Here is a 68,252-nt window from a genome sequence, read left to right on the forward strand (position 1 = left end):
AATTATTTTTTTTATATTAGTAATATTTATACAGCTTTATTTTGAACTGAACATGACATTGATTTAGAATCTAATTATTTTCTTTTGTTATAATTATTATAAGAAACTGGTATTTTTTTAATTTAAATCTCATTTTTACTATATAATATTAACATTAAAATTGTGCATCGATTGATTGGAGTAGCGAAAGCACAAGCACAATGTTTTTTGCGTAACAATGCAAATGCAAAAACTATGAACAATAAATCAATAAATTTGGTCTTGTGTTTAATAAGAGTTTACTCGTAGGAAATGTAGAAAATTTATTTAAGTTTATAGTCTGTATATAATTTGTTTGAACTGCAAAGATTCCGATTCATTCTAAATTTTAAAAATAGTTTTTTAAAAATTATAGTTTTATTATTTTTAACATAATTTTTGTACTGTAAGCTGGCAGTTGTTACTGTTTCCCAAACACATTTTTATAAAATTATTCCTTTATAATAAATTGTTATTACGACCAATATTTATTTAGTTTTTATATTTTTAACCGGGCTTAGGTCGTTTATTTAACACATCACTTAATGAAAATGTTTGTTTAAATAAAATAAAAAATTACTTATAAAATAAAAAATTATTATTATTCCTTTATTTTGTTTGTATTTTTGATGCTGTTAGCTGGCTCTTTTTATTTTTTGTCTTTTGGTTATAGCTACTGGCTCGTTGATTTTAATTTATTTTAAAAAACTGTTTCGCGAAGACAATTTTTTTGAAATTCTTTTTTCATTTTTATCGCATTTATGGTGGTGTTAGCTGACAATTTTTAATATCCCTCTCCTAGTAACTGTTACTGGCTCTTTGATTTTAATTTGATTAATTTAATTTAATTGATTTTAATAAACTGTTTTTTAAAGATAATTTTTTTTTGTAAATATACTTTTTATTTTTTTCGAATCATTGTTGATGGTAGCTGGCACTTTTTATTTTTTCTTTATTATTTACTAATAGTAACTCTGTAATTTTATATATAATGTTATGGCATTTCATTATTTCGAATGCATTTTATATGCAATAAATATTCACTTGGTTGTTAATTAGAGTGTACTTTATATTGAATATTCGTTAAACCAAGAACTTATTATAAATATTATTAAAATTTATTTATCGACCTGTTTTTTTATAATGGTGTTTAAATATTTTTTTTTATCCGGCTATAAGTCATTTTTTGTTAAATAATACATTTGTTGAATTTTTTTTAATACATCCTATATTTCGACTCGCCTTGAGAGCCATCATCAGAACCACGATCTAACATAAATTAATATTTTTAGAATTATATCTACGTCATCCTCTTTGTTCAAATATTGAATTATTTAACAATAATTTTATTTTTAACCCAATTTAATGAATTTGTACCTTTATTTCGTAAGGATTATAAGCAAACTCTCATAACCCATATGTGAATTACCAATTGATGATAATATATTTGCTTACATTTCGAATTTAAACAATAATTGCCAATCTTCATAAGCTTTTATAGGCTTTGCATATATGATCTTAAATGAAATGCTCATTTTCACATATGGTACATTTAAAATCTATTTTATAACTTTTCCACGATTTTATGTTCGATGTTAATTTCTGAACCCATAAAAACGGCAAACTTCGACACATGAAAAAATTTCGCTCTACTTATTTTTAATGGAAAATCTACTTAGTTGCCTTTTCATGCCGAGAATAAAGACTAACATTGGTTTTCACATAAAAATATTTTAAAAATATGTCTAAATCGTAATAATAATATTTTTAAATTTTAAAAGAATTTATTTTTATTGCATTTTTATTTCTCATACATGCTAAAAATTTTCAAATTTTTTAAACTTATTTTAAAAATTATGAGATTTAATCGAATACAATGTTGCTTGCCTTTATATAGGCTGCATCATCATACTCAGTCTAAAAGGATTATTATGTCATTCTACCTAATTTCCTTAGAAGAATGAAAGCCGTACGTGTTTACTAATTCAGAACATGTCGCATATTTGCACACACAATGAACTTTTTACTTATAAACGACGGACGACACACAATACAATTTATGCACGTATACAAACTTAAATAAACAACGCACACATGCACACACACACACGCATGCTAACACAACAAATTCCAGCGCACTCAGCAAGTAAACAATTGCAGCAGTTTGGGGTGTACTTCCTGTTTAGCACGAGTGCGCCATACAAGTTATGTTACTCAGACGCTTTGCACCGTTACGTTACACTTGCTGCTTCTGCTTTGGCTTCTGCCGCTGCCTCTGCTGTTGCTGCTTCTGCTTCTGCTTCTACTTCTGCTTATATGTAAATAAATCAGATTTATAAAATGTGCCCGTTGCTTTGCTGTTGTTATTATTGTTATCAATGCTGTTGTTGTTATTGTTGTAATTGTATTTGCTATATTTGCTGTGCTTGTTTTCATTTTTGGTATAGCTGCGTATAATATGCGTGTCGTACGTCGCACTGGTTTGTCAAAGCAGCTCAACACAGCGCAACATACATTGTATTTGGTTTTTGGTATTAGAGCGTCTGTGGGTAATATTGTGCAATATTAGCACCGCCAACACATCCATTAACCATATAAAATAGATATGTATAGATATGTATGGAGATAGAATACCGCAGCACCAACTTGTGGTGAACATAATCAAATAATGAATTCCAAGTTTTATTTTTTTTTTTGCATTTTTTTATCTTTTTGTTTATTAAATATATATGCATAAATAAATGTGTTTGCCACTTGTTCTCGTTTAGTTATTTTTTTTCTATACAAACTTATAACAAAGATATACATACACAATCACAAATATTTCAAACTTCTATTAAGCCAATGAACTTTTGATAATGAAATTATATCATTAACGACAGACTTAATTTAATGCGAAGTAACAGCAGCAACAACAAAAACAACATTAACATAAAAACGTCTTCATACATACATGTGTAAACACTTAGAAAACAACAACAAAATTTACAATAAAATCTACTTAAAATGTCAAAAAATTGTTGTGCAAAATGGATGCGTTCAATCTTACTTCCTTTTTTTCTTTTTTGCTTATATTTTCATACCCATATACATATATACATATCTCTACATATGGATGTATATGTATGTGAGCAATAAGAGTAATTAGAAATTTCTTAAAATGACGTCACTTTCATAATATGAAATATGTATGTTACTATGTATTCTTAAGTCTGTGCTAAAAAATTAGCCGCCGTGTACGTCAGTGAGTAGCGCAATAATTTAATTTACGTTCACAGTAATAAACTGGAATTAAGAAATTAGTTAGAAATATTTGAAGTCTTGCGATACAATGAATTTTATTATAAATTTATATTATTTTATAAAAAAACAATGAAGCACATTATTTTATCAGAATGATGCCAGATGAAATTTAAATTTTTACTCATCACAAAATAAAATTGTTTTCTATAATAATTTTTGTTAAGTTATAACTTTAGACCATATTTTAAATCAAAAAATCAAAAAAAAATTAATTACATTTTGTTTTATAAATAAATAAAATAAATTATATGGGATTATATCATTTAATTTTGATTCTTAAAATCTACGCTAAATTTTTGAAATAAAAAAAAAATTTTTTTAAATTCGTTATTTTAATGAACAAAAAATTACTTATATTATATTATTATATATATAGAAAACTATATATTATATATATATATATGCCCAAATTTTGAAATATTTTATAAAGCTTAATAAAAAACAATTATTAACATAATTTATTGAGTTGGTACGCCAAAATTGATAATATTATTTCCCTGTCAAGCATATTCATTTAAAGGTGAAAGTGCCAAGTAAAAGCATCAAAACAGCGAGAAAATAAAAACGAAGCTGACAGTTATATGGAATAAACTTTAAAAGAAAATTATTAATGTAGCAATTAATTAAACTCCTTAATAGTTAATTAGAGATCTTAATTAGTGATCTATTTCTTTATAAATTACTATTGGAATTAAATTTACTTTAAACACAATAATACATTGTGACGAAAAGTTTTCGGGAAATTTTAATAAAACGCATTCTTAACCTTCATCAATATTTATTTTATCTCCTCAAATATGCTCCATTAGAAGCGATACACAAATGCCAACGTTTCTTTCCAATCATAAAACATTTTTTATAGGCGCTTTCCGGTATGGCTTTGAGTTCCCTCTGCGAATTCTGTTTTACGTCTTCTATGGATTCAAAACGCGTTCCTCTGAGTGGTAATTTGAGGTTGGGAAACAGGAAAAAGTCACACGGTGCAAGATCAGGTGAATACGGTGGCTGTTCGATGGTATTTATTGAATGTTTGGCCTTAAAATCGTTGATAATGTTGAACAAATTGAGGTGAATCGGAACAAGCCGGGCGTTGACACGTCGCATACACAAATTGTCCACCAAAATCAAACGAGCCATCTCACGACCGATGCCTAGCTCTCGTGCTATCTCTCTAACACTCACATGAGGATTTTTGAACACGATTTCCTTTGCCTTTTCAATGTTTTCGTCGGTGGTAGAGGTCGAAGGTCGTCCAGAACGCGGCATGTCTTCGACGGTCGTACGACAGTCCTGAAAGGCTTTGTACCACTCATAAACTTGAGTTTTCGATAAAACTGATTCCCCATAAGCCTTTTGTAGCATTCGCAACGATTCTGCACACGAAATTTCGTTCGAAAAACAAAATTTGATGCAAACTCTTTGTTCAATATTTTTTTCCATTGTTTTTTTCGCAACGCACTACTGAGGTGAACTGGTTTCAACAGCTGCCGTAAACGAACTGTCCGACAGATCGCGCTCATTTTTGGCATAGTAATTAAGGACAGTGCTGCAAACTACATAAACTTAAAATATCGAAAAATATACAGCGCGCGAATTTTAAATGAGAATATCCGAAAACCTTTCGGTCTTAATGTATGTATATACGAATATATTCCATATGTATATATGAATATAAATATATTTAATATTTATATTATTTATATTTATATATATATATGTATATACATATACATGCAAAATATATATACATTAATATATATGTACATATTTAATTCTAAATATATTCCACATGTTTTGGAATATGTGTACTTCTAAATATATTCCTTCTGAATTGGGTACTCGTATTATAAAAATAAAATTTTGTACCAAAACCGATACGCAAGGTATCAGAAGATAGCAGAGGTATTAAACATCAACCACGTAACTGTTTAAAATCATTTGAAAAGAGTAGGCGCCGCAGGGATACTCGATGTTTGGGTACCACTTAAATTAACGTAAAGAAATTTAATTGAAATTTAATTACTATCCATGAAACGCTGTTAACGAAATCAAACTGTGGTTAAGACGAATCAGCACAGCTCATCTTCTAGTCAGAAATGGACTAAATACAATACAATATCCAACGCAACCCAACATGATCAAACGCCTCCATAAACAACTTAAAAACTTGAATTGACGAATGCTTGCTGTTATTAAAATGAAATTATCTATTATGACCCACTCCAACCTGGTGCTGGAACAACGGTTAATGCGGTCCTCGAACGCTTGAACAAAACAATCAAGGAAAAATTACTAGAATTGACCAGACTTACAGAAAAGTTGCTGTGTTTTAACATGACAATGGTACACCACATACGTTTTTGATAGTTCGAAACCAATTGGCAGAACTTGTTTGGGAAGTTTAAATGCATCCACCTTATAGCCCGGACCTTGTACTATCTGACTAGCATTTTTTTTCGGTTTCTGCAAAACTTTCTTAACTGTGAAAAATTAACCGATCAAAGTGCCACTGAAAATCGCTTAACCAAAACTCTTCGCCGGTAAATCATAGACATTCTATATGGATGGATTTATGAATCTACCATAAAAATGACAAGAGGTCAAATATTATAATGGTTAGTGTAGGGAAAATTGTTCAAAAATGTAAAAGTATTTTTTCAGACATTAGATATATAAAGTGACATAAGAAGTAAATGTCATAATTTTTCAAATTTACAAAAAAAAATTGCAAAAGCAAAAATATAAAATTTGGTGATTGTAACTTTTAAACGTTTCAATTTACTTATAAAAATAATTCTGTGTTTTTAAACAATTTTATTAATTACTGTTTATACTTAAATAGTTGCAAGTGTTTTTCTTTTTTAAAAAAAGTTTAACAAATTTGGATTTACACGGTTAAGTCCCATTTCCGCATATTTGTTAAGCGAATTGCAATAGTGTAAACGCACTGTCAGGAACGTAAGTAATTATGCTGTAGTCATTTTATGCTATGTTTACACTTATTATAATTCAGCCCACATTTGTGTGGATTTTATAAGAAAACTCCTTTTATTACTGCAAATTTGTTAAGTCAATTGCGAGAGCGTAAACGAACTGTTAGATTAAAATGATCAATTTTCGCATAGCTAATTTTTGTACATACATTTTTTATATACACTTAAGTTATCATTGTAAATAACATACTTTATATTAATGAAATTTTTCACTAAATATTAATATAGTTCTACTTAACTGCAAGTTTACTAACATATATACTTTTATTTCTTTTAATTTTAGTACGGACAAAGAGTTCCCACAGCGGCTTCACCAAGTAACACAAATTCAAGCAGCTCATCAAATACTGGCTCCCAGAGTGGCACATTAAGCACTAGTCTGAGTAATACCAACACAAATACAACAATGGGTCCTACAGGTAATAACGGTACACAGCAACAGGGTGAACAATTGTCAAAAACAAATTTATACATTAGAGGATTACAGCAAGGCACAACAGATAAGGATTTAGTTAGCATGTGCGCACAGTAAGTAACATTTTATGTTCAACTCTTAATATAATTAGTATAAATTACAAATTAATTTTGCCTACTTACGAACAGTAATTAAGATATAAACATTTCATTCGAAGTAATAAATTTAAATTAAATATGTTAGGATTCTTACTTATAATTTAAACTTAATTTTAAATTAACTATTTTCTATATATACTTCATCTGAGGGTTATTTGAATAAACTAGAATATTCTTATATATATGTTTTAAAAAATATGTATTAAAATTATTAAAGATAATTTACCTGTATTTAACAATTTGGTACAAAGTTGGATTCAACAATGTCAGTCATCTGCATGCAAGTCCATTTAAATAAGAGAAATTCTAGTGATTCCTAATAGGAATATCAGTATTGTAGTGACTTTATCCTATAAGAGAATTTTCTCGAAGATTGAATACCGCGTTAATTAATTTCTGTTACGGTTGTGGGTAAGACCAACGCGTACTCAACGATGGTTAATCGTGCCAGAGATTGAGTTTTTATGGAACTTAGTTAGTTCAATACCTTTCTTTGAAAAGTATTTTATGTTTGAGGTTTAAAGTGGTTTTTAAACTCTTGAGTTGTATATAGTAGGACAATGAGGCATTCCAAACAACAAACAAGTTCTCAAACTGTCTGTTTACCACAAACCTCTCTCAAATGATAAAATTTTTGTAATGCAATATAAGAACCTTTTTGTCAACAATTGACGATTAAGTACTACGTCATTACCTATAGAAAATTTATCTACTCTACATGAACTGAACGCACTACTATATCGTCTCTTTGTTTACTCACTTACATCGGATGTAACATTTCATGGTATTTATCACCTTTTCAGAAACCTTGTCTTACCGCATAATTCTTAAGTCATTACATGGCCGTTACAGCTGAGATAGGTTCGCTAAACGTCGTCTGTTTTTCAGTTTTATCTAGTTATTATCATTATCTATTCTTAAGGTCCATGTTATATAGAGTGTTACGTCAAAATTTACTATTTCAGGCTATGAAGACAATGCATATTATGCAGTGTTATATTTTTACTATTACTTTAATACTATTTTGTTGAGCCTAAATTTTAAAGGTAATGTATATATTTATATATAAGACTGCTTTCACTGAGTAATGAGGCACTGAGTAACGAGGCCTCGAATTTAAACTAATACTTTTTTTCTTCTCTCACTCTAATTTTTTTAATTTATATTGAAAGCAACAACGATTTCGATTTTGACGTGCCCGTAATTCTCTACATAACATGGGCCTAATAGTTATATGTGGTATTTTTATTTTTCTCTCTTCTGTTTTTTTCTCTATCAGGCGGTATGAGTTACTTTATCAATTGTTATAATTTTATATCATTATAAAAAAATGTACATTAAAATCAAATTAATTATTTTTTCATTTATCTTACAGATATGGAACAATAATTTCAACCAAGGCTATTTTAGATAAAACAACAAACAAATGTAAAGGTATTTTTTTCTTCACCATTTCTCATCTTTATTTATGTGTTTTTTTTTAATTACTTAAATATTAATTTTGAATTACTGAAAATGTAATAAAATTAATATTTTTTGTGTTGTCCTAATTGTGGTGTGTAATTTTTTATTGGCTATTAAAAGTCACATTTAAAGTCTTACTTTTGTCAGTTTTATTTGAACTTAAGTTTATCATACTTTTTATTTATCTATTAAATTTTTCTATGTTTGAAAAATACAAAAACAATTAAATTTTTTACATTTTTCAGTTTTTAATTTATGTTTTTTGTTGTGTCATTAATAAAAAAATGCACAAAGTTTTTCTATTTACTGTCGATAGTTTTTCAAGCATGTTTTTTGCTTTAACTAGTAATTATAATGAATACTGTAGATAGAAACAGTTGCATTATTGTAAATGTAACAAGGAAAAAAGTTAATAAAAGTCAGTGCTTTAATACGTATGTAGTTTAAAATTTCTAATAAAAATTTAAGATAGAACTTTTTACTGAATTAATTGATATTTAATTTAGTTTCCACTTTGCTCAATTAAGAGGAAACCAACTTTTAAAATTTAAAAACTAATTTTTTTATATTCTTATTAAAGTCAACCAAAGATAAAGTTATACTACAAATTTCGTAACTTCATAAATGTTTGCATTTAGTCAACTTTCTTATTAGTTACTAATTACAACTTTTTTCCTTGTTTTTTATTTATATATGGTATATTTTTTTCCAATATTGCTAAAGTTTCTTATAATTTTGTTTCATTTTTTTTCCTATTGTAGTTAGTAGTTGATGTAGTTTAAAAAGTTTTGCTTTTTATGTATTAATTATGCTTTGATAAATGAACAATAATCAAAACAAAACAAAACAACAACAAAATGTATCTATCTTTTCAGGCTACGGTTTTGTTGATTTCGAATTACCAGCATATGCAGAAGGAGCTGTCAAGGGTCTACAGGCAAAGGGCGTTCAAGCTCAGATGGCCAAAGTGGGTATCTGGGTGCTTCATAGGCCGGCCATTGTACGTTTGTTTGCATGCAAGTAATATTCACCCCTCACCAAATCCCATACTCCAAATTCTTTAGTTTTGTTTTTGTGAACTTAGTACATTACATATTTATTTGTTATAGTAATTTGTTATTAGTATATATATACTTTTTTTATTTTACAAAAACAACAATAACTATAATTGTTTTGAGTATAATAAGTTTATTTATTTTTATTTTCTTTTATATTATTTGAGTTATGTTATTTTAAAATATAAAAATATTATATTCACACATACAGTATATAGATTAACTACAAGTTTGATTTGAGATTCTTCCATAAAAATTGTCTCTTAATGATAAGATATTTTATGCAGTTTTAATTGATAGTTTTGTCCACGGCAAGATTTCTACAAGCTCTTCTTTATTAAATAAGTCTTATTTCGGTTAATGTGTGACCCTTTGCTCGTCATAGGATCTACGGAAACTAATGCAGTATAGGCAAATGTGGTGTTTTTGTAGAGATAAAGATAATACTCAAATATTACTTTATCATTTTAAAACGATATGTCATTAGGTTTTATCAACCTCTTAAACATTATGTATGTAAAGTATTGATTTCCAAATTTTGATTGTTTACTATGGAACTCTTAAGATTTGCGTATAAAATTCACAAATTTTTTATAAACATTAAATTAATTACAAAAAAATGCTGAATTAAACATGACATTTTATCACATGTAATGTGATAGGGCATACTACATATGTGAGTGCAGTTCAACTATTCCAGCGCTTGATCTAATTTTATAGAAAGTTTTAATAGTCTTATTAAGTTATGACATTCAACTTCTTAAGAAAGCTTTTTTCCATATCTACAATCTTAACAAGTTATTTTCCAAGTTGTAATTTTAGCTTCTAACACAGAAAAATATCGCGCAAAGACGTGTTAAGTGGGTAAGATATATGGCCCTTCACGTTCGTCAAGTCTTTTGCTAAAACCTATAGCATAACAATGGCTATGTTGAATTCTAGTTGCGCGAAATAGTTCCTATTTATAATACGTATCAAGCAGACTTTATATACCCAGGGAAATCATGTATACTGTAATATGCCTACTTTCGATGCTCTTTTGGAAATAAAATTTGGTACTAATCGACCGGTGATGAATTTTATATTCGATATATCAACTTTCTAATACTCTTAGCCGTTAAAGACAGACCAGAATGAAGCGAATCACCCACCATATTCATTTATACCAATCATATGCTCTCGTTTTTGAAGTTTTTCTGAATATTGAAATTTATCAAAATTTATTGTGAAATCAAGACGTACAGAAAATTAGAAAATCTAATTCACACTATTCATTCATTTATAGCATTCATATCCCCATGTTTTTGAAAAGTTGTACTGAATATTGAAATTGATCGAAATCCATGATCAAATCAAGACACTCAGAAAGTCGGGAACTCCCCCTCTTAATACCGTCTCAACATATTGACCCATTTTTTTACTCCAACTCATAAACTTAGGTACTTCACTGCAAATAATTATTTTTTAATCTATATTAATGTATTTTTATAATGACCCACGTTTCTGTTGAATTTTCATTATGATGTTCTAAGCATATTAGTAAAAATCGAAATAAATTTTACAAATCTTAGTTCCGAAGAAATCATTAATTTTTTTCGAACGAAAATCAAAAAATCTTTTCTGTTTTATGAAATTTCTTACTTAAATTTATATTCATATCGCATAATGACACAAGCTCTATTTGGCATAAATGATTTCATAGTTTCTACTTGTAGAGTATCCATATACATATGGATTTTATTTCAAACAAATTGAAATATCTAAATGCGCTTTGTCTGAAATTTAAGATAAGCAAAAAATTATATTCAGAAACTTAATGTAGATTTCAATTGGATTATCACGAACTGCATTGAAAATATTATTTCAAAATAACATGTAGCATATGAATATGAATATTACGTTTTAATTGGTTATAGTTTGCTATGTAAATTTTGAGATAAAATATAAGCTATTCGCAATCAGCTACATAATAAATTATAATTTTTAACATAACATATTAAAGTAAAAAATATTTATAATAATTATAATATTATATTAAAAATATATAATATTAAAAAAGACATATTGGCAATTATTACATATAAAATAATTTTAATTATTTTTTTGTTCAGACAAATCTTTTTTTAAAATACTCGTAAAACCTTCCTAAATTTTGCAACTGTTCTTTATCCTCTATTTAAAATGATACCTCACTTTCATGCTATGTGTAATCAGTATACGATATTTTCTTCTCTTTTATTGAACTACTTCTATAAGACCTATTATACAAAAACTTGTCTTTTGCTAAATGTTACCCCGAAGAAAAAACTACTAATCATGACTTTTATTTATTTAATTGAAAGTATTATATTATAAATAATATTAAATATTATATACAATATATAATTATAAAAAAGTTATATATTTATTTCAATTCTACATAATATAAATTCCTTTAACTCCTAGGAGGAGCATATGGCCGCAAATTTATTTCAATTAGTTCGAACTTATTTGGTTATCTACCATTGTTATATATTTTTAAAATAGTCCAATTAAAATAAAAGTTTTCAAAAGGCTACACTTTTATAGAAAATCAATTTAATTTGTTCAAATTTATTTTTAATTTTCGATCATGGCTATTTTTACGGAGAAGTATGGTCTTATCCCGTTAGATAAACTATTTTAATGCTGTGTAAATATGAATCAATGAAATTTTTAACCATTAACAAAAATGAGTTATATATAACCATATACACAGCGTGGTATTGTTCAGTGCTGTAAAATGCCTAGAAATCGAATGGATGCATTTAGCCACCGTAGAGGTCAATGTGCAGTCAAAAGTCAATGTAAAAGACTGTTTCTCAGCCATTATCAGTTGATGTATGCTATATTCAATGGTACAGTATCTACAGATTATATTTACAAGTAATAAATAAATAAATGAAAAAAGTATCTTGCTGCTCGACTTAACAGCACCTCAAACTTAAACTTTTTCTGAGTAGATATTTTGAAAAAGTCCTGACCCTACAGTCCAAAGGTACCTACAGAGAGCATACAACAACCATCAACAACTATCAGAACCAACAAATACGGCGATATTTAACCATTACCGAGTTCGTGCAAGTGGAACCCTCAGTCTCAGTGTCTCAGTCTCGACCCTGACTTTTTTTTGACCCTAATTCTTGCATTGGAGATGTAGCTTTTGAATTTAAAGTTTTTTATTACTGAGTGCCTACTTAATATAAAAAACAAAAATCAATTGATAAAATTTTATTGTTTCAGACTGTGGTAGATTTATTTAAAAATCAGAAAATATTTTTATTAATATTTTTCTCTATATAATATAAATATTTTGTTACCAGAGGAGGTGAAATATTTTTTTCATATAATGAAGAGACACAGCTATCAAGCGATTGGAAATGATGATGAAATCATTTTTAATCTAACCTATTCCATTTATATTGATCAATTAATTTATATTATATATTAATACAACAATGTTATATTGTCAGTGATTAAAAGCTTTAATCTGTTAATTTAAAGTAATGCAATTAATTATAAAGGACTTTCTTGTAACAAACACTCAAAAATATACTCGAAATAACTTTGTATTGATCGATTTAAACTAAAACCATAATCATCTTTAATTTTTTTATATTTAAATTTTTTCTTCATTTGTTCGAAATAAATTATTTATTCTTTTTTTTTTAATTTTATTTTTATTAATATTTTTTTTTATTTTTATTTTTTTTACTAATATTATTTTTTAATTTTTTTTTGTAGTTTATCCCACTTTATATTCCCTTTAGATTTAGATTTAGTAGCCAAATAAATATAAAAATTTATACTTCATTTATTGAGTAGTATATCAGTATAATATGTACAAGTAATATAGTTAATTCATTAATACATTAGCAATTATTTTTCATAGACAATGAAATTTTTATTAAATCCAATTACACTTTTTTAATTTTATCTATTTTATATAACATTATTTATTAGTAAGTATTGTAGCAAAAAAAAATATTTAAAAACTTTACCAAATGTCATTAAATTTGTTTAAACTATAAACGTATTAAGATAACAGTTCCTATAGTTTAATAGATTATTTATTACTCGTATTCTTAATTATTATATATTAAATAGCAATAAATTGTTCCCCATAAAATTAATAGCAGCAATTTTGTATTAATTAGGATTTGTGATTTTTTATAGATAATTTGAATTAAAAATGTTATTTAGTAATCTATATTATATTATAGCTTTAATACTATATAGTATACAAACCTTTAGTAAGAAGAAGTCATAAATAATAATAATTTTATAAAAAAAAAGATATTTGTGCAAAACTGATTAATTTTACTTTTTATTTTATCCCAATTAAAATTAATATCGTAGATAAAATATCTTTTTATATTTTCATATAATATTTCATATTGCTAGTTTCAAATTTTTTTTTTGTTAACATGAAACACGATTAAACAAATACAATCCAACATATTAAAAAGAAACTTAACGATAAAATAAAATATTGGTAAAATATCAAAATCCAGAAATATCGGTTTTAAAATTTTTTATCGGATTTGCAGAAGATTTTTCAATATTACAAAATGAAGGTTTTATAGTATTTTTTTTAAATCAATTAATATGCTTTTTTTATTTACGGGGTTGATTACTTTTCAATTAATTCTTTTCAATTAGCTTCAAATACAATGGGTTGGTTTTTAATAGGTTGGCTTGACGCATATTATTATAACGAATTAATAAAAAAAAATTTTTGAAAATTTTTAAAAAAAAAGTATAATAAATACTGGACTTATTTAAGTAAAAAGACTTTTTACGTTTTAAATTAAACCATGTTTAACGGAATAAAATGGTAAAAGATTAGAGTATTTTAATGAACCATTTTTGAGTTATTAAAGGATTTTGGACCTTTCTTTGACACCATGTGTCTAGCTCAATAGTGAAAGTATAACCTTTCCCTGCTTGTTTTATTTCTAAGATCCTTTAAAGTCTAAATAAATTAAACAACTAGATTGACTGCTACAATTACCTCATGATGAATAAGTCAAAAACGCCCTGTATATGTATATTATATTGTTATAGTCTAGGAATAACAAATTGTATCTACAAAATTTTACTTAATTTTTCAAGATGTAGCAAACTGTTTCAGATGTTTCAGATGGTAAAAACCACAATAATTAATAGACAATTTTTTTTTATCGCTTTTCTAACATTCTGAGAAAAATCGCTACGTGTTTAATATACCATTTTATATGGTTTTGATTGAAATCAACAACTCAACTCAACTAATTATTTTATAAAATTTCCATAACTATTATTAGTAAAGTTTTTTTTATTTATTTTTAGTTTTAATTAAAAACTTTTGAGAAAAAAAATTACTATTGGGACAAACTACGGGTAGTATCGTAACTCCACATATAACATCGTATATGAATAGTTTTCAACCATTTTCTCTATTTAAGGCGTCATTTTTTACTAAGTTTTTATCAAGATAGAATTGATATAAATTAGTACTTCCGCATTCAAAAATAAATATGCATATCTAAATATATATTACTAAATACAATAAAAATAAATAATAATAATGAGATAAATAAATAAATATATATAATATATAAATAAATCGATAAATACGTAGTCCTTATAAAAGAACTATAATATAAAATTCTACAATTATATATAGAGTATTTTGAAATTAAAAACAAAAGATTGAACAACTTTAAATTATAAGTAATTTTTAAAGTTATAAAACAGCTCTTCATATTGTAGTACTCTTTATTTTCTTCTCATAGTAAACCATAGGGTTTCCACAATTACTTAAAATCGTATACTTTTCATATGTATATTTTTTATTAGATTACTTTGTAGATACGTACCTTCTAGATTCCAATTAAAATACATGCATTCGATTTTCACAGGTTATGAGAGATCCGCAGTGGTACACTGTATCTTCCAATACCAAAGTATATGTATTTGTAGGTTGCACCATATACGTTACGTGCCCAATATACACATATAGTTAGTTAATTAAGTTTTCTCTTTATTAATTGAATTTCAAACCTACAAATGATGGGTCTTAAAATTTTTATGTTTACGCTTATAGTAAATTAAAAATAGGATTATATTATATCCTATATAAATATAGGATTATATAGAAAAGTACAACATGGCTTTAGGCCGTCTGCTGAATATACATATAGCCGACCGACGGCTAAAATGCCATAGCTGTAAACTTTCTATATATAATATAATTGTTATAAATTTTAAGGTAATACAACAAATTTAAAATGAAGTAAAATAAAGCTAAAATACTACTACTACTATACATATAATTAAAAAATAAGGGATTGTAGTTTATAAAATATTATTTCAAATTATTTGTACTATTATTTATAATTAATATTATTAATTAAACCCATCTTAAACCCGTTTAAAATTAGTTAATAATATTAAATAAAAATTCGCTAATTATTATTAATAAAGATAAAAAAATGTATAAGTAATAAAAAAAAATTATAAAGATTATTGTTGTTTTTGTTTCATAAAAAAATGTAATTATTTTGTCCTTTTTTATACATAAATTACTCGTTGTAAAAATAATTCATTGTAAAATAAAGCTAAAAACTTTATTGTTGATATTAAAAATTATTGAATTAGAGTAGGGACCACATATAACACAACACTCACATTAACAACATTTAACAATTTTTTCATAATAAATTGTAGTTAAAAATTTCTTATAAATTTTATTAGCTTTTTTTATTAGAATTTAAAATTTCGTATAATTGCAGTACAAATCTAGATAGAATGTTGAATTAAGTAAAAACAAAAAACATGAATATTATTGTAAATTTAAAATTTCTGTAGAGAATCTTAGGACATACAAAACGTAAATCCATTTGAAAATCTTCTATACTCATATATTTAATAGGTAAAAATGTAAATTAGTAATTTTTGAGTAGAATCAAAAAGTTGATGATTTTAAAATATCTTTTGAAAATCATGTACTTAAAATAGTTAACATTCCTTGGGTAAAATTAGTACAGAAACTTACTGCTGCGCCGGCCTAAATTAATGCATATCAAAGTAACTATAAATAATTTATTTGTTATTAAATAAGTAATTAACATTTTTGACAATCTAATCGTTATATATATTTAATCATAAAAATTATGAATTATATATTAAAGATATTGTATTTTCAAAAAAAAATATAATAACCTATTTGGTATTAATTATGTATCTACTATATTTCAAAAATATATTTTACACTTTTTATTTTGAGTGCATAAAAATAAATTTACTCTACTATATACTACAATATATGAAAATTCAAATATATATAAATAGTATATGTAAAAAATTTGATTTCAAAATTTAAAAGAAAAGCTATAATCAGAATAGTAGTAATTTGTTTTGTTATAAATTTCTAATCTGTGTTTCTGAGACTTTATTTTAAATATTTATTTGACAAATTAATATTAATTAATTATTATTAATAGTACAACCTCCATACAATATGATATTTCTCATAATTTTTGGTTATTATTACTATTGTGCAGATTATTCACGGATAACAAATTGTGAGGCTCCACTAAATCTTGGGACATCAAAAACTAAAAAATACATACGATAGCAAAAGTGAATTATCTCAATTATTGCTAAGTAATAAAGATATATAGTTATATATATAGTTTATAATTTTTCAAATGCAGGACCTCTTGGTATACAGTAACAATTCAGAAGTATCTAGTTAATATCTCTTTTAACAGGACACTGGTCAATAGGACAACATGGGGCTAAGCTCGATCTACACTATAGTATATCCTAAAATACATATCTACCGGTGCTCGAGGAAAAGAGGTACCCAAACACCAGTTGTATGTATGTTTCCAGACTTTCACAGTACCAGGTTTAAACTTGTGTGCCCCCTTTCTTTACGTATCGACACTATTTCCAGCATTAGCATTGGCCAGACACTCACATTTATCAATGTTTTCGGTTGGCTCTAACATAACCATTCTTCTAGCCATTATTACGAGAGATTTTTTAAATTAAAACGACTTTCTTAGCTAATTGAGGAGGACTTGTTTCTCCCTCCACTTCAGCTAACCTACCATAAATATATATGAGGTATAGTGTTATCACAGCCACATACTTTTCATTTTTTAAATTTCGTTATTGTTTTTTTTTTAATTTATTTTTTAAGCCAAGCAGTAGGGATTTTAATCAATTGTTTTATGAATAATACTTAATAATAGTGGAAATTCACAAATAATCTATAAAAATAATACAATAATAAATTTTATTTAAATATCGATTCACTTTTGCAAATTTGTTTGATTCAATTTCTTTCACTTAGTTTATGAGTGGTCCAAACTTCTATATTCCTTTTCTAAACAATTTTGAGAAATGGCTTTAAATGGTGTTGTTGTTTATTAGTGAGTTTCTGAGTGATGTAGCCAGTTTTTGTGTATCTTACCGAGAATTTTATTGAGCTTTAAAATAAAAGCGACTAGTGACCCATCTTCAGTCAGTTGATTACGGTAAAGTAACTTCTTCATACACTGAATATAGAATATGTTACATTTTATTTCACTCATCTTTGCTTTACAATAATGTTTAACAAGAAACACAATTTGTAAGAAAGTTTTATATCCATCAGTAATATAAAAAATCAATAGGTTTAAATGTATGCCTGATGTCTTTATAATATAATATCTTCTTTTGTTCGAAATGGTTAGTTTCCAAATGTACTTCAATGAAAAAAGACAGAAAATCGCTTAATACTTTCCTTCAACCCAATATTATTTTGACTGAATTTTTATTAAATTATTAGTAAAAATGTATAATTAATTAATTTTAATTAATTAAATTTACATTGAACTAATAAATTAACTATATTATTCTAGTTTAAAACGAATATAATTTGTCTTAAGCTGCTATATCAATTTTCAGTTATCAACCTATCTTCACCTTTATTTTCGCAGAGACTTCTATTGAAAAATCTGCAAATAAAAAAATAGATCATTTTAGTACCTGTATCATAAACCATTCTTATCTGATTCGTTTAAATACAACTCATAATAAAACTCAAAAATTTATTTTAAAAACCTGTTATGTTAGAGATGAGAGACAATTTTGAAATAGAAAATAGATATTTTATACATTTCATAAGATTTTCTGATTCATGCAAATACTTTATACAGGCAAATTTATTTTCATGAGACTTATGGTAGAGTAATACTTTAGATTTATTATAAGTACCTGATTTTTTAACTATTAATTCATTATATCTATTTCTATTTATAATTCTAAACATTTTCTTTTCAAATTTACATTTATGCACTCAAGTTTCAGAGTAGTATTTTTTGAGGTGTCTTAATCTATATAAGAACGCTAGGTATATACACGTACAGATAAGAAAAAAAATCAAATTACTACTTGTACTAATATATACATTTTCACAACACGTTAAGCAAAAACTAAACAATCAGCATAAACCCGTATTTAAAAGCAGGCTATTAAAAATAATACTTACTAATATAATTTAAAATATTGAAATTTAACTAACCAAACATTTTTTTTCTTTTCTTAAAATCAAAAATTTTTTCATCTTACTATGTCTCTGTGTCAACATTGAAAATGCAAAAACTCATAAACACGCATTTACCATATAAACACTTAACACCATATAACATATGCCAAATGCTTTGGGACTTTGCTTATTTGTGTACGTTTGAATATGTGTGAACTAAACGGACAAATAATTTTGTTTACTTATAATTTAAACACAAAAAAAAACAAAAAAATACTAAACAAATTTGATATTTCCAAACTACAAATGAACTTCAAAAATACCAACATTATATCCACACAACATTTCAACCATACCACAAACCAAATCAACCAACACATTATGGCATACAGCAACAGGAGCAGGACCCAACAAATTTGTATATAGCAAATTTGCCTACACATTTCAAGGAGACCGACTTAGAGAATATGTTATCCAAATATGGGCAGGTTGTGTCTACCCGAATTTTACGCGATCAACAATTGAATTCTAAAGGTGAGTAGCAATTCTAAAGTAATATAATTCCTTGCCTATAATTTTAATCCTTATATATCACTTTTAGGCGTTGGTTTTGCACGCATGGAAAGTCGTGAGAAATGTGAACAGATTATACAAATTTTCAATGGGAACACAATACAGGGTGCCAAAGATCCACTACTAGTTAAATTTGCTGATGGTGGTCCCAAAAAAAAGAATCTCTTTAAAACTCCCGATCCCAATGCTAGAGCGTGGCGTGATGGTTCTGAAGGTATACCAGTTACCTATGATCCGGCAATGCAACAAAATGGTGTTAGTGTTAATGTTGGCACTCCAATTAGTGTGCCATATTCGCGTTTCCCACCACCAGTTGGTGGTTATCCAATGGCTGGTTCTCAATGGATACAAGGTTATATGATGCCACAACCTATTGCTCAGGAAGATCATGTAAGAAAATGTTGAAAAAGATATTGATTAACAGGAGTAGCATTGTTTTTATAACATAGGCAGTTAACCTAATGGAAATTATTCGCGATTGGTCCCAAAATGTAGATACAGCTACTATTGAATCACTAGTGTTTCCTAATAATGGAGGCAAAATTTGTCTGGGAAAAATACCGACTAAATAAGAAAATGAAGTTAAAATATTATATCCATATTCGTTTTACAAAAATCTGTTTAATAAATTTTTTATTAAAAGGCGAATATAGAATTTTCGGGAACAAATAAATATATAATAACATCTACTATATTGATTAATTATACGATTACTTGCTGTTGTTTGTTATAAATTTTTTATTCAATATATTCCTGCAATGAATTGAAGGAATAAGTCGCGTAATTCTTAACATAAGATTTTGGGTCAGTTGGTTAATGAACACTAATTCCGAGCTTCAAATGTGGCAGAGTACGAGTTCAACACTTGGCATTTGCAGTATCAAAAAATTATTTTCTAATAATTTAATTGAATTAAATTTTTTATTTAATATCCTCCTGCAAGGAAGGAATGGAAGTAAAAAGTCATAGAGTTTTTAACATAAAAATTTGGATTAATTGGTTAATGAATACTGACTCTGAGCTTCAAATTTGGCAGGGTATGAGTTCAACTTTTGCTATTTGCAGTCTCAAAAAATTATTTACGAATAACTAAATATAAGAAATGAACGATAATTGGCAACACACGAAACCAAGTAGTAAATAGCCAAATATTCAATTAATTAAAAATAATTAAAAATTTTTGTTGTTGCAATTCACTACTCTTCAATAAAGCTTTTTTACTGAAAACAATTGTCAAATTTAGGACGTTTAACATAAATTTAGTAAGAATTTAGAACAATCATGGCTACAGATTTTGATCACTACTGTACAGCGAAAAAATAAGGCGGAAAATGCTCTTGCATGAATTGTTTCTAAGGCCATGGAATTTGCAGCACAATAGTGTAAATAATTATCTTATAATATGTCCATCAATAAGTATATTATTATCTTGCGATAATCAAGCACCATTTGCCTGACAGCCAGATTTTAAAATCAGAATAGTCCAATGATATTTCCAGTTCAAATTCTGAATATAATTTTTCCCATCTCATATATTAATCTTTTAAATATTCATTTTTAATGATATATACCACCATTCAGGTTGAGACAGTTATAAGAACAAAAACCTTCATTTATTTAATAAAAAAAAAAAAATTTTATTAAATATATTAATTTTTATTTTCATTTTAGTACATGCAAATGGCTGCTGCACCACAACTTGGCGTTGCTTCCTATAAACCTGATGCTGTGAATCAGGTACAACCTCGTGGTATATCAATGATGGTTAGTGGAGAAACAGCTGTACCATATGGAGCAATGGTGCCACAATTGGCCACATTACAAATTGGCAGCTCGGTTAGTACGATAAAATTATAATACAAAAGATAAGAATAAATCCTGTTATTGTATATGTGTTAATACATTTTAAATATTAATATGTATTGAAGAATTATATTTTATACGTCAATATCCTCTTTCATTGATTTAAATAATAATTTGTCATTTTAATTCGGTACAATATTTAAATACTATGTTAATTTGTGTTAATATATTTTCTTTTAATTTTTTTCTTTTTTTTTGTTTTTATAGAACTTTTCTCCATCATTACAGTATATTAGTCCAACTTATCCATACTATGCACCTCCAACAATTTTTCCAACAATGCCAATGACAGATTCTGAACAAGCTAGCACAGCTGCATCACCCGATGAGGCATATACACAGTATCCGCATCCAGCTGCCCCTAAATAGGTTTTCGCGAGGTGAGTGCGTGTATTTTGAAGAGTTTTTCTGCTTAAAGTAAAATGAGAGCCAAATCTTTAAATCACTATCCGTTACTTTAACCCATTAACTTACGGGGGTGTGATCTATATTCTTTAAGTATATTGCATGCAATCTTTAATCACAATACTGATTCATATTAATAAGCTATTCCACAATAGAACTAATTGCTCCAAAAGCAACATTAAGTCTAAACTCTAATTGCTTTAATCTTTATTTTGCATTCGCTTCTAAATTTTGTATGTATATATCCTATCCATTGATAATCTTTGGTGCATATACTTACTATATTTATTTTATATATCATGTAAAAGATTAAAAATCCGTATAAATCAAAACGGTATATTTTAAAAAAGAATTATTTACTAAGAAAAAATTTAAGACACTTAAATTTAACTTAATTTAATTTAAAAAAAAAAATTCTTTAGGATTTGATTTGCTTGTCCTGCTTGCCTGTTTGCTTTATATATTATAAATCTTAGAAATTTGATATAATCTTACAAACATGAAATTTCACACAAAAAACTGCTGGCAACCCTAAATGCACTTGCAATTACTTTTTAAATGCTTGGTTTTTTTAAATTTATTTTTTATTTATTATAGTCTTGAATTTTATTTTTTTTTTAATTATAAATTCCAAATTTTAAATAATGTCAATAGAATAATAAGAAACCAATAGAATGAACTAACGCATTATGCTCTAAAAGTCATCTAGATCAGAGTTTCTTAATCAATGGTCTGTAGCATTCTCACCACTAGTCCGAAATATAAATTTTTTTATTATAGACCTTTTAAATAATTTAAAATAAATATTAAAAAATATACTGTTTTCAAAAATAATTGTTATAATATTTTATTTTTTTTATAGAATATTGGTACTGTTCTTCGAAAATGCATTAAATATTTTTCTGGTTTACAGTATTTTTAGGATTAAAAAAACTGATACCAATATATTTTAGTCTATATATTTCTAACAATTTTATCTAAATATTACATAAAATTAAAAATTAATTTTAAAAAACATATATAAAAAAATTTAATTAAAATTAATAATTTAAAATTATTAAACCAGTTAGCAGATAACTGCAGATTTGGACACAAAAATAGACAAATTCAGAATAGACAAATTCAGATTATTATTTTTCAAAGATATTTTTCTTTAACAGTTTTTTGATAAAAATATTTTATTATATTATTATTTAATATATTATTATATATATATTATTATATTATCAATATTTTGTAACCAAGAGTTACAATATATTAAAATTTCCAGAACGAAATCGAATAAACCAATCCATAGTACGACATTTAGAGTATGGCGTAACGCCATATAATGCTTTTGCGATTGTTTCGCTTTCTTTGTAGCGTTCAAGCAACACGTACCGTATTTCTTCTTTTTCTATGATATATTATTCATTTTTAGATCAATATAACTTTTCACTCAAACGAGGAATTACACAACTGATTTATATATATGTATTTATATATATTATTTATATACAATTGGGTTATAAATGTATTGTAGGTATCATAATTAATGGTAGTAGTTTCTCATGAATTTTAGGTAGTTGAGTCGAAATACTTATAGGTCTATATAATGACGGCAAAGATAGGTCATTTCCTAGGTTAAAAATTTTTTTTATTTAAGAAAATTTGCATTGCTTTTTTTTTAACTAACTAATTGGTCGAGTTAACTATAAGATATAGTCAAAATGTTGTAGGTAAATACTAAATTCTTTTTAGTACTGGGGTGGGAATATTTTTAACAATTAATTTAGATTTTCTTTTCTTACTAATGTATGTTCTTTTACAGAAGCTGCATGTTAAATTATTTTAAAAATGTTTCTAATAATATCATTTTTTAATTTTTTACAAAAGATTTAATGATAAATCCAGATCATAAATAAAAAGTTAATATTTTGGAATAGTACTTAGTTCACTTTTTGAATTCTTTGCAATTGATATTTAATTTAAAAAATTATTTAATTTTAAATTTACTTCAGTCTCCTTATTAGTTAAAATATTCAGTTAATATATTTGTAGCATATATATTGAAATTTCATTTAACTAAAATTTGGTACGAATATATAAAATTGTAGGTAAACAAATGTCATAAATAAATTTTTTTTTTAAAAAAAATAATGCCATCGGGAAAATTTCAGTTTTTTTAATAAAATTGCATCTAATTGCAAAATTGAAATAAAAATAAGGAATCTAAATTTTCGGTTTATATTTTGAAAAAATATATATATAATATATTTTTTCTCGCCGACGCGTCTTATGACGAAAAGAAAGTATTTAAAAGGTAATCGGGTTTGAATAGAAATGAAACGACAACAATGAAAATTTCAACGAATTGAAATCCTGACACTTGTTGTCCAAACTTATTATATACGGACTATAAACTAATTTTAAAAATTCGAATATTTCCTAAAACCACTTATGCTGAGTACTTGGCAATACTCGAAACAGCGTTGTTTTTGAAGAGCATCGAAAGCACAGTGAGACCTGAACAACCCACTAAAGCCAAAATTTAAAGACAGCCAAATTTCAATAGATTAACTAAAACTTTTCTTTGTTGTTTTTTCATTTCTATTCGAACCCTTATAAAATTCTTTTAAATTTAAAAAAATTAAATTGTTTAAACTTTTTTTAAATTAATCGAATATTTTATATTTATATATAATAATATATATATTAAATTTAAATATATAATATAATAATTATATTTACAACATTAAAAATTTTATCTCTATCATTTACATTGTCTGAGATATGGCTATTTAAAAATTAGTCTAAAATACAAATTCTTAAACACTATAAGGTCTGTATTTCCTTGAAAAAAAAATTTTACAACTGTTTTCCGAGTTTTTTTTAATATACCTTATATTTTATTTGAAAAAAGGAACTTATAAAATAAACTTCCTCCAAATCGGAGCCGATGAAGTCAATTTTATATATATATATTTTAATATATATTATATTAAAAAATTATAAATTTATAATTTTTTTATTTATTTCAATTTTTTTTAGTTAAGCTTTACTTATAATATAAAACCCACAAAAATTGAAAAATTTTCTATTAACAAATTTTAATTAAATTTTTTTTTTTATTTTACAGATGTAATTTCATATTACCACACTTAACATTGTAACGCGATAATATCTGAACTGGATTCGGATTATAAACATTAATTTTCTTTAAAATTAAACAAGCAAGGAAACAAGAAAAAACCATCAAAGATGAAAAAGCAAATTTACAACTACAAAACTGTAGTTAAAAATATTTTTAATAACACAATTTTTTTTTAATGATTATCTGTTTAAGTGACGAAGATGAAAATAAGACTAAAATTTAAATAAAAATAATATTTAACAAAAAGTAATTTACAAACAATTAAAGAGAAGCAAAAATATATAAAAACATATTTTGTAAAAAAAAGTTAAACAGAAGTAAAGATATAAAATTAAGGAAATATGAACAAAAAGCGCAAATTAGAATTGCAAAATAAAGTTGAAGATGCTAAAAACTAAATTAATTTCTAATGCAAAGCCACATTGGAACTCAATCTCATTCTAAGTCAGTCAATAGAAGAGCAAAAATAGACGTAAACGACAAAAAAATAAGTTTGGTGCTTAAAGTATAAAAATATAACGCTTTTTTTTATACTTACTGAATTGTTTATAAAATAACTTAAAAACAGGCGAATGTTTTTAACTTCCAATACATTTGCAAGAATTTATTATTATTACATGAAAATTTTGGGTAAAATACCTATTTGTAATTCTCAGAAAAAATAAAATAAAGATCACTGATCGATCATTAAAATCAACCCATTTTTAAAAATATTTTTTTTATTATATTTTTTAATTATTTTTTTATTTTATTATCTTTTTTATTTTATTATTTTTTCATATTTTAAAAATATGAATGTAATTTTTTTTAATAATTTTTTTTTATATATTTTTTAATAATTTTATTAGTAAACATTAACATCTATAAAGTGGAAATTAATTAAAATTAAAAGAATATCATTAGGTTGTACATATATATGTACATTTTTATTTAAATTCTTATTTATAATAGTTATTTATAATTATAATAATATAATTTTTATTCATATATGTATATACGTACATCTTATATATATTATTTTGTTTGAATTATTAATTAATATTTATTGAATTTTTATTAAAAAATATTAATTAATTATAACTGGTTGTCACGTTAAGTTTTAAATATAATAAAATTAATAAATCAATAATAAAAAATTTTATTTGTATTTAATACCTAACGACCTGCATTTCAGTTAAAATTAATTTATAATAAAAAATTAAAATGTCAATAGTAATTATTTATTTTTAAAACAAATAAATAATATTTAAAAATTATTAAATGGATACAAAATTTATTGTATCCAATAAAATTATTTAATTTTTTGATTAATAATTAATGCATATTATTTTATTAATTTATTTAATTTTTTTATTTTATTTATTTATTTATTTTATTATTTTTATTTGTAAATTTTATTCTCTTCATTTATTAATTTTATTTATTATTTGTTTATTAATTGTATTTTATTTATTTATTTTTTTTAGTTGTTTTTGTTTAAAATATTATTTAGCAACTTATCCAAAAGAAATTAATTTATATATCATTTGAAAAAAATTTTGTATAATATAGTAATATAAATGAAAACCAAACAACATATTAAAATATTTGTCGCTTTCGTTATACAGTATATATAATGAGTTCGAATAAGTGGTTTAAATGTTATAAAACTTGTATAGAAATATAGTTAATATGTGAATATAAAAATTGGCACCAATGCGAAGATGAAGAATATCTGTTAATTGTTAAGATCTGTATATTACTAAGCACTTATCTCTTTATTCTTATATTTGATGTTATATAAAGAGGCTTAGGTCACATATAAAATGGAATCAAGTTCTGAGTGTAACAGATCTAAAATTATAGAAAATACCTATATTGAAAGAAAGTAGCAAATAGAACTTGTGCCAATTGTTTAGAAAAAAAAACTTAAGCAACCAAATAAAAAAGTAATGCATAAAATAAGTTGATAAAGATTTTTATTAAAAAAAATCTTTTAAATTTAACTAATTTTTACGTAATATATGAAAAACTTTTCATTTCTAAACAGCGAAGAAAATAATGGAAACTTTCTAGAAAACAAATAATGGCTACAAAATTGTAAAAACTTATTATTTATATTAAATATATATTTTTAAAATAATTTTCAAGAACTGAGAAGAAAGAGTCAGCGCATAAAATTAAATTGTTGGAAGAAAGAAAAATGAAACGAGGCTGGAATGGCAAATTGTTTAAAAACCGGGATTTTTATTGATGAAAAAAAAAACAAATATGAAAAATAAAAAAGAACAAATTAAATTTTTGAAAATAAAAGTATTTGAACAAAAAAATACAAAAAAAAATTGAAACATAAAAAATAGTTAAAAATGTAGATTTTTATAAGAAGCAGAAGTAGGAACAACAATTTTCAGAATAAAAAATATAGAAGAAATACCAGCAAAGTTCAGTAGTTGAAATGTCGTAGGTTGAAAAAAAGTAGAGAACACTGTAGCGTAGAAAAGATTCTTTTTAAAATAATTTATTTCAAATTTAATTTAAGAATTATTAGGAGAAAGTTTAATAGAATTTGTGGGCTAAAAAGAAGCACCAATAAATTTTAAGCAAGCAACATTTAGTATGCAAAGATGAGAAAAATAAATAAGCACAAAAAATATATCAAATCTTTTTGAAAGAAAATGTTTAAACAATATTACATTTTTGAAACATATATTAAATTTTTGTTTTTTTCTATATTTGTTTTTTCTTTTGTTTTTATAAATTTGATGTATTGTTTTTAATTTGTATTCAGTTAAATTAAAAATATATTTTTAATTACTTAACTTATAAATAAAAAGTACTGTTTAAGTGTTTTTGTGCTCAGAAACTTTCTACAGATTTTTAACTTAAACATAAATATATTTTAATTATTTATTTAAAAAAAAAATCTTTAAGTTTTTAAGAGTAGCACATTTTAGTTGTTGCTTAACATTTTGTTAATTTTTTTTTATTAAATTTTTGTTAAATCGTTTACAAATAAGTAGTTTAGTGAAGAAAAAAACTAAAGACTAGTTTGAAACAGTGAAAAACAAAATACATTTTAAGCATAAAAAGTAGTTTTATATGAAAAAGAGTAAAAATTAAATTTAAATATAAATATAGTTATAAGAACTTGTAGCGTAAGTTTAAGAACAATTTTAAATTATTAGAAAAAAAATTATTTTAATTAAAAACAAAAAAATATTTATAGTTTTAAATATTTTTAATTCAAAAAAAAAAAATATTTATGGTTTTTGTTTTTAAGAAAATTTAAAATTATGTTTTTGTATTTGTGATTTTAATTTCATATAAACCTACAACAACTAACTTATACAAGAAAAAAGAAAATGTTTTAAACGGGAGTAATTATAATAGCGAACATTCCTAAAATTTTGCACTTTTCATGACACATATTTTTTTTTTGCTTTTGGCATACTTATGTTATTTATATAACTTATACAATTTAAACACAACAAAATGGCCAAAGTCTTCCTATTTTCAGAAAAAAAAATACAATATTTTTTTAAATATATAGTTTTTAAGACAATAAAATTTTATATTTTTATTGTTTTTATTATGTTTTTCAAATGCTTATAATATAATAAAGACAAAAGTGGTTTAGACTGATGCAAAACATTTTTTAAATGATTTTATTACGATATTAAATATATATATATATATATTTATGTATATATATATATAAACAAAATTTTTTTAAAATATACACCAACATACATACGAATTTTTCCATCAATTTAAAAAAGATTAAACAAAAAACATAAACCACACATTCCAATTTCTATAAAGAAAATAAAAATGCACCTTTTCCACTTATACAGATATACCCAATGTTCATGATTTTGAATCAGTACAGATTGATCTATAAGTAACAGAAAAAAGAAGATGAATTAATATCGGTAACATTATATTGAAAACATTTAATTGAAATGCTTAACTGAACTGATTCAATTCATTTTGAATTATTTTCGAATTCTACAGTCATTTCAATAATGTATCTTATAAATTACAATCAAGTTTCATTGTATGTTCGAAACTTTAAGTCGAAAAGATTCAATTCAAATTCGAAACGATTCATATGCCATATAAGACTTCTTAGTAAACAGTATAGTCTAAATAAAATTAAAAGATATATATATATACTTGTCAAAAAAAAAAAATCACAAATACAATAATTAAACCATTTCTTACAAAATGACACGGAATGAAGGGATATGTGTAATATTAAGTACGAATTGAAAAGCAAAGTTTAGCTGCGAGACTAGCACGAGAAAAAAAAATTTATTGAAATGAACCTGGAATAAAACTTCATTTAAATAATCTATAAAATTTAAATCAAAATTCTTTAGCTTTTATTATATAATTATATGTTTATAAGAAGGAGAAAACTACTTCCTATGAATAATCATAGAAGTTACATGCTCTGAAATATAAGCTGTGAGAGATTTTATGCCATGAAGTTTATAAATATATTTTAAAATAATATGTTATATATTGTTTTACATTATTTGCAAGTAAATAATAGTTAAAGTCATTAACAGACCTTCATACTAACGTTCATAAGCATAAAATCTTAAATCAATACAAAACACTGAGTATTAAAAGTTTAATATCTAAATTAATTAATATATATCATCTGAATAAGTTAACAGGTGCTAACATACTGAATTATATATTATTGAAATTTATTGGAGTGAAGCAAAGTATATACAAGATAGCGTCGTCTAGTCGAAATTATTAAATAATATATAAAGCAGCAAAAAACAACTTGTCTTGAAGAATGCTGTTAGAATTGTTTAAATAATTTTTAAACGCAATAATAAAATATAAAACGTGTCATTTAGTAAATTAAATAATTAATTTAAAATATTATTTGTTAAAATATTATTTATTTAATTTTTTAATTATTAGTTTCCTTTTTTCACATTTTTCTTAATAAATCAATTTTATTTTAATTAGTTTTAAGAAATTAGTTTAGTGGAAAAACTTAGTGAATAGTTTAAAAAATTAGCAGTATAAATAAGTAGTAATAAAATAGAAGAAAAAATTCAAATTAAATATATTAAGAAATGATGAGATAAATTTTTCTTGTAAGATCACATTACATAGTAAGATTAAAAAAGAATTAATGAAATAAAACAAGAAAATAAAAATAAAAATATAAAATGTGCTAGAATAAAACAAAAATTACAAAAGTAATTACAGCGTAAACTATGCTAAATAAAAACAAATATGGCTAAATATTAAATTAAAATGTAATAAAAACATTTAATTAATAAATAAAAAGCTATAATATTAATTGCTATTAATAAGTGTTTAGCTAAGTTAAGTAATAACTAAAAAAAAGTAATTTTAGTAATAAACAAAAATGTTTAGAAATTATTTTAAAATCAAAAATGGAAATTCATTTTGTTTTGTTTTTTTTATATAATTTAAGAGTTTTATTACATCATTTTTATTTTTTGTGAAAGTCTTAAAATTGGTTTTAATAATTGTATTAGAATTTTTAAGTAGTTAATTTATTTTTAAATGCAAAATCTAGTTTAAAAAAATAAGTTAAGTTAAAAATAATTGTTAAATTTGAACAATAAAAATTGTAAAAGGCAAAAAAAAAATTTAAATAGATTAAAAACCAAATAAAAAACTTTTGTTTTATTTTAAAATTTTTCAAAATAAAATGCATTTAATTGGTTGAACTAAAACTTAAATAAGCATTATAAAATATTAAAAAAAATTTCAAAATAAAAAATTAACATTTAATTTTAATATTAATTGTTTCATATATATAAAAAAAATGTCATTTTTGTTGTATATATTTTGATATAGGAGTTTGTATTTTTTACTAAAAAAAAAGTATACAAATTTTAAAATATTTATTATAATAATAATATTAAATTGTGAAAATAATTGCAAGATAAAAGTTTTATTTTTTATTAAAATACTTATACAAGTTTTTTAATATAATATATTATTTTGTGAATTTTTTCATTTTCATGATTTCATAATAAGTAAATAACTTAAAAAAGTTTCTATTATAAATGAAATTAAAATTTTAAAGTCAGTACATATACAAATATTAAAAAAATATGAAATTAAACTAATTTTCAACCGATCATTCGCAATAAAAACAATATTTTTTTTTATTTTTTTTAATTTGATTTATATATATAATTATAATTTTTTTTAATTATATTTTTTTTTTGTGTTTATTTTTTTTTTTCGTCTAAAAACCATCTTTTTAGTTTATGTATATATACGTACCCAATCCCATTTCACATATCATTAATCAATTATATGTTATTCTTACGTATTGTGCTTATATAGTAAAACCTATTGAAATTTGGATTTTCTTTAACAAATTAATTTTGTTACTTTAAACATATAATAAGAATATAGCATAATAAAAAAATGCTTTTTAACGTCATAACGTAAGTAGTTACAATCTTGGACTTATAATTGGCGTAGCTAATATGCCTCCTTTTGGGCAGTGGTCCCCCACAAAAATTGCAAAGAGGACTATAATATTGCAAAGAGGACCCATAAATCCCTTCCTTACCTTAATAATAATGGAGTAATAATTATAATGGTGTACTGCCAAAAATATGGACATGTTTGGCCAGTTTTATATAGCACTAAAAGTTGATTTTTAATTTTAATAATAAAATTAATTTTTTTATTTTATTAATAAAATTAAAATTTTATTATTTAGTAAAATTAAATTTGTAAATAATAGAATTGTGGATTGAATGAAACTTTAGTGACTTTATTGAATGGATTAACATTTTTGCTCTATTCTATGTTTATGTAACGGTATTATCCCTTGTTCCTCCTCTCTGCCCTGTTCCTAGTTACGCCTGTACTTAGTAAGTATTGCTGTACACATCTTTACTAATGACCATTAGTTTAGTCATTTGATGTTAACATTATGTTAAAGTCTTAAGTGTTTATGGTGATTCTAGCGATCCTTTGAGGTCAGTTGACCAATTGTACACTACATTCTAATGCTTTAGTATTGAATAATTTTATTGGAACATTGAATTTAATTTTATCAGTTAAAATATTAATATATATATATATATGTATATGTATGCAGTATATACAAATATATATAATATAATATATTATAATATATATATATATATATATATATATAAATATATATTAAATATACAAAATATATGTATATATATAATAATATATATATTATATATATATATATATTATATATATATATATATGTATGTATGTATACATATAAATTAACTTGACTGACTAAAAAATGTGTTAAAGTAACTCATTTACATCCCCACGTGCGTGAGGATCTATGAGTGGTATTTTATTGTGAGTCAGATCAACCTATCCACTAGTAAATTAATTCATAAGCCTTTAAAAGTCTAGTCTCCATTACTTGAACACAAGTTAACATATTAAATTAATATTAATATTTTTTCCATATATTTCTAATATTGCATCAACATGGAATCTCTAAATGTCAAATAGTAAATTATTTTTTAATTTTTATCACAATCTTCATTAACATTTATTTTCTTTTTAAAAAAAGTCCTAAATATTATTATTTATTTTATTTGTTTTTAAAAATTAATTTCAATTTAAATAAAATATAAAGCTAAAACTTAAATAAAGCGAAAAAAACATTTTTTTAACTTAAGAAAATGAGGAAATAAATATATTTTTTTGAAACTTTTTTGAAAAAAAAAATTATTATTGAAAAAAATAATAATATAAAGAAAAAGAAATATAAATAACAATTAAAATATAAATAATGAAAGGAGTATAAGAGGAGTATAAAATATGGAAAGAGGAAAATTTGCTCATTGTCATTTCAATTTGCATAAATAAATTCTGCTAAAAAAAAATTAAACAAAAAAAAAAAATAATGCTTATAAAAAAAAAAAAAATGAAATAAAAAAAATTAAGAACAGAATACTAATGTTTAAGTAAAAAATTTCAGAAAACTGAAATAAATTCTTTAGAATAACTAAGAAGTTTGCTTGTTGCTATTTTTAAATTTTAAGTCAAAATCTTTTAAAGATCTTTTTGCTAGAATGGAACAACATTATTTGTTTCAATATTTTAATTAAAACATTTTTCATGTATTTTTAGTATTATTTTTTGCATCAATATTTAAATTAATTCATATTAAAATAATCAATTGTAATACCCTCTTCGGCTTAAAATGCTTTTGGGAATTCCCGAAATTTGAGCTAAGCGCTATTTTCAGCTATGAATTCAATCTTAAAAGAATGCATTATAAAATAATTTGTTTCCCTAAAAATTAATGCAAAAAATCATGCTAAATTGCATAGAAACATTAGATAAAAAAAAACAAAACTTAAAAAAAAAATTAATATTATTTAAGTAATATTAAAGCTTTTGTGCTATTTTCGCTTAAGCTTAAGTAAGACTAGTTGAAAATTTAATGAGAAAAATAAAGAAACAAAATCTTAAAAAAAAAGTTAAAATCATTTAAATATTTATGTAATTCTTGGGGTAGGACTTATTTGAATGTTCAATAAAGCATGCCCCAAGCTCTCTGATGCAAGTTGTAGTGTTTAGAGAAATCAAATGAGAAAATTTCGAACAGAAATTTAAATGAAGAAAAAAGTTAAAAAAAAATTAAAATAAAAGACGTGAAAATAATGTAAAACAGAAAATGAAAAACTGATAAATTTTCTGAATCAATAAAAGTGACGATTTTCTGTAAGAAAACCAAAAACAAAACACTGATGACTCGTTTTATTTATAGAAAAAAAAATTATTATTGAAGACAATGGCCCTATACCCCACTGGGGGAAGTGGACAATAGTAGTAGGTAGATAGGTTGGAGTGGCGGCCTTGTATCCCAAAAAACCCACTTGAGCTCAAATAATGGCCCATTGTGGTACCACAGGAGTGACGTTAGTAAGTACATAGATTTAGATCAGTATACATTCAACACCGAACGAAGGTAACGACTCCCCCATTAGGTAAAGGAAAACCAACCTGACAGTTCTATAAACTTGGCTAAGTCCCTAACATTTCTCAATCAGATCGGTAAGAGAAGTAAATCCTAAGATTTTCTGTCTTCTTCTAGCTAAGGAAGGACACTGACACATGAGATGGAGCACGGTTTCCTTCTCATCCTAAGACCCACAACCTTGACAAAAGTCATTAAAGGGAAGACCCAGTATCATAACATGCCTCCTATTACACAGTGTCCCGTCAGCACAGATACCGTGGTGCTGAGCAGGTTTCGTCTTAGTTGAAGTAGCTGACTAGTTCTTTACTTGTCTAAATTAGACCAAGTCAGCCTAGAAATCTGACATTGAGGTTCGTCAGCCCAGTATTGCTTGGCTATGGTCAGATATTTTTGTTTAATTGCCAATTTAACTGTAGCAAGTGGAACGCCTATATCCGAGAAGTTAATATTAGGGAGAAGAGCGCCTACCTTGGCGAGGTCGTCGGACAATAGTAGTAGTAGTATTAAAGTTTTTTTTATTTTTTTTTTTTGTGTTACTAATTAATATTTGGGAATTAACTGTGATAACAGTACCGAATATATTATATTAAAATAAGTGCTTAGATTTGAAAATTATTGCAAACACCTTAACCTTCGAACAATGACAGGGCCGAAATTTTTTAAAAGGAGGGAAGCACTTTATATTGGTTTATATATAAAAAATATCCGCGGGGTTTGGTGTATTTTTCAGTAAAAATATTGTTTATTAAAAATTTTTTTAATAAAGTTTTTGTTGGCCGTTATTATATTTGACTTCTTACTAATTTACGGGTAGCTGCATAATTCCATCCGTGGTTAACTTCTGTGGTTATCGGCATAAAACTTGGAACAGTAAATTTCAGCGGCACTTCAGTTGATTAATTTTTTACCATTAAGAGAGTTTGCAAAGACGAGAAGAAATGGTAGTCAGTAAAGTAGTAATGGTAGTTGTAAGGTCCGGAGTATATGGTAGATGTGTCAAAACTTCAAAACCAAGTTTATTCAATTTGTTACCACTCAACAAAAGTGTATGTGTCCTAGCATAATCACGATTCATTTTCAGTTGACCAATTCTGATCGCTTTTCTTTCGGTTAAGAGGTCGAGTTGTGAACAGTAGAGTACAAATTAACTTTAGAACCAGACTGAAGCAACTCGTTATAGACAAATCTCTTCCAATACCAACAAGTATTCAACAACTGCCATCAAACCAAGCTTTAAAATTGTTTTTGGAGTGTCGACGGTTTGCGGTTGCATTGGATATTATCGCTTCAAAAAGTAAACAATACCATCAACACTTAAAGGCTGGAAAACACTCATACACGCACATACTATAGACACTTCATAACGTTGCGATCTGGACGCTTTTTTAAACAAGCAGTATACCTTCTGCTTAAAAAGTATCCGGATTTTGTTGTTTGTTAACTACTATTTAAGTAATAGACCTTTTTCAACAAATTTTTTGTTATGTTGGTACACCCTTTCTTGACATATGGTACAAATTTGAGCGTCATCTGTCAATTAGTTTGTTTACAGCAGGTGTTAATGTGAGACTACCTGAAGTGCATTTAGCGATTTTTACTGTGGAAAATTCTTGTTGTACGCGATTTTTGGACCAAAAACGGCACCACTGTCATCGCTCAGGCACCATATTCACCAGATCTAGATCCGTGCGAATTTTTCCTGTTCCCGAAACTCAAATTGCCCCTTCGTGGTAAGCGTTTTGAGTCGATTTAATCGGTAAAGAGAATTCGCTGAAAGAACTAAAAGCCATACCTTCACGAGCCTACGAAAAGTGTATGGAAGATTGGGTTAAGCGTTGACATATGTGTATCACTTCAGAAGGAGCATATTTTGAAGGAGATAAAATAAATTTGGAATAAAATTTAAATTTGTGTGTTTTATTTACAAAATCCGAGTTCTTTTTGAGCAGAAGGTATACTATGTTTAGTCGGAAACAAGTATAAAAATAGAGAAATGATGCATTAAAAAAAATTTATAGTGCATATTGTTAAGGGAACATAAAGAATAATTCAAACGAATTACAGAATCAACAGCGCAGTTAATATTTATATTCAGATTGTTCAAAGTATTAGCTAACATAAAAAATATTCGCTATTTTTTCCATTAAAACAGTCGATGAAATTTTGCAACTGGTGAAGCAAGACCAATATACAAGCTGTTAGGATATAGCGGAGGAACTAAATATCAACCGCTTGGTAGTTTGCAATCATTTAAAAAGAGCGGACTGTGCAAAGACGGTACCATTCCATTGATACTATATGAATTAACGTAAAGAAATTTGATTGACTGAACACCATCACTAAAACGCCATTGAAATGAAACGAAATTTTATAAAGCTATTCGTAATGAGCAATATTAGCTCTATTAAAATTGCTTTTGAATTAAGAAAATTTTATTACCCTGCAACGGGTTTCGCCCTAATGCAACAAGTCTTTCCATCCGCCTCTACTACGTTCACGCCTTCTAGAGCATCGTACATCAAGTGTGGTTAGTGCTTCCTTAATTTTATCACTCTACTGAAACCATGATCTGCTTCTTTTTCTTTTTTCACCTACCGCTTCAAATACCTTTTTCGCTGGTGCATCTTAAACCATTTTTACGACGTGACCAAGCCAGCAAATCAACTGGATGTTAATTCTGTGAATTATATCAACATCGTGATAAAGTTTCTATAGCATGTCGGTTATTCGGATATGGTAGTCGTCACTTCAATGCTGTTTCATCATTTTTTGATAACATTCATGCTGCTGTGCCATTCAGAAGGACGAGTTAGATGACAGCTCCTAAGCATATAGGAGCTGTCTGATTTCTAAGCTCGCATTGTTATTGTATATTATGGTGGTGCCAAGGTAGATAAAATTCTTGACAGATTCGAAAATATATTCGCCAAGCACCAGTGCGGCGTCCGAGCAACACACATTCATGCCTGTAGCCTATTTTCAGAATTTAAGTTTTCAAGTTTAGATGTATGAACTACACTTAAATAGATTAAATACATTGTCGTTATTTCAAGCATCATCCTGATTGTTACATGAGTTTTTGATAATATTCCCGAAATAATAATAATTGTGATTTTTCCACGATTTCTTCGAACTAAAATTCCAAAGAAATTGTAGTCTAAAATTCTTCGGACTTTATAACGAAGATACAATTCTATTTTCGAAGATTTCAAAGGAAGAAGCAAAAAGATTGTCATTTACCTTAAAAATTATTCAGACTTTATTTTTCAATTTATTATGGAACATTGAGTCAGTTATTATTAAATATTAAAAGTTTAAAAAGCCCAACAGTCGGTACTGCGGCCAGAAGAGTCCTATTGTACCAATTTCTCTATTGATTACACAAAGCCCCTTAAAGCTTTGTAAACAAAGTCCTGAACTAAATCTAGAGAAGAGTTCTTAATCTGTTCTGGTGACAGAAATTCCATATGAAATAAGTTTCTTCTGTGCGTTATTATAGCAGAACAGTCACAAAGAATAGTCAGTTAGATCTAATGCTATTCTTGCCATAGAGCACTTGAATTTTGATTAAAGTCTTAATATTAAACTGAATAATATTAGTGTAAAAAAATTAAGTTGTATTTGCTAATTTTTGTTAGTAAAAATAGTTGAACGATTTTAACCGATTATCCGAGTACAACACAATAATAAAATTCGCTATTCTATATTTCATACATTTAAATATTTTACCAATCTAAGCAATGTACAAATGTATGTACGTAGATATGTATTTCCATCTATACTTTAAAATTGTTTGAGTGTTTTTTTTTTGCAAATCAAATCATATCAAATCACATGGAAAATATTTCCTTTGCAAACAAAGCCATCAAAAATTTTGTGTTAAAATGTAATAAAATTGTTGACACGTTTTTCGCCTACAAAATTTGCTGCTTTCCTGCTATTTTAACTTGTTTGACGGTTTTACGAGTGACAAATTTTTGACAGTTTAATAGTAGTTAATAAAATTCTACAAAGCGCCCAAGTGCCGCCCTAACACCAGGCACTGTTAAGGGGCATTTCAAACGAGCATTCAAACGAATAGAGAATGCTGTGAGCAAGGAAACGAGAAATGTTTGTAAATAAAATTTTCTGCTCGCCTGTTAATAAAAAAATTTTATTGATTGTATGTGGCACTGAAAAACACGAGCCCAAACAAGCCAAGACAAGCAAACAAGTAATTTGATGATGATATTTACATCCTAATGGTATGCAAAGTTAAACAAAAAGGAATTCCAAATAAAAAACACTCAAGCATAAAAGGATGGAAACAGAATTACTCCATGTTACGCACGCATTTCTCTCCTCCATGCTTTTTACACATTTTGGGGTTGTTTTCAACGTGCAAAAGAATTGTACAAATGAATGTGCGTAACTTGAAAGGCTTTTAACTACCCAGTAGAAGAAATAACCCAGTAGCAAAAATAAGGAGTACAAAGGTCTTTAAAACGGCATTAATTAGCTCTTACACACTTGTATTTTTTACTATCGCTTTTTTATTCCTGTTGAACCAAAACTACTCAGCGAGAAAGTAATGTCTTTTAGGCTTTTAGGGTTTAGGCATTTAACCCATTACGTACCAATCAATTTCAGACTTGAAATTTTACGGTGAAATTTCTATAGTAAATAGTAAAATAAAACAAGTTCAAGTAAATAAGAAAGGTTAAATATTTATTTTTGAAAGATTACTCTCACTTTATCTTAACCTAAAATATATAAAATATTCTTTGAATATTAAAAAACATTCAAAACTAGCCGTATGGTGCACCACACAGTAGTCCGAAATGGGTTAAAGAAGGCATGTGATAAGGATTACTAAAATGCTTAAACCAAAGGCCTTGTCTGCTTGCTGCGCAGAGAAAACACCTTAAGGATAATTAAAAAACATGTATTTGTAATTATTTGCAATTATTTATATTTTTTAAAAGTCCAATATATATTATATTATAATAAAATTTATTTTAATTGAAATTATTAACATTATCATACCATAAATTGAATTATTTTTAAATTTTTTAAAGTTACAAAATTATATGTAACTATATCTTAAATTTATTTAACTTAAATTTATTAACATTGTCATGAATTGAATTATTTTTACATTTTTGAATTAACAAACTGTACCTATGTTAGTTTTTTCTTTGTTTTTTTACTGAAAAAAGTCTCTCTATAATATCTATTTTTTGCCACCTTGAAGCCCTTTTTTATTTCATTAATATAATTTTCTTTAGTTAAGACTTCACTACCTACAGCTTCTGTAATATAATGCAATATTAGATAATATACATATTTATATTATAATTTAAACAAAAATACTAACTGTAAAAAATATTATTGATGTGAGTGTACACCTTAAAAGCCTCTTTTGTCTGTATACCATCATAATTGTAATTAGTGATAATTTCTTTACCAAGAATGCTATGCAAATTTTTTGCAAACCCACCCTTCGAAATTATTTTTTGGACATTTGAAATCTATAGATAAGGAAAGAAATATGAGTAATTAATTAGTCAGACATATATAAAATATCTTACCAAAGTGGCTTCATCATAAGATCCAATATTTTTCTCGAAGTCATTTAAAGCTTTCTTATTCAAAATGGGAAATATTTCGAGAAATGGTTTGCTATCCTGATCCCGATTTACTAAAGCTTTAATGTCAGCGAGTTCCCTTACAATGATTTCATTTTGTCTCACTACAATTTCCTTGAGGTTTGCAATTTGATTCTCCAAATCTGTGTAAAAATATTATTATTATTAATAAAAAATCAATTGGTAACTTAGAAAAATACATACTTGCAATTCTTTCTTCTGCATAAACATAGAACATTATTCTCTGAAAAGTATCTAAACTTTCTGCCATATTTAATTAACTACAATTATAGAGAATTGGAATCAATATATTAGAATTTTAAGAACGAAATGCTATTAGTTTAAAAGCTATTTCAGAAATATTAAAAATTTCTTCTTCTTGATTTTATAGTTTTGCTATAATACTACTATTATTGTTTACTTCCCCCATTGGGGCATAGGGCCTTAATTATTTTTATAAATTTGAGTCTATTTGATGATTCTATGCAAAAGTCGTTCCATGTCTATCTAGCTCACTTTGAACCGTTCTTCTCCATTTTTTCGCTGGCACATGAGGTCTTGTGCTATGTATGCTCCCAATTGTTGTGAGTTTATTGAAGAAGTAAACAAATTTTCGTAATTTTGAAATCTCACACCATTTATTAATTTATCATCTATAATCTTTGTAACTTTTAAGTAAATAGCCTTTAGTACCACAGCCTTCATTTATTTATATATGAATTTAAAATATATTCCTAATGTACTAAATTTTCGGATATAGCGTTATCTAATATAATATCGTCAGAAGTATTTATACGAGTGATGCATTTACTTGTTCTGAACATTCTGTACCCTCTATCAGTTCCTTTATCAAATTTTTCTTTTGAAGATACTTCTACTACTTTTTTATTTGTTACTGGGCTTAGGTCGTTTATTTAACACATTAATTTAAATTTAAAAAATTAAAAATTTTATTGTTTCTTGAATTTATGTTTTTGCTTTTGTTAAATATGTCAAGCACTGAAAGAGACAACAATATTTGTCATTTTTGGTTTTTTGTTTTGGATATAGGTTTATTTAAATGTATTTAAATATGTAATTTCTTTTCTTTGTTTATTATTATTATATACTGAAGATGGTCTACGAAGTAGACCGAAATATTTGTAAAATAAATAATTTTGTATAAAAACTAAAATATAACTATAAGTTTAAAAAATGCGATTTTTTATTTTAGTTTAATAAACATTTTTATAAATTTATATGTTAAATAAACGACCTAACTCCAGTAACAAATAAAAAACTAATTGAATATTGGTCGTAATAACAATTTTCTAATATAAATATACTTACAATTGTTTTTATTTTAGTTTGTGTTTTTTTCCAATGGATTTATATTTAGTTTATATTCTTTTGTTATTAGTTTTTATTTACACTATTTATAATATATTTCATTAATTTTACATTCACTCGCGATCAACTTCTCTCTAACTCAGGCACGCACGAACTATTTTTGTTAAAATTTTGCAACTTGCATTAACTAAACTTAACGAAGAAGCGACAATTGTCCAGACAATAACAAAATAAAGAGAAGATACAAAACATAAAAAGTACAGTTGAACTCAAAAACAAAACATGCTTTGAATGCTACCTGTGTGTACTCTTTCTCAGTAAAGGCCTTTTTAAAGTACTTTAACGAAAGGCCTGCAAATTTTATTTAACCTTCTTAAGCAGGTATCCACGGTTTTTTGTCGGCTTACACGCAAATTTCTCTCTATTTTAAAAGATGTTGTTTTTTTTTTTTGCTAAAGTGTGTTCCAAATAATCTTGGCTGTGTCGTCATACCAAATACGATGTTAAATACTTTTAATGCTTTCAAAAGGCCTTTTTTGACAAGGGCTTTAGTATTCTTCCAGCGGCAGAGTATTCTCTCTGCGCAGTCAGAAGGTAAGACCTTTGTTTTAAGCATTTCAAAAGGCCTTATCACATGCCTATTTTACAATGTGTGCTGGAGTGCTTTTTAAAGGCCTTTCCTACCCAGCGAGAAGATAAGGCCTTTGTTTTTTCACAATATATGGTGCAGTGTTTTTTTTAAAGACCTTTTCTACCCAGCGAGAAAGTAAGGCGTTTGCTTTAAGCATATCCAAAAGCCTTATTACATGGCTATTTTACAATTTGTACTGCAGTGCTTTTAAAAGACCTTTTCTACCCAGCGAGAAGGTCTTTAATTTTGGTTCAACATAAACAAAACAGCGATAGAAAAAAATACAAGTGTGTAAGACGCATTTACTGCAGAGAAAAAGCTTTTTAAAGGCTCTTGTACTACTTATTTCTGCTACTGGGCATGTTCATGTAAGCGAATGAATGTATTGTGTACAAATATATTTGGTTGAACCATCATTTATTTATTTGTGTACACAATATTTTTAAAGGCGCATAAGGACATTAAATTGTTTACTGTTATTGCCTTGACGTAAATATATTTACTTTTAACATTTCCTCCTTGTTATTGTATCGGCAAGAAATATGCTTACTTCAATCTGGGCTCCTGTTGGAAACTTGTTTTTGTTTATATGATTGTTGTTACGTGCAAAAAATTTTTTCCTCTTACGTTTTATGTTACGTTACGTTTTTATATAAATATTGTTTTTATTTTCAGTAGACAAACACAAAAACATAATCATTATTATAATTATTATTTATTTGATATAAAGCCATCCAAGCGAAGCAAGCATTCACTTAACTTAATAACAAATGAGATAGAGATAGATAAAAGTAATGAAGCTCTCGAAAATTGGAGTAAAATCAATAAACATGGATTTGTTTTGAGCACTTTTCTAATAGGTAAGCATAATATTTAGTCGGTAGACTTTGAATATAATTTTGAGCTTTGTTTGTCAGGGTAAAGTTCAAATATCGTAGTACATATTACTCGTAGTACATTTTAAAACGACAAACTTTTTGCATTTTAAATCGAGCGCTAAAAAAATATAAGATAAAAAAAATTATATATGAAATTTATTTTTACTAAAGTTACATATTTAAAATATGTATTTTTATATTAAATATTATTTAAAATTTATTTAATAAATCAGCACAAAATTATCAAATTAGCAGCACAACCAATAAAAAAGAGTTTGCAGTAAAAATTTCATTACTTTTGTTAACCTTGCAACCCTGTTTTTGTTTTTGTTTTTCGGTTTTAACTGAAAATTTTTTATTATAAATTTTTGCTTGTTTGTATTTGTTTACTTTATTTTAACATAAACATTTTGTGTAATCTTAGATGAACATTATTTTATGTCGTTAACAGCCCATAAAAGTGTCAGCATAATGGCGCTCGTAAAACCATCAAAACAGCTAAAACACCAGGCGCAGAGCAAAATTCGTAAGCCAACTTGGCTTCATAACACAAAACCAAGAAAAATTCTGTTGCTCGTTCACTTAAAACGTACAATGGAGAACAATGGAGAAACGTACAATACCAGAGCTAAACACTTGAAGGCTGTTTCGAAGTAATAAACTTACATTTTACTGCTTTGATGAAACAAATTGCTTAATAGATTTTACAAGTAGTCTCTACATTTCTACCATTTCACAGTAACTGAAATTAAATTTGATTTGTACATATGTATGTATATGAATTTTATATATTCAATTTATATACAATAATTATTTTAAATTTAAGCCAGCTCAGTTGAAACATAAAACCATAAAATGTTAAGAGTTTAATTATGTAGAGATTAAGTTATTAGATTCTGTTACCAATAATTTTTATTACTGGCTATTACTGGTAAATACTGGCTAATATAAACACTGACTGGCTTATACTCTATTGCATGGCTGTTTAGACCAGATACGATCGCGGGCCAGTACAAATCAGTGTAAAGATTGGAGGGACGCAAAAATAAATACATACGTTCCCCTTGTTTTACGACAAAAATAAAAATACTTTTATAATGTTTAATTTAGTTTTATTAATTTAAATTCATTTATTTGGTACAACATAAAAATAAAATAATGTAGCTCTATAGCAAATATTTTGTCTTTCATTCGAAGAGCTAAGTAACTTTTGTTCGTTTAGGGTCAGTTTATAGCTCAAGACTAACCCTAGACATGTACGCAATACGCGTCAGTACTCTATTAATTTATATTCTAATGTATGTTTCATTACTTCAATACTATGTATTAGATAAATTATATTATGTTATGTATCTATTGTATCTGAAGGTCTTATTCTACTTTATTTGTGAATTCGATTTCGAATATAGGCGAAATGTAGTATTTTACACTACATTTAATTAAAATGTCTTACAATTTCATGATGTAGTAATCTATCTTTTGCTGTCTTTAACAATGTTCCAATGTTATTTATACCACTCCAGTGGCTTCTGTGTCTGAGCCAGGACAATAACTTTCTGCAATATCAAGTCTTCCTGCTATTTTTCCTTGTAGCAGTAGTTATATAGATGCTCTTTACTGTTTCTTACAATATGGCCTTAATATGCACTTTTTCTGTTCTTTATACTGGTGAAAGGTTCCCGGTTCGTCGAAGTTGTTCGAGATTTATTACTTTGTCTATCCAAGGTATTTTAAGGACTCTGCGATATATTCACATTTCGAAAACTTCTAATTTGTTTATATCACTAGTTTCAATAGTCCATATCTCCATAGTGTGTAGTAAGACAAACACATTTATCAAACTTTCAATTTAATATAATAAATTTTTTTTTATTATATTTAAACAAACAGCAAAGTTGAAATTAACAACAACTAGTCACATTGACTAACAGGAGGTTCTTTCATCTTTAATAAAATTAATAATAAATAATTAATAACTTAATAATAACTTAAATAATAATTAATAAGTTAGCAACCATGACTTTATCAATAAATAATCAAGTCATGGTTGCTAAGTACTTTTCTATACTTGTAACATAGAATGCTGCTCTTGAAGTTTCTATTTAGGCTCTTTTTTCTTTGAAAGGATCCCAGCCTTCATTAAACCAACAGCCTAAGTATTTGAAATACTTAAACCAATCGAATAAAACAGTTTCTTGAAAAAAAAAGATAAAACTTATTATATATTTCAATTATTTATGGTTGTATTTCAAACCCAAAAACCACGCCATAAATAACTGTGGTATACATTTACCATTAGAAAACTTAGGATACAAGAAGATAATCCTCATATCAGATAGCCAGTCAGCCAGTCATTAAAACTTTTGACTTAATCTTGACAAATTCTGCATAGATTTGGCAGTCAGTCAATGTCTTTCACAACTTGAGAGTTAAGAATCAAGTGATAGATACCTGCACACAGCGGTTTTAATGGCAATGAAGTGGCGGACGTATGTGCTATGAAAACTTTCTCATATGAACCAGAGCCAATTTTTTGGAATCAGCAATAATCAGTTTATAAGTCTAATTAAATCAGACTTCATCGATATATCTAACCACAAGTTGTGTATCTGGAAACGTTCTTCCCGTAATAAATTCTTCTTCCCGAACTACTCAGAGAAGAAGAGCATATATCTTCTAAATTTGATCAAATCAAAAAATGCGTGATAAATGTGTCACTGCTTTCTATATATGGAAAAGGTGCGGTTAGTATTTCCGACAACCGAGAACATGTCTTACATACAAACTATGTATGCTCTTATACAATTATAGGAGAAGAAGTCCCACAAAGAATTAATCCACAAATCAGAGTAGTTAAACATCGATCTGAAAAAAATTAATACTTTTCTAGATACAGCTAAAGTAAAAGAATCCTTTAATAATTACGGAAAGGTCAGATTATAATAGTTCGAGCCCATCAAATCGTTATAAATAGATAAATATTTTTACCTATTCTTTACTCTTTTATCCTCAATTTCTCACCTTCTCTTATTTATCCCCGAAAAATACTCGAGAAGAGTAGTACAGAGTAAAAATATTTATCTATTCATTCAACATTAGCACTCGATGAAATGAAACCCAAAACATACTAATCCACCCGATAAAGTCAGACAATAGAAGTTAACAACAAAAGAAGTCAGCAAAAGTTATGGTTGTGATTCCTCTAAAGACTAGACTAGACTAGATGGTAACTGCTGAATGGTATACTAAAATGAGCTAACTACTAGTTTTCGAATTTTCGAAGATTATTTTGCTGGCTTACATTGCTGAAAAACAAACAACTTCATTGCGCTCTCATGGGTTGAAAAAATGCATCCAGTATCATTCCGCCGGACATGGAGACGTATGATTGTTGATTGTATAAAAAATGTATAAAAATAATATTAAAACAAATAAAAAATTACAAAGATTTAAGTTATGAAATTAAAATTTTAATAATTTTTTGCCTTCTAAACGAACTTTTGTTAGCTCCCTCGTATATAGTAATTACCATTAGAGATGATGTGCAAATATTTTTCTTTTTTTTTTATTTAACTTTAACTCAATAGTGTCTGAGACTACTTGGGTAATCCACTGTAATAAGAGTACCGTTAAATTATGATAATATTATATCCAACAAGATTTGCCTACTTTTGAGTAAATTATAAATAAATACTCGTTAGTTACTGAAACTTTTTAAGAATAAAAATTAATTCTTAATTTTTAATACCATATTTGAAAGTAACTAGTTAAGCAACATACTTAAATCGTTGTATAAAAAATTAACTTTTATATAAAATTTTGTTAGTATTATCTAAACTTTAATAACATTTCAAATATTCACTACTCTTACTTACTGATTTCTTTGTTGTGTGCTATAACTTACTCTATCGGTAAATAGTATCATTAAAAAATTGTCCATAATTTGCTTATAATGTTAATCTCTTTTGTATTCAAATTGGTTTCAAAACCGTGAGTTCTTATAACGGAACACGATAATGAACTAATAAGCCTAATAATAAAGCCGTAAATAATATAGCAAGGCAAGCACTGCGATGGAACCCACAAGATAATCGGCGACCCGGCGCACCAGCTAGAACATGACGGAGAACAATTGAAAAAGAATTAAAAGATGCCAGATTTATTTGGAATGATGTCACAAAAACAGCTCTTAATAGAAGACAATTTAAATCGATGATGGAGGCTATATAGTTCAGAAGGAGTTCAGGAAATTAGTGGTAGTAGTAGTGATAGTAAGCCTAATTGGATCCCTTGAATCGCCAGTGTAGCCTACTTTATACGAATCTGTTTTGTGCTCAAGTTTTCCTATCCATCATTTGTATCGTACTTTACGTCTATGGTTTATTAATCCCACATACTTCAATTTTATACAAGCGATTGTAACTAAAAATTGCTTTAAATGGCAATAAAAATAATTTCTGATACTTCCACATTAAAACAGAGTTATAATTAACAAATACGTAACAAATGTATTCTACGATTTAACCTGTTATGTTATCTGTATTATACTTCAAGACTGTCCGATCCAACTACCTGTAGCCAATCATCTAAATAAACGACAAAACAGAGCACACATCACCTCTCTGCACAGAGTTCCAAAAAAACCATACATATTCTATTTGAGTTACAGCCATAACACCGAAGACTGGGCCTTGAGATAAGTTTATTAATTAATATATATGATTCAATTAATTAAAATAATATAAAAAGAATTTTTGTTGTTGTAGTTCACTATTTCACTATCACTATTCACTATCGAAACTATTCCCATGAATTCACAAAACAGGATTCAAAAAACAAAATTTAATAGAAATTATGTTTGATCATTAATCTAGTTGTCTAAATTTATTTTTAAATACGATTTTACTTTCTTACCATCTTTTTGTATATATTTCTAATGTACACTATTATTCTAAGATATAATGGTACGGTGATTTAAACTGATCACAAACAAATAAATAAATCCAAATAAATAAATCAAATAAATAAATGTTTTTTGAAACAAGCAATTGGATAATATATTAAGTAAAACGCAACCAATCAAACTATAGAAAAAACATATATACACCTTGTGTTATATTCTTATAAAAAAGATAACCTAATCATTATTTTATCATAGGTTACAGCACCACTACACAATGTCTTAATGTCAGATCCTTTTCTCAAACTTTATTCCAGCACCAACCACAAGGTATGAACTTACGCCTACAGTTTACTTCTCGAAGTCCACTCGTCAATTTTGACGACTAAGTGCCGTTCACCAATCCCCAAAGCGACTACAATAAATCCCCGCGTACTACTACAACAACAACAACATGCAAAAATTTCTTAAAGTTCGCCTATGAAATTTTTTAAGGTTCAACAAGTACAGATTAAGTTGTTGACCGATTCCTCAAATTCTTCTAAACTATACTGTTTATATATTACACAATTTACTTTTCTTAAATTTCTATATTTCTTGTGAATATATAAAAAAAATATAATTTAAAATGTTTACATATTAATTTGTCTATAAAGAAATTTAAATTCCATTTTAGAGTTGTTATTGCAAGGTTTTACTTAGAACGTAATTATTTTTTTAACAATAATGAGCTCAAAATCTAACAAGTAATTATATGGAAATTTAATTAAACAGACATAAATATTAACAAAACACCACTTGAATTGAATTTGCTATTGTAATGATTTATTATAATAAAAAATTGGTATTTTATGTTTATGCACGACCATTCATTGGCTATTTAAAAAATAATGAAACATCTATCGAATACATATTTTGTTATAAAAGTGGATAATAAAACGTGTTAACTCGATGTTGCTAATATTTGATTTTCGATAAATCGATTACAGAGACTCACGATTTTGAAACTAATATATGTACGGTTGGCGAATCTATAACATATTGTAAACCTAAGTAAAATTACACAAAACTTTAGCTTTATAAAATAGCTAAAAATATTTACACACTCATTTCCCTCCGAAGCCACCCATTAGATTTCCTAAACCACCTAGACCACCAGCTGCACCTTGCTGTAATTGACGCATCATATTTTGTAGACCACCAACTCCACCCATTTGCTGCAACATACGTGGATCGATCATTTTGGCCATTTGTTGATTTAATTTTGCCATTTGTGTGGGATTAACATTTTTGGTCATATCACCTTGTTTAAAGAGTCCTTTCACGCCGCCCATTTTCTTAACAACTGTCGCGAATTTTGTGTAATGGGAAATCAATTCTTTTACTTCTCGCTCAATTACACCAGATCCTTGCGCTACACGCACTATTCTTGTGGGTTGTTTACTGAAAAGTTTTGCACCATCCCTGTTATCCAATTCACTGTCTGCCATACTGTCCATTATAGTCATCATACGTTTGATACGCGCCATCGACTCTTGTTCACCGCCTTTTGTCATAAAATCTTGTGAGAAACCAGGAATCATGCCCATTATTTGTGAAAATGGTCCCATTTTCATTATATTTTGAAATTGTTCATACATATCTCGTATTGTGAATTGACCATGTTTAATTTTCTCCAACAGCTCTTCATTACCATCCAGTTTTAATTCGTTAACCTAATATAAAAATAGAATAGATTTGCATAAAATGAAAATATACTTGTCTAACTTACTTTATCAATAAGTCCTTCAATGTCACCCATACCAAGCAGTTTACTGACAAAAGGTTTTGTTTTGAAAGGTTCCAAGTCGTCTATATGTTCACCAGTACCAATAAAAATGATAGGAGAGTTTGTAGCTGCTACAGCAGATAAAGCACCACCACCTTTAGCATGTCCATCCAATTTTGTTATAATCACGGAACCAATATCAACTTTATCTTTAAAGGCTTTTGCTTGAGACTCGCAAGCCTGTCCAATTGTAGCATCCATTACGAATATAATATTGTCGGGACTAACAGCATTAGCGACAGCCAACATTTCCTCGAATAAAGATTCTTCCTGTTTGTGTCGTCCAGAAGTATCAACAATAATCATTTCGAATCCTTCACGTTTGAACATATCTACACCTTCTTGTGCAATGACAACTGGATCGATTTCAGTATAACTACCATAAAATGGTATACGGGCTTTAGTCGCATTCTGTTTGATTTGATCATAGGCACCTGCACGGAATGTATCAGCACAGACAAGGCACGATTTCCAATTGCGTTTCTGGTAGTGATAGGCTAGCTTGGTACATGTGGTTGTTTTTCCTGACCCTTGCAAACCAACAAACATAATAACATTTGGTCGGCCCTTAACAGGTTGATAAGGTTTAACACCTGGATCTACCAATTTAATTAATTCCTTGAACACAGCAGACTGAATCATACGACGCTTGTTAAGACCACCAGCCATTTCATCAAAATCTATAACCGCACGCACATTCTCTCGCAACTGTTTTACCAAACGAATATTTACATCAGCTTCCAGCAGAGCTGCGCATATCTCCTTCAGCATAGCATTGAGTGCGTCTTCGTTTATTACAGTCGCCTTACTTAGTGACTGAAGTGCAGTCGTTATTTTCCGTCCCAAGTCCGCTAAAACCATTTTGAATTAATTCCACCCTTACGACCTCAACTTTAAAAAATATATATTGTTTTCGTTAAATAAAAACAACTATTATCAGTCAGTCGGAGCTACTTTTACTTTTGCTGACACGTATTGTGCACTTTATTCTAAAATGTCATATTTCGACAATGTGTGGAAAGTGTTCGGAAAGCACAGATGTGGAAGTGGGCAAAATTATTAATTTTCAAACATATTTCATAAATTTGTTTGTTATCGGAACGACTTTTTAAAATTGCTTAAAATTTTGATATTACGCCAAAAAATTATAATTATAAAAAAAAATATAAATTATAATTAAGTAAAATAAGACATATATGTTGCTGTAGTGAAGCCTTAGCAACATATTAATTTTATTTTAAATTTTGACACATTAAAAATTTTTCAAGAGATGGAATTGCTTTCTAGTTATCTAATAGCACATTCACACTGTCTCATTAAGGCAGGTTTACTTATTATAGCCACTAATCAGGATGACTTACCACACAAATTGCTTTCACATAAATGAGCTCATAAATGATCATTTAAGACGAAAAATATCGAATGCAACCCTTTAAAATAAATTTCCCAAAGGGGAAATTACCAAAATTTGAAATATGTGTCATATGTTTTATATGCAAAATTTAAACAAACAATAGCTGAGCTGTAAAAAAAGATAAATAGTATTAGTATTATAAATAGTACTTAAATAGTAAGTATTTAATAAAATCTTTGTTTTTATTAATTGCATATACAATTGATGTATGAAATGTATGTAAATGATTTAATATCAATTATATATTTCATTTTTTTTGTGTGCTTTATTAACAGTATTTTTTCCTTTTAAAGTTGTAAAAAAACAGCATTAAGTTTGGCTGAAACAAATTAGCATCACTTTTGAAATATGTTAAATACTTATTTTTGACATATCTTCTTTGTTGTGTTGTGTACAGTATGAAATATAAAAATTGTAAACACTCAAAATTCATTAATTGAAATGAAACAAAATAAATAATAGAAGGGCAATGATAAACATTTTTTTATCTTATTGTTATCTTATTCATATAATGCAATTTGTTATTATTTCTGCCATATGATTTTAACAGATGACTGAATGAATGAATATCCACAATAAATTGATTTTTGAATTTAGCTGCACTGAAACTTAAGTTTTAAAATTTTTTGCAAGTAAAATCTAACTCTGAAGATTTTAAGAGCATTGTTGTTACTTCACATGTTTTCTTTCGTAAATTTTAATAATTTTTTTGCTACTCTAAAAGAAAAAATTACGGCTTTTATTAAGTGAAGTTTATAAAAGTTCTATCAGCTGCATAAATGAGCTTATTATAATATAAACGTTCACTCATTATAATATAATATTTACATATTATAATATGAAGAAGCATGTGCCCAAATGAAATAGTGTGAATGTATTATAAAGTGGATAAACTTAATAAAATTTTGGGATCGAATCCAGTTACATATTATTTTTTAAATGCATCTGGAAATAAAAATTAGTATGTGTGAGTGAAAAAAGGGAAGCGTTTGCAGGAATCTTGCCAATATAAACGCAAAATATATCAAAACGATCAAAAATTAATACATTTGTGTTAAAAAACACAATCTGTGGATTTACTATGTATTTTTTGAGAGTTTTTATGTTAGCAAAATGGATGAGTTCTTCGCTAAGCAACTACTAGAAATGTTCAAAGTAGAAGTATTAATTCAAATATTTAAATTTGTTTTTAAAAATAAAATATTTAATTAAAAAATGTATTAAAAATAATAAACTATCGCAATTAACAAATTTATGCTATTGACTCGATACTCGAATACTCACGAAATCTATAGCCAGGTGTGACTACAAACACGACAGCTAAAATTATAAACAAAACTCTCGTGTGAATTTAGTATTAAATTGTATTAAAAACATGTGATTATCTTGATGTTAGGAAAATTATCTTTTTTATAAAATAACAAGACGTAAATTAAACATATGCTGCCTTGGATAACGGTTTTCCTTTGCATATATCGCTGAAACATAACTGTTAACTCGTCCTAATTAAGTTTTAAAAAAATTATTTTTTCTAAGCATCTTTCATAACCTGTTAGAATCCCGTACGATATATAGATGTATTTTAAAATCGTGAATATCAAATTTATGTACAAAAATGCAACTCTGAATCAGCTCATTGATATCAGCTGTTTTTGACATTACGCATATGTAAATTGTTTTGAGCCGGTGATACAAAATTGGGTAAAATTGGTTACATTTGATTTGCGATGCATTCGTCGGCTAAAAAATTGCACAGAGTACTTTCATCAAGTGAAATTCGAAAAGCTTTTGTTGATTATTTTATGTTAAATCATGATCACAAATTTGTACGGTCGAGTCCCGTGGTACCATTTTGCGATCCAACTGTAGCTTTTGTTAATGCAGGAATGAATCAGGTGATTAATGTTTAATAATACTAATCATCATAAATAATTTAATAAAACATTTGTATTATTAAATTGTATAGTTCAAATCTGTATTTTTGGGCAAAACTGAACCGCCCTACAAACGTGTTACAAATTCCCAAAAGTGCGTACGAGTTGGTGGAAAACATAATGATCTTTCTATTGTCGGTCAGGATAGCTATCATCACACATTTTTCGAAATGTTAGGAAATTGGTCTTTTGGTGATTACTTTAAGGTACAAAAAAAAAACATATTTACTAATTGACATAATATTAATATTATATAAAACTAAATTTTGCTAGCGCGAAGCATGTGCTATGGCACTTGATTTACTACGAGGTCCCTATAACATCGATCCTAATCGCCTTTATGTTACTTATTTCGCTGGTGATAAGGTGCTTGGATTACCTGCGGACTTAGAGTGTTTCGAAATATGGCGTAGTCTTGGGTTAGTATTTGTGAGAGTTTGGAAAGCATTTTTAAAAATAAATACTTATGTATTTAAAAAAGCTTCCCCTCTGAACGTATATTACCATTCGGAAGTAAAGACAATTTCTGGGAAATGGGAGAAACTGGTCCATGTGGTCCATGCACCGAAATACACATAGATCATCAACCTGAACTTATAAATTCTTCAAATGATCGCGCCAAGTTGGTTAATACTGATCGACCGGATGTAACAGAACTGTGGAATTTAGTTTTTATACAATATAATAGGTAAGAAATATAGGTATATAATATATCACTCAGTAATTGCCGCGGCTAACTATTAAAAAACAATGTATATTTACGAAATTCGAATTTCTTTTAACTTAGACTCTCTCAATAGCAACACAATTCTATTCAATACAATTCTATTCTTGATTTTTTTATGCCTTTGCTATAGAAATTGCACACGAAATCTGTTTAACACTGTAGATGAGGAAGTAATTTCAAGTCTGAATTATAAAATGCGGTCATTGTTAGTAACAATTGTGAAAATAGACTTAAATATTTGCCAAGTACGGCAATTTTCTTTCTAAAGAAACTTTCTAAGAAACACAAGAAACCCAATTTAATATTGGTTGAATAGGATTTTCCTTTTTTTTCCTTTTCCATTTTTAAGATAATCCGTTAATAAAAAAAAATTGGGACATATTAAAATATTAAGCCCATAACCTTACCGATGTAACGTTGGTCTCCTTACATTTGAGTTCTGTTGACATTATTTTGTAATGCCTAGTAAATCCCATGTCATAAAATTTTTACATTATTGTTAAAAGACTATGTTTTTGTATGCTGTGCATTTACAAAAGAAAAAATATTGATTTTTTATCAATTCGTCTTGGCAATTACTGAGTGTTAATTGTGTATTGTGTCAACTAGTCTTTTCTTCAAGGAATAAAGATGGTAGCATCACACAGTTGCCAGCGCATCATGTAGATACTGGAATGGGTTTTGAGAGGCTAACAGCTATTCTGCAAAACAAAATGTCGAATTATGACACCGATCTTTTCACACCTATTTTTAATCAAATACAAAAGGTAAAATGAAATCTAACGCTTCGAATTAAAATTGCACTAACCTAATTTTAAGAAAAATAAAATTATAAATTGGAACCATTTAAAATTAAAATATTAATAGCCAAGCAAAGAAGCAAGTCTGTAAATTTCGTGTTGTAATAATTAACTCGAAAATCGTATCATCCCATGGAGAGACTATGTGCCTCTGTATATCTCTTGGCTTTCATGTTGGCAAATATTTTCTGGACTGTAATTAGACCACTCTTACATAGTTTGCTTATTGGCAAATAATTTTATTTTTTTGTTTTATTTTTGTTGGCTTATATTTTTTCTATTTTAGAATATTAAAACATAGAATATATTTTACTATATATTCGAAACTATATCTACAATTATATTTTAAAATATAGATTGAATATTTACGCTTAATTTTGGAAAACAAAAATTAGTAGTATTTTTTTTGTTTTACGTCTACAATCATATATATATGAAGTATAGAAATAAATTTAAATTATTGTTCATTCAAGGTATCAAAAGCACCAGATTATAGCGGTATATTTCCTTCTAATACAGATGAAGCAATTTTGGATACTGGTTACAGAATTTTAGCCGACCATACCAGAATGATTACTGCATGTCTCTCCGATGGCATGTTACCTGATCAGAAGTATTATCACTAGTATTAAATATATTCGCAGTAAAATAATTTATTTAATTTCAGTCAAAAACTACGTCGTGTATTGCGTAAGGCATTTACAATTTCTGAACAAACATTTGCAAATGAAAATTTAGTGGCTCAATTGGTGCCAATAGTTGTAGAAACTTTGGGATCAGCATACCCTGAAATGTATATTAAACAACATGCGGTACTGGAACTAATTGAACATGAACGTGAAGTATATAAAATTCTACGTGAAACTTCCTCAAAAGCATTTATTGAAGCGTTAACAGAATTTCCAAATTTAGAAGATATAGATTTAATGGAATGTCCTGGTTTTGTACCAGCCTATCGTGACTTACAGTCGCAAAAACCACATTTTATAAATAATACACTACCAGGAAAATTTCTTTTTAAATTACGCGATACCTATGGTTTAACTGAAGAAAATTTTCATAAATTAGCTGAATTGGAAAACATGTCTTGCGATCTTAAAGGCTATAAAGAAGAATTATGTAATGCAAAATATAAAACTAAATGCGCTATGACAAAAGTTGAAGACAATAAAAATTTATCTAAGCAATGGAAATGCATTGATGAAGTCCTGAATAGTTACACCGCACAATTACCGACCACAAATAATAGTTTAAAATATAATTACTCATATGACGCTTCCTCAAGTAAATATAACATAAACGCAGCTATAGCACAAATACAAGGCCTAACACATAACGATAGTATTGCGAATGAACTAAATATGACTAATGTAGACACAAATGATGATGTTATCTGCATAATAACTGATCGAAGTAATTTTTATTATGAATCTGGTGGTCAGCAATCTGATCGTGGTAAAGTCCTTATAAAATTAGATGATGGAAAATGCTCCGAATTGAATATTGTTGATGTGAAATTTATTAATAATTGTGTGGTGCATGTTTGTAGGCTAGAACCAACGGCTGAAAAAAATTTTTCACTTTGTGTTGGAGAAAATGTGGAACTGATTGTAGACGCAAAACATCGAAAATCAAACATCTGCCATCATACAGGTATAAAACACAATTTCTATACTAATGACGCCAGAGAGCAAAATAGTTTTTAGCTAAAATTACTAACAGGTGGCGGTTCACATGTTACTAAAACCAATTTCCAACTAAAATAATATGAAATAAATATTTTATACCATGTTTTCACTGTCTAATTTAGGCTCATTGAGCTCACTAATGTGGATAATTTACATTGCAAAGAACTTTAATATAAATGAGGTCATTATAAATAAATGAACTGATTTAAGACGAAAAATGTCAAATGCAACCCTTAAAATCAAATTACCCACATGGTAAATTACCAAAATTTAAAATATTTATCATATGTTTTATATGTTAAATGTAAAAAAAAACAAGCTATTTCAGACGCTTAATTCAGCTTACGCCAATGGCATCTTAAATTCATTGAAACTAGTTTTAGCTGCGGAAATATGATACAATTTGTTTTTTACATTATTGTTTTAGTCTTCTCTGAACACATTTGGTCGGTTCAGTGTGGCCAAGCCAATTACTTGATTACTAGTATGCTCGGGCAACAAAATGCTCAAAGCTTTAAACAGATTAGATATTATTGGAAATACTTGTATAAATATCTCAAATTAGTGATATAAAATTATTGATCATTTATTGAATATTTTTTAGCTATTTTGATTATTTCCAAATACCCATCATCAGTGGTCTTGGAATTATTTCTTGTATTTAATTATTCATAAATAATTTTTTGAAACTGCTAGTACCAGGGGTTGAACTCGTACTCTGCCAAATTTAAAGCTCAATTTAATTAAATTAATATATACTTTTTAATTAAATTAAATAAATTATTTTTAGCAACGCATTTACTAAACGGTGCTGTACGTGCACTATTTAATAAAGTTATCTATCAAGTATCAAGTGTGGTAACTGCTGATAACTGTAAACTCGAATTAGGTATTATTGGGAAAAAAATTACTAAAGACGATGTGGAAGACATAGAGGATATGATCGGGTAGGTATAACACTAACAACTATTGAGTACATTTATATTAATTTTTATAATACTTATAGACGTGTTATATGCGCATCAGTGCCAGTTGAAACTAAATTAATTAACGTTGCCGATGTATTACAAGAAAATGATATAACCATGGTACCAGGTGAAATCTATCCAGAAACTGGATTACGTTTGGTGACTGTGAATTGTAGTGAATTTAAAATGCAATCAAAAGAATTATGTTGTGGGACTCATGTCACAAATACTCAGGAGGTTGAATATTTTTGTGTCACAAATTTAAAACAAACGAATCGTGCACGTTTTGCCTTTACAGCAGTTGCGGGCAATGTTGCTGAAAATGTAACTATCTTTTTATTAACTGAAAATATAAACTTATTAAAATTTTTCATCTTTAGGTTCTGAAAACGGCAGCTTTGCTTAAACATCGCGTCGACGTGTTGGAAGAAGAATTTAAGACTGATAAAATGACAAATGCAACGGAAATCGAACTACAAAAAATACGCAACAATATACTACATACAGATATGATGCTTCCTTATAGTTTTAAGTTAGATACTTTGACACGTTTAAATGAGATCATAAAAAAAATTAAAGAAACTACACGCACAACTCTAAAGTAAGTTAAAATGAAAGTATTAAATTGTTAACTTAAATAATATATTAAAATAAATAATTATAAAAAGTAGTATAACAAATAAAAAAAAACTCATATAATATTAATTGTCTTCTGAATATTTATAGAGAATTTGTAGAAGTGGAGATGAAGAATCTTATACAGGAGAAACCTATTGAAACACATCCTTATATTTTGCATTACATACATAGTTCAGCGTTAATGGAAGCAGTGCCACTGCAAAAAGCAACTAAAATATGCAATGATCGTCCCGTTTTAGTCATAAGTATGTGCGATAATATACTCAGGGCACGTTGTTGTGTGCCAAAGGTAAAATATCATTATATTCTATTAAAATATACAACTCTATTAAACATTATATTTTTAGAAATATATTAACAAAAATTTTAATGCCGAGAATTGGTTAAAAGAATTTGCCACTGAATTTTCGTCCCATGTGATGACTCCCAAAGGACAAAATGCAGCACAAGTTTCTAATATGAAAGGAAAAAAGGTCTCTACACAGTTTGAAGAACAATTAGAAATCGCAATGGCAAAAGCGAATAAATTTGCTAAAAACTACATATTATCTAATAACTAAATGCCACTCAAAAATGTACTCTCAAATGTAAATTGTTTATATAAATTATTTTAAAATTAATATAATTGTAAATAAGTAAGTTTTGAAACCAAAAATGAACACAATATTTTTTTATCTAATCGCTAATTTCTATGCAATTTTCTTCAGCTGTGTTGACATAACTGTGATCCATTACTTTTTCAAATTCATCCATATCAAGTGATTGTTGACAATCAAAGAAATAAGATCTATTGTTTTCTCTGTTTTCGTTTTCCATAATATCAATATCTAATGGCTTCATTTTATTTATTGTGTCTGTGTTGTTGAATTTGGAACAATTTTCCATTGAGATGTTATCAAAATTATCATTTAATGCTATTAAATTCTTTAGTTTATTGGTTCCTTTATTTACTAAAATATCGAAGCTATCGTCCATAGTCTGCAATTTTGGCATTTTTGTATTTTTCTGTAGAGTATTTGAAATGGTTATGCGACGTTTATGAACTAATATGTCTAAATCATCGATATCTAAACTTTGTTCTTTCAAAACTAAGCTAATATTTTTTGTAATTGGTTCATAAAATAAACAACGTCCACCGTGGGTTTTGATATCCTGTTGAATATTTTTGTGTACAATACCATTTACTATATCCGACATATCGAAGACTTCGTTATCAGAATCACTGTCCAAATCAGAGGGTAGTAGTTTATTAAGTGGTGTTGAACATTTTAGTGCATTATTATTATGACACTTTATAGGAGTGCATTTTATCGAAGTATCTAGCTTTTTAAAGAACTTATTTATTAATTGTAGTCCTTTTGGTTGTGGTGCCTTTTTAGGTTTGATTTTCATTGCAATATCATTTGTAGCATTAACTAAATCCTGTAAGTTTTCTAGTGAACCTAAAGGATTTTCTGCAGTTGCTATTTGCTTTACTCTTTTAACTTTTTTGGGCACTTTTGCTGGTTTTTCTTTAGATTTGTTAAATGCTTCAACCATTTTCACATATGCAATATTCAACATACTTAAAGGTTCTATCGTAGTCCACAATTCGTCAATACCTTTAGAATGATCTTTAACAAACTCTTCTAACTGATCATTCGGTATTAGTCCTGTAAAAATATTTCGAGCATCTGTCCAAATTACTTCTAAGCTTGGTACTCCTTTAACCATACGTTTTTTTACAATTTCCTTGAGTTCAACATAATTAATTGCGTCTGTTCCCCGCAGCCGATTCGCATTTTGTACCTGCCAGCGCGTTAATATTGGGAAAAACTTTTGAAAACAATAAATTTCTGGCCACTGTAACAAATGACCAATTTTTTTAATAAATTTTACAATATTTGGCTGCTTCCAAGACAAATTAAGTGTTGGTATTTCATTCGGTTCTGACAAGAATTCATTTATGATTTCCTCGTTTGGAAAATCAGCATCGTTTAAAGCTTTTTTTCTCATCGCTAGCTCCGCTTTAATTGATAAACGTTCTTCTCTGTTATAATAAAGAAAATTTACAATATTTACATTTGAAATAAAAAATTGAAAAACTCACTTCCACAAGCTTTCATCACAGCCACGTTTTGTTCGGCACACACCACACCCATTCTTCGTGTGACTTTGTGTGCGACCCATGTGACCACAATTGACGCATATGCTCTTATCATCTACGCGCATTTCCAGCGCAGTATATTTACTATTATCGCGACGCCAACAACGTAACCTGTAGCAATCGTTTAATTATACTACTAAGCTTAGATTTCAAATTCTATTATATACCTTTCTAGTATTTCTGTTTCCTTATATTTATTAAAAAGTTTTAATACACCATCACGTCCTATGCCACCAATGCCATCAGGACAATAGTCGCAACCGCAAAGTAGCGCCATTGCAATAACCTTGTGCTGACCAAAATCTAATATAAAATATTTTTTATTTTTTTTAACTTTTGCTATACGATTATATTATGTTCTAATTTCTTACCAAGTTGTTTGCCAATTTCATGTATATCGTATATATCAACAGCACCTCCTTGTGCTGCTTGAGCACCTTGTGTGGAAACAGAAAAATTTCTGAATACACGAATAGCGCCATAAGCAAAACAATCAGAATCTTGACTTATAACACCATCTACTAACTAAGTATATAATATTATCTGAATGAGTATGTTTCCATATATTTACTTACTCCCACTTTATTTAAAAAAGCACAATACGCTTCTGCTTCTCCCGGACCTTGAACACACTGAACTCCCATAGCATTCAATAAGGATTCGCATTGTTTCAAAACGTGATTAAACCGTGTGCGTCCCTTGTCCTTTTGGGAGTTTGTTGACTGTGTTGAATCTGTTTTTTGACTAAGATTATCTTTGTCTTTAGGTCTTACTCCTCTAAATTGTATTTCATTGCGTTTTTCAATTACTTGACTCTTGAGTTTCGGTGCTGTACCTTCTAACACAAATACCGGTGTAACATCCTCCCAAATTAGATAGCAAGTGCGAAAAAATAAATTTCTAAATTGAATTTAATATTATTTCTTAATATTTTATTTTTTAAATTATTATTACTTTAAATGATGGCGCGGATGCACAAAATAGTCCACAACATTAAGACTTTCACATACCCAACCAGCTAAGTCAATTGCCACAGTTTTCCCGCGCAGCTCCGAAATTGGTTTACGGCTTGCGTGAGGTGTGAAAACTGACCATAAATCCTTTACGCCCATAATTCGAATTATCACAAAATAAACATTTTTTTATGGAAAATTCAAACACTCTTCATCATATATTGTATTTTAAACTTGCGTGAAAATGCCCGCGTATATGCGTTTATGCGTATTTCTTAGTTTTATTTTTTTCATTCATGTCAGATTTTGACAGATCGTTGAGGTTACTAAAAAATTATGGGAGGGAGATATGGAATTTATTTATATAAATTTATTTCATAATTACAATTATTTAGAATTTATATAGAGAATTTATTTATATAAATTTATTTCATACAATTTGTATTTAATTAAATATAAATCAACATGAAGGATTTTGGGTCTGTTATATATACAAAGATCGTGATATTTATGGAGTTCTTGGTATAATATTTATAAGTTGACATGGATTTTAATAAAGGATAATTTGAGAAATCTATTCTATTCAACTAAATACATCTGTAGTAAAATATATGCAATCATTGCAAAACAAAACTAATGCTTATTACAATATAATAGTTCCATTCACTTAGCGTATGGAAATTAAAGTATAATAAAGTATAATATAGTATTATATATAATAGTAGTATAGTATACAAAGTAATATTATAAATAAAACATTGAAATAAAATAGAGTTGCGGATAATAATTACATAGTATTATATTGTATGATTGCGGGATTATTGACCGGTTACTGTAGATTGAAATATCACCTAACGAAGTTAGTAATTCAATCCAACTCAGACTGCTAATAATGTAGAGAAGAGAACGAAACTACATACCATGTGCTTGGGGAGTGCCCGGCACTGATGCACAAGTAGAAGAAACACCTAGGAGGATATTTTATGGACGATAAGGAAACAAGACTAGGAAAGATAGGTTCTATACTATCTTTCATTAAAAAAATCGAATTTGGAGAAATACTCTAATCCGACTAAGGGGCACAGTAGATCTTATAGGTAGGTCGCAGTGCCTTATCCCTTCTTTTCAATAGTAATAATTATAACAATAGTGTATGATCTGCCTAATTCCATAAATTCCAGATCATTTACTGTAATGCATATAGGTATGTGTTCATCATTGACAAAATTTGATTATTAACGGAAATCGATTATTTGTTCCAAGTACGACCGGAAGTATGACCCGGAGCCACTTGTCGTTATCGTCGACAAAATGCTGTTCGACACCTCCAAAAGGGACTTCATAAGCAAGTCCCAGCGGGCTACAAATACAATAACAACTATTTGTTCATTCCAAAGTAGCAAGGATTCTTCGTTCGACTCAGTCTAGTTTCAATTATAACCCATCAACTTCCTCATTCCTTCACTATATGAAACACGCATTCTGTTCTCTCTATAAATATCTTCAAAATATCTTCAATCACTTCCTAACTCATGGATTTGTTTTCCGTTTATGTTTTCTGCGATATAAGTATTACAAAAATTACAACTTGTTCACTCTTACCAGAGCATATGTCGCTTTAAGCTCAATTTCCTAATTTCTATAAGTTTCATTTCTATGAGTTTCAAAGTGAACTCAGCTTGCCTTAAGATTTTAATTTGAGAAATATAAGTATAAAGTTTTAAACTCATTTTGTGGAAGATGCTGTTTTTCTATTAAAACTAATACTCATCTGTAGTACCCTTAAGATTATTATATAGTCTATTGTCCAAATATTGGTAACAATAAAATATTTTTAAAACTAATTTAAAAAGTTTTATTATTAAACTATTTTTTTTCCAATCTTATACCGGGTTTGTACACAACAATTTGAAGCAAAAGTTTACGGAGAGCACGACGGACAAAATGATATGGATTATCTCTATCTTCTAATATTAACTTGCGTTCTGTATTTACAGAAAATATAGGTGTGATGTATTTCATACATAACTTTTTGAAAATAACAGATACTTTATATTGCCAATGCAATTATACAGACACATGAATAAACTGAAACTTAGTCGAGAAGTCCTATACTAATAGCGACGAGAACCCCCAGAAATACATAGTATTTAGTAATTCTTTCAACAAGAATCAACTGCGGTATTACATTGATAGATTATATTTATAATAATAGCTTTAAAGTTTGACTTTTTTTAAAAGTATTAACGAAACTTTCCTTTGCCATTAAAATTTTAAATTGCAGTCATCTTATATATATAATTCTTCTGTACGTGTGTTGACAGTGAACTCCTCCTAAACGGCTGAACCGATTTTGATAAAATTTTTTGTGTGTGTTCAAGTGGATTCAAGGAAGGTTTAGATTCACAATTTGGCCCATTGGATAATGTCTTTTTAATCAATTTTTTATTTTTTGGTATCCATAAATGTAATATTAAAAATTTAAAATTTATTCATGCTTACTTTGATTTGTTTAAAAACTTTAAAATCTCTAAAATGAATTGTAAAACTGACGTTGCATAGCTTAAGTGCATTTAAATTCCGCAGCATAATTATAGGTGAGCCAATTTTTAATCTTAAGTTATGTGGTGGTATTCCTGGTAAATCCAGCGAATTCAAAAATTCAACACACAAAAAAGAAGAATTATATATATAAAGATATAAATATCGTACAAAAAACAATGCCACGTCTTCGTGGACGAGGAGGAAATATTGGTCGACGGACTCGGAATTCACAATTACTCCAGAACCGTCGGTTAAATAGATCGGCAGAAAACAATGAAGATGTAAGAAACCAGGATACAATTACACGTGCTAATGAAAGTCAATAGCAACGCAACGAACGCCAGAAAAATTAATTGCAAGGGGAAACAACGTTCGCCGGGTCAGCTAGTATTTTATAAAAATAATTACAATTAAAAATTTAAATACTACATTTTATTAACACAATTTTTATCACAATGTTATATATGAATTAATTATATTTCTAGTACTTAACTAATATTTGATGTACGTAAATTGATAAATGCTTTATAACACTTTGTTAAGAACTGAATTACTTTTAAATAAATTAATTATAATGTCAAACATAAATTAATTGTTTTTAATATTTTGATTAGGAATACTTTGATTTATGTTATATGCATTTATTATTTAACTAGAAAATGGTCTAGCGTTTTTTTCCAGCATTTGAAGAATTTTAACCTTTACTTCATTTTGCTTAGCAACGGGCATCTTGTTAAGTAATGAGGCCTCTATATCAAAAAATGCTTGATGTTCACTTTTTACTTGTAGTTTGTCTGTTATTGTTTTCAGTGAAGTCATCAATTCCTTGATATCATCACAAGCTACTGTCTTTTTCTCCTGACTATATGATGTGGATGATGCTGGAGTGTTACTAATGAAGGCAAATGACGTTGGCTCATTTATGGTGGATGGTGATGGGGTAGTTCTGTCAAAGGCATATGATGTGGTTTGCTCATTTGGGCTGGAAGGTGATGGAAAAGTACTACTATTGTATCTAAATACTTGTACTTGATTTTTATCTGGTATGGAATTGTCATCGTCTAAGCTGGATAATTGTGGAGAATGTCTATTCAATTTGAATGCTTCAACTTGATTTTTATCAGAATTTGAGTTATCATCTTCAGTATGCGGTGATGATTTAAATTCATATGACTGAGTTAAAAACGTTGGAGATTGCAAAGACGTGTTTGCCATTTTAAATCGTGTGCTAGAACAAAAAAATATATATATATTTATTCATATGCATTTATAACAGTTGTTTTTGAAATGTATTTTTCCCTACTTTCTGTGTTTTATATGTCCGGATAAAAATTGCAAATGTGGCATATACTCCCAGTTTTGTGTTGATCGAATACCGTTACGTTGCTGCGATTCAATCTTTTGCTTCTCGCGCACATAACGATCCCGAATTACACGCCATCTAATCTGACAAGCTTCCTCTGAAAACGAATTCAATTATTTTTCTTTAATATTACATTATTATCTTACTAGGAATGTCCATTGCGTTTGCTACAGTCACCCATGCCTCATCCCGTAGTTTCTTCTTTTTTAATATAGTTGTACATTTTTCATATAGCACCGTATGCTTTTCTATTTCATTTATTAAACTTTCATCGCTTATTAAATAACTGTTTTCTTTCTGCAAAAAGAGTAAGACATTTTTTTACTATAAATAGTTTTAATGCTTATATCTTTAATAAATATATTTACCATTGGATTTATTCTCTTTTACTTAGTTCTGCACAAATTTAATGTTTTGATTTACAAAATGTTTTGAATTTATGTTTTTAATTTCAATATAATTCGATGTTCCAACATAAGCAAAGCATAAATAACGTTTTTGCGTTTATACGTTGAATATTTCAAACAAAAACTAAATTATAATGTTGCGTTTTTGCGTTTTGCAAATTAATAATTGTTTACAATTTTAATATGAATATTATAGCACTGCCAAGCTAAATATATATAACAAAGATTATTAATTTTTATTCACATATATATTTTATTTAGTTCTCATTATTATATAACACTTTATATTAAAAAAAAATATTTATAATCAAAATAATTTTATTATAATTATAAAAAACTATCAATATGACATATTGATAGAATATTTTAAAATAAAACGTTTTGATAAAAATTTATTTTAGTCTGGCAACATATTCAACGCACGAAACGCAAATAAAAACCGAAAATTGTTTTAATATGTGCATTCGTTGCATACTACATAGCTCGCAACATTTACTTTTTAGTCGTATTAATATAAAAACATTTTATTTCAACCAAAAAGATAATAATAATAAATTTTATTATTTCAACTTCATTGTCAATTTTAGTACGCACTGAATATAGATTTCATAATTTAATATTACGAATGCAACCATGTTTGTACTAAAAGTAATAAGTTTAGTACAAAAACAAACTGTAGAACGCAACGCAGAACATGAAAGTAATTTTTGTTTTAAATAGAAATAAATAAATTTATATAATAAATAGAAAATTATAAAACTATAATGATGGCGCGGCGTGGTGGTAAACGTATACGTATGGATGATCCACCGCCGGAATATGAAGAAGGACTACAAGGGTAAATATACTAGATTACTTTGGGCGGGAATCAATAACAACAAAAATATTTTCTTTTCATATAAGAGACCAATTGAATGAAAGCATTTCTGATGGAGATAGTCCAACAAAACGTATGACACGTTTACGTGCAAGAGGTGGCGTTCGCGATAAACCACCTATTATTGATGATGACGAGGATGATTTCTATGCACCAGTGGTGCGTAAAAGAAAACAGCCAACACAACGTAAGCCACCAGGCGAAAAACGTGAGCGTGCTGAGCGGCCACGAAAAGAACACGCTGAAAAGGAACAGGAGCGAATTGATATTGAACGCGATGTTACCACAGATGAAAATAGTTTATATTTTATAGTCCGCCATTCCAAGGCAGCAATAGCCGTAAGTGTACTGTGTGATATGTAGAAATATTTTTATTGACTGAACTCATTTTTAGAGCATTGTTGACGATTGGATAGAACAATATAAACAGAATAGAGATTCGGCTCTTATTTCGCTAATGCAGTTTTTCATCAACGCTAGTGGTTGCAAAGGAAAAATATCATCTGACATGCAACATCCAATGGAGCACACTGCTGTCATACGTAAAATGACTGAAGAGTTTGATGAGGTTGTGCTTGCATACCTACATATAAATGTTATAAAATCTGATAAGTTCTTGTGTTATATAGGAAAGTGGTGAATATCCTTTAATAATGTCGGGTCTGCAATGGAAAAAGTTCAAAATGAATTTTTGTGATTTTGTGCAAACGCTTGTAAAACAGTGCCAATACTCCATAATATATGATCAATTTTTAATGGATAATGTTATATCACTTTTAACTGGGTTGTCGGACTCTCAAGTGCGAGCCTTTCGTCACACAGCAACATTAGCAGGTTTGTTGTTACTAATAATTTTATTACAATAAAACCAAATCAATGAAAATATTTTTAATATAGCCATGAAGTTGATGACGGCCCTAGTGGATGTGGCACTTTTAGTTTCTAATAATTTTGACAATGCGGCTAAGCAGTACGAGGCGGAGAGAGTAAAGGTAATGCAATGCAATTTTATTTACACATGAAAATTATAATAAACTATATTTCAGTCACGTGATCGTCGTGCTTCAGACCGTTTAGAGTCCTTAATGGCAAAGCGTGCTGAATTGGAAGAAAATATGGATGAAATAAAGAATATGTTAACATACATGTTTAAATCCGTCTTTGTGCACCGTTATAGGTAATTTCATTATCTGCATCATATTGACATTTAACTTATACTGTTTCACTTTAAACTAGAGATACGTTGCCTGACATACGTGCAATTTGTATGGCGGAAATTGGGGTTTGGATGGAAAACTATCCACAAAACTTTTTAGATGACTCTTATCTTAAATACATTGGTTGGACTCTTCATGACAAAGTCGGCGAAGTGCGGTTACGTTGCTTACAGGCGTTATTACCGCTTTATGATAAAATTGAGTTAAAAGGCAAATTGGAGTTGTTCACCTCAAAGTTTAAAGATCGTATTGTTGCGATGACACTGGACAAGGAGTTTGAAGTTGCTGTACATGCAGTCAAACTTGTTATAAGCATACTAAAGTAGGTGGTGAATAAACTATTTAAATTATTCATATTTTTATTATATATATTTTAGAATACATCCTGACATACTGGCAGATAAAGATTGTGAAATTGTTTACGAACTGGTGTATTCTTCTCACCGGGGCGTTGCACAAGCTGCTGCAGAATTTCTTAATGTACGTCTATTTCATTTAACTGCTGATATGGAAGAGTCGAAAACCAGACGCGGAAAATTACGATTACCCAATACACCGTTAGTACGCGATTTAGTACAGTTCTTTATTGAATCTGAACTGCATGAACACGGTGCTTATTTGGTTGATTCATTTATAGACAGCAATCCGATGGTCAAAGATTGGGAATGTATGACGGACTTATTGTTAGAGGAACCTGGCATTAATGAAGAAGTTTTAGATAACAAACAGGAGTCTACATTAATAGAAATAATGGTCAGTAGTGTTAAACAATCAGCAACTGGTGAGGCACCGGTTGGGCGTGCAAGCAATCGTAAAGTCACACTGAATTCAAAAGAACTAAAAGCAATACAGGATGAAAAAACTAAATTAACTGAACATTTTATTATAACATTGCCACCTCTATTAGAAAAATATCAAGCAGACAGTGAGAAATTGACAAATTTACTTGCTGTTCCACAATATTTCGAATTAGATATTTACACTACAAATCGACAGGAGGCTAACTTACAAGCATTATTAGACAAAATAAGTTACATAATGTCAGTGCATACAGATCGTGAGGTACTCGAAGCATGCTCTAAAACGCTTGAATATTTATGTACAGAGGGTAGTGCTACGTATACTCGTTGTGATGTGGCGCGTTCAAATATTATTGATACAACCGTAAACAAGTATAAAGATTCCATTGACGATTGGCGTACGATTATTGCAGGTTTGTAACATTTCTAAAAAAAATAACTGTTTGATATTAATAAACTTTATATATTTCTAAAGCTACGGACACACCAAATGAAGATGAAATTCACAATGTGATTATATCATTGAAAGTTGTATCTATATTATTTTCATCACACAACTTAAACCCTTGGAGTTTGTTTGACTCACTATTTCAAGATGTGGACGAAATCCAATCAAAGAATAGCGAAGAAGTACATATACCTAGTGAAGCAATTGTGTATTGCATAGAA

The 68,252-nt window shown here is 27.4% G+C and overlaps 7 protein-coding genes across 9 annotated transcripts in view; 3 read left to right on the plus strand and 4 right to left on the minus strand.

The window, feature by feature from the left end:
• Positions 1-25,194, plus strand: part of LOC119673526 (protein alan shepard) — a 252,310-nt gene extending 227,116 nt beyond the window's left edge. Inside the window, exons 1-9 of one of the 3 annotated variants that reach the window (XM_038084821.1) lie at positions 6,196-6,279; positions 6,598-6,842; positions 8,263-8,321; positions 9,227-9,351; positions 19,340-19,481; positions 19,549-19,910; positions 21,192-21,356; positions 21,591-21,763; positions 24,907-25,006. In XM_038084821.1, the coding sequence (XP_037940749.1) occupies positions 6,721-6,842; positions 8,263-8,321; positions 9,227-9,351; positions 19,340-19,481; positions 19,549-19,910; positions 21,192-21,356; positions 21,591-21,752 (1,137 nt within the window). In that variant the 5' untranslated portion in view covers positions 6,196-6,279; positions 6,598-6,720 and the 3' untranslated portion in view covers positions 21,753-21,763; positions 24,907-25,006. Of the gene's footprint in view, positions 1-6,195; positions 6,280-6,597; positions 6,843-8,262; positions 8,322-9,226; positions 9,352-19,339; positions 19,482-19,548; positions 19,911-21,191; positions 21,357-21,590; positions 21,764-24,906 lie in introns of those variants that run through there. The other 2 variants (XM_038084819.1, XM_038084820.1) reach the window with 2 other exon arrangements.
• Positions 25,195-39,073: 13,879 nt separating this feature from the next.
• Positions 39,074-39,834, minus strand: LOC119679569. Its single transcript, XM_038092006.1, has 4 exons — positions 39,745-39,834; positions 39,484-39,683; positions 39,270-39,423; positions 39,074-39,204 (listed from the first exon to the last, which is right to left on the minus strand). The coding sequence occupies exons 1-4, from the start codon at positions 39,809-39,811 to the stop codon at positions 39,074-39,076; spliced, it is 552 nt and encodes a 183-aa protein (XP_037947934.1). The 5' UTR covers positions 39,812-39,834.
• Positions 39,835-47,986: 8,152 nt separating this feature from the next.
• LOC119668354 (signal recognition particle 54 kDa protein) lies at positions 47,987-50,223 on the minus strand. The gene is made up of 2 exons (XM_038077829.1): positions 49,050-50,223; positions 47,987-48,993 (listed from the first exon to the last, which is right to left on the minus strand). The coding sequence occupies exons 1-2, from the start codon at positions 49,965-49,967 to the stop codon at positions 48,385-48,387; spliced, it is 1,527 nt and encodes a 508-aa protein (XP_037933757.1). The 5' UTR covers positions 49,968-50,223; the 3' UTR covers positions 47,987-48,384.
• A 1,965-nt stretch (positions 50,224-52,188) lies between these two features.
• LOC119669887 (alanine--tRNA ligase, mitochondrial) lies at positions 52,189-57,926 on the plus strand. The gene is made up of 12 exons (XM_038079936.1): positions 52,189-52,415; positions 52,487-52,660; positions 52,728-52,873; positions 52,936-53,142; positions 53,804-53,948; positions 54,455-54,594; positions 54,649-55,634; positions 56,460-56,616; positions 56,676-56,961; positions 57,018-57,238; positions 57,364-57,565; positions 57,624-57,926. Exons 1-12 carry the CDS (start codon positions 52,248-52,250, stop codon positions 57,834-57,836), a joined length of 3,045 nt encoding a protein of 1,014 aa, XP_037935864.1. The 5' UTR covers positions 52,189-52,247; the 3' UTR covers positions 57,837-57,926.
• Positions 57,918-60,688, minus strand: LOC119669896 (flap endonuclease GEN). The gene is made up of 6 exons (XM_038079947.1): positions 60,377-60,688; positions 59,998-60,322; positions 59,794-59,947; positions 59,590-59,725; positions 59,366-59,533; positions 57,918-59,305 (listed from the first exon to the last, which is right to left on the minus strand). The coding sequence occupies exons 1-6, from the start codon at positions 60,532-60,534 to the stop codon at positions 57,952-57,954; spliced, it is 2,295 nt and encodes a 764-aa protein (XP_037935875.1). The 5' UTR covers positions 60,535-60,688; the 3' UTR covers positions 57,918-57,951.
• Positions 60,689-63,459: 2,771 nt separating this feature from the next.
• On the minus strand, positions 63,460-64,807 carry LOC119669174 (transcription factor Adf-1-like). Its single transcript, XM_038078980.1, has 4 exons — positions 64,651-64,807; positions 64,429-64,579; positions 64,223-64,379; positions 63,460-64,147 (listed from the first exon to the last, which is right to left on the minus strand). The coding sequence occupies exons 1-4, from the start codon at positions 64,651-64,653 to the stop codon at positions 63,568-63,570; spliced, it is 891 nt and encodes a 296-aa protein (XP_037934908.1). The 5' UTR covers positions 64,654-64,807; the 3' UTR covers positions 63,460-63,567.
• A 463-nt stretch (positions 64,808-65,270) lies between these two features.
• Positions 65,271-68,252, plus strand: LOC119679575 (cohesin subunit SA-1-like; the record flags this gene model as incomplete). The annotated part of the gene is made up of 9 exons (XM_038092020.1): positions 65,271-65,527; positions 65,593-65,905; positions 65,961-66,134; positions 66,196-66,400; positions 66,464-66,558; positions 66,613-66,743; positions 66,803-67,105; positions 67,161-67,996; positions 68,059-68,252. Coding segments are annotated over exons 1-9 (2,325 nt in total), but the record flags the coding sequence as incomplete, so codon positions are not given.

The sequence above is a fragment of the Teleopsis dalmanni genome, chromosome 1, assembly GCF_002237135.1.
Source record: "Teleopsis dalmanni isolate 2A chromosome 1, ASM223713v2, whole genome shotgun sequence".
NCBI classification, from domain to species: Eukaryota; Metazoa; Arthropoda; class Insecta; order Diptera; family Diopsidae; genus Teleopsis; species Teleopsis dalmanni.

Bases quoted from the DNA above. Each gene is read 5' to 3' on its own strand.
- LOC119679569 (XM_038092006.1), bottom strand. From the start codon at position 39,811: ATGGCAGAAAGTTTAGATACTTTTCAGAGAATAATGTTCTATGTTTAT. The intron at 39,424-39,483 runs GTAAGATATTTT...CCTTATCTATAG, and splicing joins CTTATGATGAAGCCACTTTG to ATTTCAAATGTCCAAAAAAT. The intron at 39,205-39,269 runs GTTAGTATTTTT...ATTATATTACAG, and splicing joins CATCAATAATATTTTTTACA to AAGCTGTAGGTAGTGAAGTC.
- LOC119668354 (XM_038077829.1), bottom strand. From the start codon at position 49,967: ATGGTTTTAGCGGACTTGGGACGGAAAATAACGACTGCACTTCAGTCA. The intron at 48,994-49,049 runs GTAAGTTAGACA...TTTTTATATTAG, and splicing joins TTGAAGGACTTATTGATAAA to GTTAACGAATTAAAACTGGA.
- LOC119669887 (XM_038079936.1), top strand. From the start codon at position 52,248: ATGCATTCGTCGGCTAAAAAATTGCACAGAGTACTTTCATCAAGTGAA. The intron at 52,874-52,935 runs GTTAGTATTTGT...TATTTAAAAAAG, and splicing joins GAAATATGGCGTAGTCTTGG to CTTCCCCTCTGAACGTATAT. The intron at 56,617-56,675 runs GTAGGTATAACA...TAATACTTATAG, and splicing joins GACATAGAGGATATGATCGG to ACGTGTTATATGCGCATCAG.
- LOC119669896 (XM_038079947.1), bottom strand. From the start codon at position 60,534: ATGGGCGTAAAGGATTTATGGTCAGTTTTCACACCTCACGCAAGCCGT. The intron at 60,323-60,376 runs GTAATAATAATT...AATTCAATTTAG, and splicing joins CATCCGCGCCATCATTTAAA to AAATTTATTTTTTCGCACTT. The intron at 59,726-59,793 runs GTAAGAAATTAG...ATTTTATATTAG, and splicing joins TGAAATTGGCAAACAACTTG to ATTTTGGTCAGCACAAGGTT.
- LOC119669174 (XM_038078980.1), bottom strand. The intron at 64,380-64,428 runs GTAAGATAATAA...ATTCGTTTTCAG, and splicing joins AAACGCAATGGACATTCCTA to AGGAAGCTTGTCAGATTAGA. The intron at 64,148-64,222 runs GTAGGGAAAAAT...TTTTTGTTCTAG, and splicing joins GGACATATAAAACACAGAAA to CACACGATTTAAAATGGCAA.